At 41.5% G+C, this 72,089-nt stretch overlaps 1 protein-coding gene across 1 annotated transcript; it reads right to left on the reverse strand.

The window, feature by feature from the left end:
* Positions 1-10,035: 10,035 nt before the first annotated feature.
* On the reverse strand, positions 10,036-46,515 carry camkmt (calmodulin-lysine N-methyltransferase). The gene is given in 10 exon segments (XM_063875538.1): positions 10,036-13,190; positions 20,864-20,995; positions 23,413-23,476; positions 30,621-30,661; positions 30,663-30,696; positions 32,622-32,688; positions 36,378-36,441; positions 39,103-39,154; positions 40,306-40,366; positions 46,473-46,515. Coding segments are annotated over 10 exon segments (657 nt in total). The 3' UTR covers positions 10,036-13,091.
* Positions 46,516-72,089: the final 25,574 nt, after the last annotated feature.

Consider the following 72,089-nt stretch of genomic DNA (forward strand, 5'->3'; position numbering starts at 1 on the left):
AAGAGCAGTGTGTATGTGGTAGGAATGGTCAGGTCTGTAATTTGCCACCACCGGCACTATTAAAGGCAGTATAGTAAAGGCTGTACTCACCAGCTGCACATGCACACGAACGCTCACACACACACACACACACACACACACACACACACACACACACACACACACACACACACACACACACACACACACACACACACACACACACACACACACACACACACACACACACACACACACACACACCTCTATTTAGCCCCTTTTATGAGAGAGAAAAGAGACGAGGACAACAATAGAGAAACGTGGTTATGAGTTCACGCTATAGAGGCTTTGTCAGACTTAATAAGCTAAAGAGTGAAGTTATTGTGACAACACACTGACAATGACAGAGCTAACATGCTGATTCTTAGCAGGTAGCAAGGTTTACCAGCGTTTCCATTTTAGTGTGTTCATACTAGCACTTAAACAAAAATGACAGGTAAGGATTATGATTCATCTTGTACCGTCATCACCTTTTTACAGTGTCACTAAATTATTGCAAACAGCACATTTATTTCAAATGATCAAGAATGTCTGAAACAAATTTCATGGCGATACATCTGACAGTGAAAGATATTCTACTCCCAAAAAAGTCAACCTACTAATGACGCTAGATAAAGTCAATTGACAAATTTAATCTGACAACTATTAAATAGATATGTAGAAACTTTGACTTCTGGTGGCACTAACTTCAAGATAGGTTAATGAGTCAGCAATTTGTTGATTCATCTTCTGGGGACCTTAAATGTCTGGGAAATATTTGTCAATACTTTTGGTGGAAAAACAGTCCAACCACCCAACGCTGTAATCCCTAAACCCCACTACTGGCGTGACAAAAAAAATACAATTAACAGGAACATACAGTACAAGTTAAACCTATTTCTTAATTATATTGTGCTGACAAGCTGTAATAAAGATTGAATTAAAGGTGTTAATGTTAGTTATCCGCTTATATCATTTAAAGTCCTTATCAATTGGATGTGGGACTCTTTGCCACCATGCTGTGAAAGTAGAGCTTCTGCACAATCACAATAAGTGTTTCACGGAAAAGTGACGTTTATAGAATTTGTCAGTGGCCACCATGATGCGAAAAACTAATTGGTGGAATTCACATATCAACATTTCTCTTCTCAAAAGGATTTTTTATAATGCGAATGCTCATATAATATTGTTTTGGCTTCCAATGCTGAGTGTTGGCATCTCACAGTCTGAGACAGTGACAGGTAAAAACACATGCTATATATGATAACAGACATTTCCATGAATAGCTGAACAGTGCCATTAGAGGAGGGGAGGGAAGTGGAGCTATGCAGATCACAGAGCAATAGAAAGATGATATTGCTATTACTGGGTGTTGACACATGAGATTGCATCTACATTTTCATCCAATGGAAACCTAAACGCAAACTGTTGTTTGTGAAAGTTAGCCACAAGTCGTGAATACCAAAACAGTAATCAATATGCAGAATAACTTTTAGAAACAGCATTGTAAAACATGGAAAAATCTAACATCTCGCCCTTTCTTTACCACCATCTCCTCTCTCTTTGTCTCTCTGTTCTCTCCTCACAACGCGTTCAGCTGCTGACTCTCATCCTTCACTTCCTCCCGCTTTTCAAACAACCCTCTCTCTCGCTCTCTGGTGCTTGAATAGGTTGTCGGCGAGAGACTTCTGTGTTTGTGTTTCGTGTTGTCATTGGCAATAGTGTTATCAATTAGTGCAGCAGTGGGAGCCCAATTAACAGCATCAAACAGCTAATTAATAGAGCTGTGTGAGTTAGTAGCGCACAACAGCACACTGCATGACTCTAAGCTAGCACAACCACATTGTAGCATGAGCGCTGCAGGGGAGACAGAGCTATGCAGTAGTACATGTGCATGCAATCACTTAAACATACACACCGTACAGATACATGCACACAGATACATGTATACACATACCTTCATACCTATAAACATCATGATATTGTCTGTTGATGGATAATGTTTTTTGTACGTTTGTCCATTTTTATATGTCAAGATGCCGCCAAATTATCTGCCCTGATAACAAACTTGTGTTTCTGTTTCTGCTGTTAACGCAAAAAGTCCCTCAGAGGAATGTGCTACTGTTTTAGTTATGTCATTTTCTTTTTCAGTAGCAAAAATGATATAGAGCTGGGTTTTCACTGTGCAAGTTTTATTGAAAGTCAAAGTAAAGTACACCATCACATAGTTTTTCATCATAAAATGTTATTTCATGTTATATTATGTCTTAAAAAGTCACATAAAAAGGCATAGTGTAACTCAGAATGACATAAACACGGTAAAGGAAGTATAGAAAAAAGTAATTGATTTTTTTGAAAGATATAATAAAGCATAACAAGAGTCATAGGGAAGTATATCCGAAAAAAGTCATATTTCGTAAAGACGATCATAATATAGTATGTCAAAACAATTATACTACGGTGTGCAATAAAATGTTCTTAAATGTATGTCAAATATGGTATTTTTGAATGACTCATGTACTTAAAATGTTTCTTCAGTAACACTTGGAAGTATTAGACCTTCACCTTTAGAATCGATTATTTACTATTTTAGACGTTTTATAATCCAAACAGTTTCTCCACAAACATTACATGAAAAACTCATCCGCACAACAAATTGATAACCTAGTAAAACTCCAGGCCAGACATAAGTGGGCAATAGTTGGCACTCATGTTTCCTTTCTACGCTCGCTGGCACGGCAGAGCTGCAGGGGAATCAGGCCAGCGACTGCAACAAGTAAAGTGCTCAGCTTTTGCCTCTACAGCTGGGCACTTGTTTAAATCAGCTGGCAGCGAAGGCCACAAACTGTACTACAAAAAAATGTCTCACTACTCGCATGGCTGGGATCCAGGTTAGACTGCATTCAGTGAGGAGGTGCACTAGGTAATCACAGATATGATACCAGTAAACACAACAATTACGATTTGAAACTAAAGAAATACACACACGCAGAGCTGCAATAAGCTGGCTCTTCTGAACCATGCCAATATTTCGGGTGGGTTGCAATAATTTCTGCACAGACTTAGCTCAATCCATTGGAGCCAGCAACAAAAAGAGAGCTGGAGGCTAGTGGACTCTTGACAGATGACAGTCTGCCAGGGCCAAAGGCTAGACTCAAGCAGGAGCCGAGGATTGTCCTTCTGCAGGATAAACCATAACACTGAAGCTCAGAGCCTAAACTCATTGGCTGGAGAAGTGGCTGCACTCATGGCAATTCAGGGGCAAACACACACACACACACACACACACACACACACACACACACACACACACACACACACACACACACACACACACACACACACACACACACACACACAAATTTATAAGAAAACTATAAAATAGGCCACCTCTTCTATTGTCATTACTTAAAGCTCAACATTCCTTATTTCAGTAATATAAACACACGCATACGCTAACAGACACACACACACACACACACACACACACACACACACACACACACACACACACACACACACACACACACACACACACACACACACACACACACACACACACACACACACACACACACATTCCCTCAATCACTCACTCGCTCACTCTCACAAGGTTGTGGTTATGGCTTAGGGAACACTCCAGCTCTATTCAATCAAACAGAGTACCAGGACTGAATCAGCTAAAGGTTAATTGCACCGACATCCTTGTGCACATATGGACGGGAAATGTGTGTGTGTGTGTGTGTGTGTGTGTGTGTGTGTGTGTGTGTGTGTGTGTGTGTGTGTGTGTGTGTGTGTGTGTGTGTGTGTGTGTGTGTGTGTGTGTGTGTGTGTGTGTGTGTTTGTAAGGATGAGTGCATCTGTTGAAACCCTAACCCAACCGGCGTATTGAAGTAAAATGCCTTTTTGTCGCAGAAGGATTAGTGTGGACATAATCTATGTACATTTCCCCCTAAGGAGGCAGACAAGTGGCTAGTGGAGTATTTACCTCCTCCAAACCGAATAGCCGGAAAATTGTTTCGAACAGGTGCATGCCACCCTGTAAGCTGACATACAGGAAAACTGTGAGAAATAAATGTTATTTAATGACTGATTTAATACTTTTAAACGGACATTTATTTTTAGGATGACTTTTGCTCATTCAAAATTCAGATTTAATTGTGTGTTTTTTTCAAACCCATCACACATCCTCGTGTTAGAACAGAATTCTTCAATGGTGAAATAAAATACACTACATGTTCAAATCTATTACATTGGACCTGAGATCCTTAAAGGTACACTGAAACATGACTTTAATTAAATGTATTATGTCAACCGATTTCACATAACTATATGAGGTAAGTTAAAAGCAATATTACGTTTTCAAAAAATAACCGGGTCATGAGATATGATATAATTATGATTGCTTTCAACTAACCTAATACAGTTATTGACATAATACATTTAATTAAACTCAATGGATTAGTTTTTTAAGTGCATTGAAAGATAAATCTGAAGGTTCCCAATGTTATTATTTGTATGAAGATTTGGGTTTAACCCTTTAAATAGTAGATGTTACCCCTTCAAGTGATAAATTACGCAATTTGATAAGGGAACACACTTGTTTTTGTACAGTTTACTGCTAATAAACATAAAAAAATAATGTGAGTCATGGGGTCACAATTGTCACTGGGGGATAAAAACCAAAACGCCTGTATAACATTGGTCTATGGCGAGGTTATAGAGAAATCTTTTAGCATCTATAAAGCAATGCAATCACGTCCAGAACCCTTTTTTTTTCCACCAGTGAAGTAAGTGATCATACAAAACCTGAGCCTTTCAAAAGTATGCTTGTCAGACTGCACTTAGTGATACCAAAAAAAAAATTGGATGTTTTGAAATACTAACTGATTTCACCAGTGAATGGGATAAAAGTGTAGCAGTAATTCACTGTAAAAATGCAGGTTATGCACTCAAACCCGGGACTTGTAACAATGGCTGTATCTGCGTGCGGTTGAATTGGACCGGTGTTTTTCCCGTGCAGGTCCGGGGGCCCTAAGAGTCACTGGCAGAGTGCCGGGCTGCGGCCTCATTGACCTTCAAAGCAGAGACGAGGGCCCTCTCCATCCCGCCAGCACCACTTGTGGCAGGAAGAGAGGCTTGTTGACTGGCCCCTAATGGCCCCCTGGCCCACGGGAACATGGGTCGGTAGGTTAGAGCTGTTGCCCTGGTGACCAAAGACACATAGGTCAAAGAGAGAGAGGGGGGGGGGGAGGGGTGTTGCAGGTGAGGAGGAGAGAAATAGGACAGATGGGAACATTGATAATAAGGTTATAAATAAAGGTTTTGTTTTAAAAGTCACTTAAATTACAAGGCCATATTATCTGCCCTGTTAATGAACTGGTGTTTCTGTTACTGCTGTTAACATCATGTCGGATGCAAAAAGGAAAACCAAATTAAAGCCCTACAGTTATTTTATTTTGTGTAGCAAAAATTATGTAGAACTGAGTTTCATTGAGCATCCCTGTATTGCAGAATAAACAATAAATGATCCTTGAAACCTTGTGTGTCGTAAAGTTACTATAAAATATGTCAAAAGAAGTCAAAGGATATTATGCCGTTAAAGGCCGTAGTTTAAATGGTCAATAAAATCATAGGTTATTATGTCAAATATATAAAGATATTATTTTTAAAAAGTGTAACAAAAAAGTAATATCCAAAGATTTTATTGAAAAACATAGTAAAGTACGACATGGCAAAGTTTTCATCATAAAAATGTGTTATATGATGTTATATATGACGCATAGTAAGGACATATTACTTACATATTACTTACACAAATTCTAAACCCCAAATCTTTTGAGCATGAAGAAACAACCTGTCGTCACAAACTGAATATCTGTGTTTTCCCTCTTGACAGTTACCGAAAATCGATAGTATAGTAATGAAGAATTCAACTACAAAATACAAGTTATGTACTACTTATAAATAATCAAAATAGACTCAAGATAATCTTTAAGCTCTGGGGTTGTAGGGCTTTCATTGAAATATAAACATAGGCACTTTTTCTAATATCACTTTAGGAATAGTCATCACATTTAATGTAATTTAGCACGGTTTCTCTGCTGGAAATAATAGTGGTGGGTCATTTTTTTTTACACTTAATACAACACAAGCGTTAACCGGCTAACAAAATCACACAATAGCACAGAAAGGAGCTGCTTGTATGCAGAGAGGCAGGTGTTAATTCAGTGCGGCTCCTACAGCGGCTAATGTCAGCCTCCTGCCATTACCAGTAGGGTAAACACTGCCACGAGAGACTGTCAACATTTATAGCAAAGACTCTTAACCGACACAAAACACTTGTGTGATTCTATATGTCTCGCAGTCTGTCTCCTGCTTTCTCTCTCTGTGTCCCTCGCTTCCTCCCAGCCTGACCTAATCAGTGATAAGTTGAGTGCTTTTGTCAACAGCACAGAACCCCTTAATTAGCAGCCCTTTGCTATAAGCTCATCTGTAAGCATCACTGTACTGTGTGAATGTTCATGTGTGTGTATATATATAGCCAGCCTCCAGGTTGACCTCAGCTCCGAGCCAATCAGTCAGCTAATAAGTGAACATAGTCTCCTGCATATCCAGATGGAGAGGTTTAATGGGTATTAGACTTGGAGGGGCTGAACAGGTAAGTGAGGATAACTCAAAGCTGACTATGGAGCCGGCAAAGCCTCGGAAACAACAGATGGGAGTCAATGCACAATTGAATTTGTGTGTTAATGTCTGTTAAATGTGTCTACAAGGGAAGAAAGTTGTTGTTTTTAAAAGAAAATACACACACATTTCCCAGTCTGTATAAACGGTATCCAATTCCACCCAGCCTCAGATGACTAATACCACAGAATTTCACCTCCACATATTTCTCAATTCCTTCTCCTGTAATGGAAAACATTATTGTCGTCAAGGCCAGCATCAGGTGTGTGTGTGTGTGTGTGTGTGTGTGTGTGTGTGTGTGTGTGTGTGTGTGTGTGTGTGTGTGTGTGTGTGTGTGTGTGTGTGTGTGTGCATGTGTGTGTGTGTGTGTGTATGTGTGTGTGTGTGTGTGGGAGGTGGGGGTAGCTCCCACTCTGCCATGTCAACTCATACTCGATGGCTTTCTAAATTTGAAAAAAAAAGGAGAAAAAAATGCTCTCAAGGACTTTGCTGCATTCCACTTCATGAGCACAAACAAACGGACCAAAAAGCCATTCTGGGAGGGAGGAGTGGGAGGGGGAGAGCACAGAAAGCCCCTTAAAAACAGAGGGAGATAAAGAGGAGAGGGGGAAAAAAGGAAGCAGGAAGGCAAGCAGATGCTGCTGAAAAACCAAAGTGACTCCACTACCGATAATGAGCGGATCATTTAAAAAGCCCTCCTCAAATTGCCTCGAGGAGGAGAAGAGAGAGGAAAAGGCTTGAAAGGTTTTGAGAGATTTCGGGCGATGGACGAAGTGGTGAAGGGGGGGGGGGGGGTACAGGATGGAGCAGGGGACGTGTAAACATGTTGGGTTGTCGAATGCACACCTACTGTATGCTTACACATACAGTACACTGAAGCATATGGCTTTTTTAATCTGCGATTGAGGCCGCAGGTCAAACTGTCAGGCATGTAGTCGACCACCTGAGCCCACCTGGCAAACACCATCTGTATCTACAAGTGAGAGAAAGTGTGTGTGTGCATGCGTGAATGTACAATCTGCACAGGACCTTTTTAATACTGTCAAATCTTTCCCATCTTTGCTTTAGCCTTCAAACAAAAGACCATAAACATGTTGGCGCATTTCATGTCATCAAGGCAGCCTGAAATATTTTACAAAAAAACAAAACACGGAATGCACATTGCCAGTGTTGTGCAAGGAAAGTAAATTAAATACAGAGGAGGGAAAAAAAAGGGCAATCCATTTGCCCAAATCAAATTAAATTCATCTTTATTTGACCTTGTACTTAAAAAAACTGAAAATTAAGATGTGTTAAGACTTTATTGGTGAGTCTCAGAAATTGAGGCACCAATTACGCATCAATCAGACTGCGTTGAAATACATAGTGTTAGTGAACGTGTGTGTTGTGTGTGTGTATGTGTGTTGACAGCGGCAGTGTGCCATGCTGCAGTGGCAACCAGCCCAAGGCCCTGGGGATGCCAGTTAGCTGGCGGCAGAGTATCAACAAAGCACAACATGACACAACATGGCCGTACTGCAGCTGAGCCCACCATGATTGTAGTGAGCGAGATTTGTTTTTATTTGTCTATGTGTGTGTACGTGTGCTCTGATCTGTGTGTGGGCAGGTCGCATGTGGATGGACGATATCTTTTTATTAAGGACAGTATTTGTATTTATGGGAGATATTTGGGAGAGGGTGCATGCTGCCTATTGAAATACGAACAAAAGTCTGAAAGAATTGTTATTTTTTGCACACTTTTTGTATGTGCAACTGTAATTAATGGTCACTTAATTTAACCCGATTGAAATGCTGCTACATTCCTTATTTTATATTAATAGTGGGTATGGGAGCTGTTTTCATTACCAGCAACAACAAAAAAAGCAGACAATATAAAAGTATAGATAGTAACTAGCTGGGGATTGACGAAAATAGACAAGCATGTGCCTGATAAACACTATATATTTTCAAAGTTAAAAAAGGCATATAAGACTAAACTGCAAATAGGAAAACACCATCAAATACAGACATGTTGAAAGTCGGTGTGGTGGGAGTCAGCAGGTGCATTGAGCTTTCTGTCAAGGTATTAACTTAAACAACTCTGATGTGCATGAAGGGTGCTAAATCAAATATCAAATCATTTCAATGTTACAAAGAATTAGTCGTCCTTCATCATCCACCCCTCACTTCCTCCCAGTCTCTTTCCCTTACTCCTTCTGTCCTATTCTTCCTCCCTGAGCTCGCCTTTCTCCCCCTCTCCTCCCCTCTCCATCTTGACACAGTGCACTGAGCCTAATCGTGGATAATTGGGTGGGAGGGGCAGTGGGCCGGCCCTGCCTTTGTGTGCAAAGGGCAAGTGGTCAAGTTAATGGGGCCCTTGTGTCGAGCAGGGAGCACTCTGTCTCTCTTTCTCTCTGTTCGATCACTCACTCGGCCAGTCAATCTCAGACTCTCAGTCAGCTTCTCTTTTCTTTCACGGCTGAAGCTTTTTTCCCCGCTGTTTCGATCTAGTTTCACCTCATTTCCAGCGACCTCACTCCTCCTTTGCCTAGCAGCCATTCAATGTGTCTTGTCCCATTTCTTTTTCTCTCCCCCTCTTCTTGTCTTTTTCAGCCTTTTTTCTCTTCCTCTATGCAGCTTGTTCTATCTCTTTTCTCTGTGTCTCTAGCAAAGTGTTGGGGAGGAGTGAACAGACCTCTTTAAAATATCAAAAGACAGATCAGGAGGTCCCTCCCTTTCTCCCAACTCTCCCTCCTTCTGACTGATAAACAGAAGAGTGAGCCTGCAAGATTAGCTGCTGTGTACTGCCTTCCCTCCCTCCTTTATCCCGCTCTCTTTTCTTCCTGTGGAGGGGTAGACTGTTGACTGGGCTTGATATATGTGTGTGTGTGTGTGTGTGTGTGTGTGTGTGTGTGTGTGTGTGTGTGTGTGTGTGTGTGTGTGTGTGTGTGTGTGTGTGTGTGTGTGTGTGTGTGTGTGTGTGTGTGTGTTACCTTGTCTGGCACCAGCTTAGCCTGCAGGGATCCATTGTGTTTGAAACACAGGCCACAGCCGATCAGGACCGAAAGGAAACTTTATTACATCTGTGGACATTTAACACTGAACTGTTAATAATAGAACACACTCATGTTTAAACAAGCAGCTTTCTCAATCAGCTCCTTGAGAAAAGCATTAGTCGTTAAATAAAATCTAATAACTGCACTCGGACGGAGAATATATTGTGTCTTTTTTGTGATTGTGAAAAGTAATCCAATTTATTCGTTATAAGAGAATGCTTTTGCTATTGTGTCAACAAAAAAAAAACTACACTCATCAAATAAAAAAAATAACTAGAAGCCAATGTTTCTTGAAGAAAATGTATTTATTTTCATTCTTTCACAAAAAAATCACCCACCCTTAGACAGCAAATCACAACATTCATTACCGATTGATTATAGTGAAGCAGAGAGAATCTGATACACTGAAAGAAGGAACTCACTGTAGGCCATGTCCACACTAAAGAAGGTAAAGGAGACACAGTTAATTAAAAATACTAATAATGATTAATAATACTTGTGTGTGTTTCTTAGTCATACCCCATAACAACACAAATCACATGATAAATATAAATCAATGTTTAATAAGTATTTTGAATGTTTGGTGTGCTTATGCACTGAGATGCTACAGAAAAAGCTCCAACTTAAGTCATTTTGTTTACAAATTGTTCTTCTGTTTTTGGAGGCCAATATAAAAAGATAAGCTCAGTGTGGAAAACAGTAGAAACTATTTTAAGTTGATCTGGATTAGTGTGGATATGCCCTGCAAATGACCAACAATTCTGTTTGATGATTCAAATCGTCGCCTAACAGAAAACATCCCACAACACACTGACACACATCTGTTGGAATAAAGCATTCCTGTTTGATGTTACCAAAGGTAGTACTCTGCTGCAGCACACGACTCTCTCTGAATAACACTGACTGTCAGTGCTTCCTGCTGATGTCACAGTGAGAAGTGTCCGCGCACTCAGCACGAACATCACAACAAGAAGTGACCAAAAACACAGTGTAAAAAACATGAAGCCACTGCAAATCACGGTTGCACCCGGTGAACACTTTGCCAAGAAGAGAGGCAGTAATGTTGCAAGAAGCAGCGACGCAGGGCGGGTAACAGTGTTGCAAAATGACATCACTGTCAGTGGTGGTGATGTCACACTACACAGTGATGAAGCCACCGTTGAGATGGTGTTAGCCCGCCGATATCAAAGGTACACAGCAAACTGCATTACAGATACAAAGGTAATTAAACACAATTTGAATTAGGAACATTTCTGCAATGCAAGTCCTCAAAGCATTGAGACCACTGATAAAGCTGACTTAATTTACTTACACACAGAGAATACCCCCCACTTCTGAAGGTGGATTACTTTATTCAACATGAGGGGTGTAAACAGCAGCCATGGGGAAATACTGCATAGCTTCTTGGCTGTTGCATACAGCAATGGATCACAGTGAAAAATGGAAACACTTTACTAGTGATAGGTACAACTTTAGGCCACTGGACCACTGACACTTGGCATTTCTTTAATACCACAAGAAACAGGAAACGGCTGAATACATGGAAAAAGACCTGAGTAAACTTGTGCTGATAGATAATAAAACCAACAGAAAATGGAAAAGCAATTGGACGGACATGTGTGAACGTTTTTGCTCTTGAGGCTTTAAAGAGAGTATTTAACTTTCAAGAACTCAAGTTACACATCAATTTAAAATCAAAATCTAACCCCGGATGTCCACTGGATGTTCAAGCAGTGTGTTTTCAAGCAGCAATAGTTTAGAACAAAATCTGAAAACATGTCTGCAGCTCATTTATGATCATAACATATACTTTGATTTCTTTAAGCTACTGTTTGCAGCAAGCCATATCTGCTTTCTAAACATTTTACTAAAGCAACCGTAGCAATCCTTCTAATGGCTTAATTGGAGTGGTGACACAACACAAACAAGACATACAGTTTTGCTGTAAAGAAAAATAAAAAAGGCATTTCTCACATTTAAAATGTCAATGCAGCACTTCATAGATCTGTTTGGTGCCACTGTCATGGAGGCAGTGGCACAGCAGCAGGAATAGCAGCAGACTGTCTGCTCTCAGTGGACATCGGGGGCAAGAGACCATTAAGTGGTCTGCATTTCAAACAAAGAGGAAAAGAACAGGTAATAAAGTACTCCTGCTCTGTACAACACACCATAAACCGTTCAATCTATTGCACAGTATTGGGGTCAGTAGTCAATAAATGCAAGTAGTAGGAGGGATAACAACGTATGTGCATGTTTTCTGTCCTGGTTTCTTTTCAAACCCTCACACTTCCTGAACAATTGGGTTCAGACTAATAAGAGCTGCTGCCACATGATTGATTGTTGCTTGCTAAGTCACTTTAAAGAGCTAAATGTTTGTGAGTGAAGGGATGCAAGATGCTACCTGTTGTCCGTTTTACAGATCAAACAGATTACAACACAAACAGAGCTGTGTCAAATTAAATTACAATGCGATGTAATGTGCACTTCTTTGTGAAATGTCCTTTGCAAGCTGTAGCTCCCAGGCAGCAACAACGTCTGATCGTGCCTTAATATGTTAATGTACTGTTGTAAGAAACGCACAAAAGAAGTTCTTAATACTGACCTCTGACTGGGATGAATGAGTTGTATTAGAAGAAATTAAAGCGGGGGAAGAAGGGAACAAAGAGAAATAGAGGAAACACAAAGGGAACTGTGAGCTGCTCCACAGTCTGTGATAGTTAATGAATTAGAGCTGGCCTCCACGCTGGGGGCAGGAACACAGTGGCATAGGTTAATACTGACAGGTTAAAGAGGGCCGACTGATGGAGGAAATCTCTGTGTAACCGACTGTTAACTTACCAAACGACTGATTGGCTTGTTGGCTGGAATGATGACGGGAATACTGGCTGATTAAATACCATAATAGGTAAATTAACAGGCTGGTTACTGACGACTGATTGGCATATTCACTTGGCTGAACGGGAGGTGATTTCATGACTATTTTGGAGACTGGTAGTAATCTATTTGGCATATGGCAGAGGGTTAAAACATACTACGTTAGAATATATATCTGCCTCTCCATTTCTTCCTGCTTTGGAAATTAGTTCTTCAACTACAAAACATGCACGCTCAAATATTCTCCAAAGCCATGCAATTCCTGATCATGAATCCTCTCAGTGGCCAGGTTAAATATGGAAAAAAAGGCCCAAATATGCACTACATTTGTTGACACTTGATATTGAGACTAATAACCTAACTGTATTTGAATACTGTTCTTTCCTTTCTATCCCTTGTGGTTGTTGACATGACTCTATCTTGAATATGTAAAAGCATGTGGAGTGGTTCTGCGTGGAGCGGAGGACTTGTTTTGGTTTACTGAGTGTGGCTGACAGGTTGAGGTCCTTTGGTCAGGGTGATGAGGAGAGGATAGTGGATGTTCTCATCGTATGCGTCTTTCCCCTCCGTCACCATCTGCAAAACACACAACAGGAAAATAATTACTGCAGAAAATGTTAATCCATCGTTTCAGTTTGGTAGAATATTAAGTTTAATTTCATCAATATTTTGGGGTTGTTCTAGTGATTTAAGATGCACACTTAAACATTAGCCTAACCAAAGTCACTTCACTGTCGCACTATTAAAAATGAAGAGCAAAATGCACCCAAAACTATGTCTCTTAATGTTCTTGTCCTTTTCTGTGAAGCTTACAGTAAATAAAACAATTCTTTCAATACCACAGGTATATCAAGAAGAGATCAAAAGCAGATCACAAGAAAGAAAATGACAGAAAAACATCCACAACTGTAAAAGAAAAAAGAAAAAAGGAAAGGAAAAATTGAAATATAGTTTGTAGTTTTCAGGAAAGCTCCAAAGTCTCCCAAACGTGATACAAATACAAATATAATGGTATGAATGACTTAAATGCACAGTACACACATTTCATTAGGTACCATCAAGGTGTATCTTTGTATTCCACATGGCGATACAGTTATATGTGGATTACGGCTGGAACTAATTATACATTTTTCTATTTATTTATCTGCGCATGATTATTTTAATTATTTATTATTTAATTTCAGAAAAAGTGCAAAATGTTTTCCTACTGTAAAACTTTTAGGGAAAAGCGAACAGTTTTTGACCCTCTTGCTTGAAAAACTGTAGCAGATTCAGCACTCAATAATAAATTGTTATAATTGTTCAGTTCCAGCTCAAAAGGGCATACCTCTACACACACTGTCTTTTGAACACACACACTTTGAGGGACACCCATGGGCTGCCCACTCGTTGGCCTTTTAAGCAGACTTGGCAGGTTGGCCGTTCAGCGGCTAATCAGCTCGCCCAGCGTCTGGCCAGATGATCAGAGACTAACGAAAGTGAGTTCAGTGGTTCTACTCATGTGAGAAGATATGTGTACGTGATGTGAGAGCAGGACAGAGGTGAACTTTGTGGAGAAGGGTTTCTACACCACAAATAAAGACTCCAAACTGACCCCAAATTCACCCCCTTCATGTCAGTAATAGGGAAGTGACCATTCATCCAAACCTACTTACATTATAAACTAAAAAACTGGTAATAATAACATTTTATAATTTGTTCTGGGCTGAGGTAGATATCAGTGAAAATGTAACCCCTGGAGGTCTTTTTTTGTTTCTGCATTATTTAGCTGTATTAGGACACCAATATTATTATGGGTAATAAAATAAAATATACGGGTAATAGAGCTATGGACATTCGCAATAATCTGTGTATTTGAAGCTTCCTCTGGGATGTAGTGGGGCCTTGTTCGGGCTGATATTAGCACTGCATGAAAAAACGCAATCCCCTATTCATTACAATGAAACCACAGTGTTTACACAGCGGGGGGCCAGCGGAGAGGACTCCAGCAGAAGAGTTAAGTCAAGTCAAATGTATTTACAGCGCACATTTTTTTAAAAAAAACAGCCGTTGACCAAAGTTTTTTTAAATGGAAATAGAAAAAAATATAGAACATAAATATTATAAATAAAGAAATACAGTTTAATCTCGCTCAATGTTTCCTGGATACTCCAGATGACTTTATGATTATTATTTAATACTTTTAGTTTAGTTGGAAGTGTAAAAAAGGGTGTAGTCAAAAGTGCTGGTCTTGAACATTGTTACAGAAAATAGTTTGTTTGATTTAAATGGTGACCTCACACACCTCTTCACACGCAGCTCTCACTTCTCCCTTTCACACACTTTGTCTAGAAAAAGTGAGACATCTTCCTCTCGACAAAATCTCTGCCTTTTTCTCATACGTATATTACTTTTTTGGCTGAATATGAACAAACTGCTGGTGTCTGCCTCTCCCTCCCTTTCCCCCCCAGCGCCCTTCATGTGCGTTATCTTCCTGTTGCCATCCCTCCAGGCACCGGCCGGTGGTTGAACCTCTGACCCCCAGAGAGAGAGAGGGAGACAGGGAGACAGAAAGAGAGGCAGAGCAGACGGCCCAGGGGGTGGTTGGGCGTGGAGGGGCAGCTGCCGGTGCTAAGCCAGCTATGGGGACCAGGGCCAGCATTCACATTCAAATTCTACCAGGCGGAAGGAGCAAGGAAGCGATAGATGGAGGGATGGAGGGGAAGGGGGGTGAGGGCCTTAACGCGGTGAGGGCTAAGAGCTCGCAGAGGTGAAAAGTTTAACAAGCAAAGCTGTTCCTCCTGATCGCAGGCTGCCTAATCAGCTTCATGGGTGGCTGGCTAAATCGGCTCTCAACGCGACCCCCCACCCCACCGACCCCCACAATCTTTTCTCTTTTCTTTCCCTTTCCAAGGTGCAAGTCATTTATTTTATTAGCACTTTCGTCCAAGCTTCTCTCTCTCATTTTGCCTCTCTATTTCTCTGCCTACTTCTTTTTTTTATTCTTGCCTTGCTTGTGAGGGAAAGTGAACAAGGTGGAAAAAGAGAGAGAAGGAGGGGGGGGCTCTGAGACAAGGGAGGGGAAGGATGAACCGGATGTCTTGGGTCTCTCTCGGCAGGATTAGGAAACAGAGAATGAGGGATTGGCTGGATGGAGAGACGAGGAGAGGAAGGGATAGAAGGACAGGCTTGAATAAATAGAGAAGTGGGTCGTGATGTAGGAAATGGGAAGATAGAGGGGAGCAGAGGGAGGGAGAGAGGGTGAAGAAAGATATGTGAAAGAAAGGTGGGAGGGAGGACGGGGGGAAGCCAGGCAGCTGAGGGGGGGAGAGAGAAAAAGAATGAAGGCAGGGAAATGAGTGTGAGTGCATGGACACAGTGGGGAGACTATTTATGCATGTGAGGGAGACGGGGGATCTACAAATGTGAACACACACTCTTGCATATATGTGTGTGTGTGTGTGTGTGTGTGTGTGTGTGTGTGTGTGTGTGTGTGTGTGTGTGTGTGTGTGTGTGTGTGTGTGTGTGTGTGTGTGTGTGTGTGTGTGTGTGTGTGTGTGTGTTTGGGAGAAATTAAAATTCATGACTCTCTCTTCACAACCATTTGAGTAACAAGATTAAGATGGCGGGTTAGAAAATAGCGCTGGCATTATCAGGCTGCTTGCAGTCCCTCCAGCTGCTTGCCTCTCTATTCCACAACAGTGGGGATAAGAGGATAACGTGCTAGCCCTGTCTGCCCGTCCCAGCACAAGCCTCAAACACACACACAGACACACACACACACACAGCCGCCGCACATCGGGCCTGCCTGCCTGCTGTCTGCAGTCCCTCGAGTGTGTTTGAGTCAGAGGGCGAAAGTGTGTATATGTCTGGAAAACTGCAGAGTAGCGAGCTGGGGGTCTTGAGAAGATTTGTAAAAAAAACATCTGAAAACACACCCTGCTCTCTCTTTTTTTCCCGCACAAAGCAAACATTACGACAGGCAGCATATTCCAAACAAATCAAATCTGACATGTGTCGGATCTGGCACAGTGTGGGATGCCAGTATACTCACAGCTACTGGGGGAGTGTTTGTTTAACAGCATCTGTGCCAGATGGAGGAGCTTGCGAGTCGCACTGGGATCATAAAAAGAAGTAAACTCGGCCTAAATGACAAAAGTGGAAACATTTTTGCTTGGCCATGCACATATTCCAACAAGTTGGGGTTTTGATTGGAGTGTGCTGCGAGATTGACACCAGAGTTTGGCGGTAATTGAGCATTTTCATTTTGCAGCTTTTAGTGGTATCGTATATGATGGCATGCATTTTAAAAGCTCTCGTTTCCATCCTTAGGATCCCAAAAATAACACATTTAAAGAGTGTGTCTGAAGTTATGATTAACAGCCGAACACAACTTGTTTTATTGAACATGAATTGGATTATTTGAAATGCTATTTTGCACAAATGTGTCACAGTTACATATTAATACTGTTAAAAAGGGCCTTTCCTCCAAATATTTGGAAAATGATTGTAAATCCTGCCTGCTGTTTCAGCCTCAACATAATAATTATTCATGTATTGCTTATTTTACAGCAGATTACAGTCTGTCTCTCACCTTTCCAGTATCAAAATATGAAACGATGCACAAATATATCGCAAAATACTTATAAAATAAGTATATTTATGAAGGTTTTAAACACATTTTCTAAAAAAGAATGTATATTGAAAGACGGAGGGCTTTACGGTAAAAATGTAATTACATTTTTTAAACAGCTATAATAACAACAACAATAATAATAATAACAACAACAATAATAATAATAACAACATAATACAAAGACTTTTCAGTTTCAGTTTTTTTCTTCAACACTGATACACCTGCTTGTAGTCTTTGATTGTTTTAAGCCACAGTGAAATAAAAATCCATAGTGTGTGTTCGGCTGCCGGTTCTGATATGCATTCTTCTTGTGTGCTGGTCCACCCACTGAAAGTAAATATAGCTGAAGAAAAGCTAATCTGAAGTGCAAATGAGTAGCAGCTGCTCATTTGGATGTATGTGTGTGTGTGTGTGTGTGTGTGTGTGTGTGTGTGTGTGTGTGTGTGTGTGTGTGTGTGTGTGTGTGCGCAGTGGTAGTGTATGTTTCACTATGATATCATCATGAGGTGTGTGTGTTTGTGTGTAATGTCTGGCCAATATGCTGTCTGAGTGATGTCTGGTCTGTGCGGGATTGTGATATAGCCGGTTTCCTAGATGTGTGCTCTCTGTGTGTGTGTGTGTGTGTGTGTGTGTGTGTGTGTGTGTGTGTGTGTGTACAATGGTCAGTCAGGCATATACAAGCACACACAAACCCACACAGGGGTTGTTCAGAGTGTTCATCAGAAGATAAGCAGAGGAGACTTAATCACCTTCAGATGTGAGGGGGGCACTTCAACTTGTCCTCATATCCACGCGCAGCACCTGACCCCACTGTCTCTGTCTGTGTGTGTGTGTGTGTGTGTCAGTGTGTGTGTGTGTGCGTGCGTGCGTGCGTGCGTGCGTGCGTGCGTGCGTGCGTGCGTGCGTGCGTGTGTGCGTGCGTGCGTGCATCATGCAGATGAAAGTGTGTATTTCAAGACTGAGCTGAATGTTGTGATAGTACCCGAGCATGGCATGTCAAAGTAAAGGAAGAAGTACCTGCATAATTTCAGGTATTTTTCATTTCAAAACATTTGAGTGTGAATGTGTGTGTTGAAGCAACTCTCATCACTAAAATAAGTCTGAGTGGCAATGTTCCCAAGCGGGTGAGGTGCTGAACCATTAGTATTATTCAATGACTGTTTACTGCGGCCTTGAGGCCCGATCAATTCTTCCTGCAGCGTTTTCAAAGTTGTATTTCTTTAAAATTTAAGGCAACGGCAGCATCCACTTTAATCCGACTGAAACTTCTTCTTTCTTTCTGTCCCACTTACCTTATTTGTTTTTACTCTTTTCCCCCCTTCCTGCATTTTTTTTTCTGGAGACCCTGGTTTTTATTCCTTTTAAGAAATGTGTTTCTTTTTTCTAAAATAACTTAAGCTCTTCATGTGCTTCTCCCACTCCACCTAAGGCCAAGACCACTTCCTGTATGTGTTTATTATCCGAAGCCATTCCTCACAAATTGAATGAACTTTACAAGTGTTAACCCATTTATTCATGTTCAAACACTTGTGTTCTGTTCAGAAAGGTTCTCTATATTCTTCCCCTGCTCTGGCCTATTCGTAAAGCAGCTGTCTGGGTCCTTCCATGATTAAACTAGGAGGGAAAATTCAGCAACAAATACGTTTGTGTACACTTACATTTAGCAAAGAAATCTGATTTGCACCCTGATTATATTCCCTGACAATATATTTATATTGTCAAGGAAATGTGATGTTTTTGTATTGCACCCAATTTGAATGTGCACAGAGGAGGTCAGGGTGGATGAGTGAGTTTAAAAAGGCCCTACTATGCCCGTTCCTGGAGTGTGTTATAAAGGTTTTTGAGGTAGATAGTGAAAGTTTTAGGGTTACCTTTTTAGGTTTAGGACAGATAATGTCTTCAATGATGGTGAATAATAAATTAACAATGTCTTTAAATCATGTTGGTAAGACCATGATCTTTCCTCGCTCTTTATCAAGTGTTTTTATATGCCTAAACCAGGGGAGTGCAAACTTTTTAACTGAGGGCCACATACAGAAATATATAAATATATATATATATATATATACACTCGCTAGAGGTGAGCAAAATCAATCAAATGTAGGTAAATTATGGTTGATACTTGAATAAGCTTTATGAAAACAAACAGCTGTAACCGTCTCTCCGTAGGGTTTCATTGATTTTGTTACTAAAAGTACTTGCAGCTCATTGCTTGAAACAGAGGACTAAGATTGCTTACTATAAAAGGGGAAATATGAAGGCACGGTATGCAAATATGTTATTGGGCTTTAGTTTTTATCAACTAAGAGTTGTTATAAAATGTTTTCAACTTGGATTGACTGAATTTTATTTGAAAAGTGGGCACATGAATATTTCTGTGTTTCATTCATTCATTCGTTTTATTGTATTCTATAAACTACTGACAACATGTATCTGACCTAAGAGAAATGTTGAGTGGTCTCTTCATTTTTTCCGGAGCTGTATATATTTAAGAAGCAATTCAAAATCAAATTCAAAACGGAAAACGGGCCGCAGTTTGGAATCCCCAGCTTGAAACATGCCCATACAATATTAATTGTGGTTTACCTTGTTGGCAGTACACTCCTTACAACATGTTTGCAGTTGCAAGATATCTGTATTATTATTACAGCATTTTCACAAACTGCAAATGTCATTGGCCTGGAATAACACATGCCTACTGGTGCGTGTTTGATTCAGACTTGATAAGTGGTATGGTTGCATCACATGACAACCGAGCCTCTTACTACAGGAAGGTGTGGAGGCCAAATATGGATTGTGACAACTTGACCTGAGCCTGCCTTAAAACTGAGACTGTTAATGTGTGCTCCCTCTAAATGCGCTCTGAAGGGGTCCAGTGTCCCTCAGATATAGGGTGTGTGAGAGACTGCGATGCTGCATTTAGTGACGGACAAATAGTTAAGTGAGTAGGACTGAGATTTTCCTCGCTGAGGTTCAGGCCACTTTAACAGGCACTTTAATGGACGGTCTGTCCAATTGTCCCACCAGTGATGCTGTCCTGTTCTTCTGTAGCTGTGTGTGTAATGGAGTTAACAGCTGGACACCACTTCTTCTAACAAGGCCTACTCATGTGCTTTCTGTCACTCCCTTTCTCCTTCTCACTGCCCTACTCTCTCCTTCCCTCTCTCTGCCTCCCACGCGGTGCTAAGTCAAGGCAGCGTGTTTTAGCCCTGGTGTGTCTCACAAAGTGTCTCTAAACATCAAACGCTAATCCCACATTTTTTATTAAAGCAGTGTGAACATTACACAACCTGATTCTTGGTGGTCTCTTTAATATGTAGCTTATGCACAATATTGAACTGTGTAAACCATCCAATTCTGTTTTAATACAATGCTTGCACGTTGTTGGCCTCTTTTAAAAGTTAATTCCAAGTTAATAAGAAGCTTCTTTACTCACTAAAAGCTGGATCTATCCCTTCATTTCAATACAACATGTCCATAATACTGTTTCTGTGGTCAAAATGTGAATCAAGTCAACACAGAGACGGATGTCAATGCATAAAAATAGACATTCTTAAACACAAACTGTTTAAGGATCCTTGTTTTTAAATATATGTTCATGTTGTCATTGATGATTTTTGGATTCTCTTCCTACCTTCAAGTGAACATCCCAGACCTGAGCATCATACTGCTGGTGTTGAGAGGCGAAGAGTCCGGCCTGCTGGGCCAGTTGACAAAACAGTCTCAGAGTTTCACCTCGCAGCGGAGCAAACACCAACGCTGTGCCCTGAAAACAAAATGAGAGGAGGGTGAGTGCTTGTGGAAAGTGGATATAATGGTACGACACATGTATCTGGAACTGCACATATAATTTCACGCCTAATTTCTCAGAAATTGTGTTAATTAGCTTTACACAAAGACATGTGGCTAGTCTCTTTACTTTGATCTTTACCAGGTGCAAGTTATGAGATAAACAACAAAATAAAGTTCTTCTAACTCTGGAATTGTGAACCCACATTTGTTTTAGTCTTTATCAAATGTATACGGCTATGTGTGTGTGTGTTTTTGTGTCGGTGTGCGTGTAGGTGTGTGTGACAGACAGAGGGACAGTTTGTGCACATGCATCACAGGCATCCCGCAAATACAAAGTGGATTACCAACAGGTTCAAAGTTTCTTTGAAATCCTTCATCTCTCAGTTGTATTTCCTGTGGATCATGTTATTATTGTTTTAATTAAATTAAGAAATGAGTGATGCTCAAACACACACACACACACACACACACACACACACACACACACACACACACACACACAGTAAAATGGAGACACAAAGAGGAGGATCACGGCGCCTGACAGATTTTTCATCTGTATATCCAGTTGCATTTCCGCCCCAAACCCCTCCTGCTCTAAAAACACAGCAAAAGCAAACAAACAGCTCCTCCAAGCACTAATCAGCTGATTAAGGGGATCCAGCCCACCGGATGGACCACCTTTGTCAGAAACAACAAATTAGTGCCATTAGATGGGAGAATTAATTGCTTTGTTAATTGCTTAATCAGCTTAGCAAATTATTAAATATTTGGCAAAGCTTGTTGTGGCAGAGACAGTCTGATGGCCGACACTCAAATCATATTAGCCCCTGAATTATCTCCACTGGATTAAAGAGAGAGAGAGACATGAAGAGAGACTTAACACACAGATGTACAACAATGGCCAGATGTCATGTCTGTCACTCGACGACAGCAGCTTCTGCATTCGACTGCAACTGAGACACACGTTAACTGTGCATGTCACTGGGGAGGAAACACTGTATGGAGATGAGTTTGTCTTGATATTATTCATGTGAACAGATCGAGCATCCGTGTTAAAGTGTGTATTCTGAGAATGTGAAACAACTTCGTAATGTGCGAAAAAAGATTTTGAACTTATGGAAATATATTTATTCGATTCCAAATGGATCTGCAGATATACACATGATTTCAACTTAAAAAATAGGTGACTATACTAAATTGTTTCACGAGTTAGACAACATTTACAACTTTCCATCAGGCATTTGTGAATCCAGTTGTCTTCAACGCTTGTGGATTGTATTTTTCAAACTGTGGGTCTAGCTAAACAATAATCTACCCAAAAATCTCTGTCATATTTCGGATAGCGCATCATGCCCTGCTGATGACAAGGTTCAGCTTTTCAAAATAAGAGCATGATAATTCCATACGCGTGTCACTGCAGGCATCAACCTGAATGTAATCATAATAATTATAACATAATCCTTTTTGTCTTTCCAGTTACATCTGCTGTTTGTAACAAACAAAAAATGGATTAAAGGCTTAATTCACCTTTACTCTAAACATGTTTTCTCACTTATCTATTGTAGAACTAACCAAGTTGATAGTTTTGGAAGAGTGGCCGTTTCTGTAAAATAAGTGAGGTTTGTTGAATAATCCTAGAAACAGTGACAGTGTTTATGAACACCCTTTCAGGTTGTTGTTTAATTTGGATTGAAATGTGTTTTTAGTTTGGTTGAACTGGCCCTTTAAGGACTTGGCGCTGTTAACCTGCATGTTTCTATTTCACCACCCATCTTAATAAAGAGATATTTATCTTCCACCATCCCCTCAGCTAAATTTGAGTTCTCTCCTCCCTCCTTCTGTCCTTCCATCTTTCCCATTCATCTCCCTCCTCTTCTTCTCCATACCTCCCTCCCTAGAGTGCAGTTTTCACCTCTTTTTCATAAACAGATATTCACTATACCCGTCTGGCCTCGTTCTTTAAAACGCAGCCCTCTTTCCTCAGATGAATAGAAACCTCAACCCTATCTCTTCCAGCCTTTTGCTTTCCCCCCCCCATTTGCTTTGGCTGTCACAGCATGGGGTCTTATCGCGAGGCCAAAAGGGAGAAGTTGCCTCGGATTTATGATTAAGGGAAGGCAGAAGAGAGAGAGCCGGAGATCAGAGCGATGCATTCAAGTCGCTCATAATAAGCATTAAAGCATTACATGATATTAATCCTGTCAGACGATTAATGTGTATGGGCTTTTGGGGCGAGGCCTAATTATGATTGAGAAGAGTGTGTGGTGATTTAAAGGAAGGGGCTCAACAGAGATATATACAGTAGACACACAGAGGCAAATACGCACACACACACACACACACACACACACACACACACACACACACACACACACACACACACACACTTACGTTGGGTTGCAATAATCTCCTTATGGCATCAACCAGGCTGGCTCTGTACTGGTCGAGAAACAAACTGAGGGAAGAGGGAGAGTCAGGTTAGAATGCATTCCTGTGATAGCAGCTGCAGATAAAGCAGCAGGCTATTTATTTTCTTTTGTTCACAAATAAATCCACCAACAGGAAGCAGGGAAAAACAATTTGCATGAGTAAGATGCTCTTGCTTTTTGTTTACGTTTGAGTTTCCATGTGTATTCACCTCGGCCTGTTGTCGAGGCACGGAGAAGAATGCAGAACATCAGAAAAATCCAACGTACACAGATACCATCGCCTACAGTAAACACACAAGTGTGCGCGTGCAAGCATACACAGTTTAACTGGAACACTTCAAAGCGGCACGAAAGCACCTTGAATTTGTGGAATTAATACCTGGAGAGTGCGCTCTGAAGTTAATATGAAGATATGAGAACAAAAACAACACATAAAGGAAAAATAAATCAGGAAATAAATGTTAATAAAAATCTAATTAACTGGTTCCATTGTACATTAGTACCACTGTACTGTAACTGTGTGTGAGCAGTTCTTTCAAGATATTTACAATTTCACAAAAAGTTTTAACACCATATTTGAATAATTCAGGCACTATACATTTGATTATACCATATGATTATAAGGAAGTCATAATTTAGTAATTTGTGCAACTACCGATCACTAAGTCTAAAATGTATAAAAGAGGACTTGTAGATGACTGTTACAATCAAAGTTTATATTGCAAGCTTGAACCCAGGTTTCATACTAGTAACAGAACATGAAAACATTTGCTGAAAGAGCAGAAAACATTCCCGTTAATCACTTTTTACCGTAAACAAAGATAATGGGAAACCATTGCGAATATAAATCTCTCTTAGGATATACAAATGTGATATCTGAGGTAAATACTGACTCCTGTACACACACCTGTACTGTACACCAGCATCTTAAAGAAATATCAAAAAAACATACATTTAAAATGCTATTTGTCAGACATAAATGCAACACATATACACACACACACACACACACACACACACACACACACACACACACACACACACACACACACACACACACACACACACACACACACACACACACACACACACACACACACACACACAAATTGACTCCAATCATTATAAACAAAGTAACACCTGTCTCTGTATCCTAAAACACACATTTCAATCCATTATGCCAGAAACTAGAGCGATGTGTGTACGTGTGTGTGTGTGTGTGTGTGTGTGTGTGTGTGTGTGTGTGTGTGTGTGTGTGTGTCTACCTATTATCATAGATGAGAGTGGAGTAATTTGACTAAAATGCAACAATACAGTGCAGATTTGAAATAATCCCTCACATCCGCGCAACTGGCCGGTGGGGAGGGGGAGGGGGGCATAACTTTCTAATCACAGCCTCTGACCTCCTCATGCAAAACCCTCTGATCCCACAGAGGAACGAGAGGTGCGCGTCACAGAATTTTTCCTCCCTGCACCCATGGCCATACCTCCATAACAAAAGGACTTAGCATTACAAGCTCTCACCAACCCCAGGATGTGTGTACGTCTGAGAGGGGCTTGTTATTCTTTTAAGGTTGACAGAGGCGCAAAGTTTATTTGACTTGAAAGGTGAGAGGTTTATGTTTGCTTGATTTTGCCACAGATATCGGTTCACGGGAAAAGTGAGTGGTAAGGAAAACAAGGAAGTGAGATAGTTGGGAGGAGGCAACACACACACATACATGCACACACACCGAGGGTAAGGGAAGGACATCGAGTCGTTCAGAGGGCAACAGTTAAATAACAAAATACACTCAGTTATGCATTTTTAACATTGTGACATCATATATAAAGTCACATATGTCAAATAAAGTATACCTGTAAAGGTCACTCAGAGAAAGAACTACTGATGTGTCATATAGGGGTAGCTTTTTTATGTAAACAGACACATGAAAGTTTATGTAAAACAAAATAATAATATGCAAAATTCAGAAAAAATACAGTTTGGAATCAGAATATGTTTTCTAAATATATTTAAAAAGGGAAAAATAAATGATCTCCTTTATTGTTGATTACTAATGTGACCCCTATTTAAACAACCTAAAAAATAATTTAGCATGTTTTAAAAGAAATGCATCTTAATCCCTACATTTCAATTGTAATAGCTTAGAGTTGTATTTTCTATCTTACATCCTGGTTTTTATTTCCTTTTACTATTTTATACAATACTTGTATTATATATGAGCCGCCTTTACAGTGTTTGCAATTGTCTTTAACCAAATTAAGATTCATTCTTATTTTCCAGGTCCTAATAAGGATTTCTAAACTTGTATGAAGAGTATTATTTGGCAATCACCTGCTGTTATTTCACCATGAATCAAGGAAGCAATGCAGTTGTTGTTAGTTATGATATTAAAATCCAAGCAATACAAAGTTCTTGTGTTGCTCACAGCGATCTCTCTCTATTACCATGTCTGGTTTGCAGTCACAGTTCAATAATGTCAGAGTAAAATTCATGAACTCTCAAATTGAGTGGACTCCCCCTTAAAGGTCACCGCTGAAGCCCCCAGACAGTCAGAGACCTATTGTCTCACGCTGACCCCCCCCACACCCAGGACAGCCCACTCACTCCAGTCAAAACTGAGCAGAGGTCAAAGGGCACAAAAAAGGGCGTGTGTGTGAGAGAGGGCGTTGCTGCTATATTTGTCTGCTTCACACATATGTGAACCCACAGGATGTCGTCAAGGCTGAGAGTGTGAGACCATGGAAACACATGACATCATCAATGACCTTTTTCCCGCAGGTCGAAATGTAAGGGTTAGGAAGCATGTTTTTATTTAATGTGCATTCATTTATTAAAATGCATTACCAATTATTCTTTCTTAGGTTATTGTGACAGAAAGCATACTCATAATATCATATTTGTGTCAGTCTTTTGGTGTGTATTTCATATTCAAAATCAGCCAAACTAAACCCTGTCAGGAAGTGCTATGCTACATTTCAATAAAATCAGAACAGCATTTCTAAACCAAATTTATTAAATGATTATTTCATCCAAGAAAATCCAGAAAATGTACTCTAACCATGTGTGCTGTTATGTGGGAAAACAAAAATAAGCCATATAAGAAGGAGAGGAACAAAAAACCGTTACACTATAAGCTGATATTGAGTTAGTGAAGTGCAGCGACTATAGGGGTAAACATTGACCATCTCAAAAACTCATTTAATACCCAAACTATCAGGCAGCACAAAACTGTTTCACTCGTTCATCCTATTAGGCAGCAGTCGATGATATACTGTGTGTGTGTGTGTGTGTGTGTGTGTGTGTGTGTGTGTGTGTGTGTGTGTGTGTGTGTGTGTGTGTGTATCAGTGTCACAATTACAACCTGATAACACTAATATTTGGACATCAATTCTATTAATATTGTACAAGCAATAATATTCTCATTACTTTAGTGTAGTTATAAATATTTTTCAAATATAATTTCAATCTGGAGTCATACAGTGTGCTCAACAATAATACAAAAAAACAAGTTGACAGAAAATGACAAAAAGTGCTGCTGTCAAAAATGAGGTAAATTAAATTAAGAAACAACTGTAATTTTGTAGAAAAATGATATGATTGAAATAGAAAAAAGATGTGAAGGAGACAGCAACCACTAAGACTCTGTGCACAACACAGAGAGAGATCAAGAAAATGAATCAACATTAAATAAGTGACAAAATAATTTGTCTTGTTCAATCACGATGTGCAAGCCCTCACAACAGAGGTGTGTGCGTACAAAAAGTGTGAATGCACGAGAGATGCAAATTAATACAGAAATATAACATACAGAAATAATATGCACACACACACAAGCACACTCATAAACAGGGCTTTATCTCCTCGCCCACACATGGACAGCTTTTGGAGAATGCAGACACGCCAACATCACAGCCAAGGATCCTCTGCCACCCACATGCCCACTGCAGGAATCCCTCTCCCCTTTTCTCTGAGTATCACACACACACACACACACACACACACACACACACACACACACACACACACACACACACACACACACACACACACACACACACACACACACACACACACACACACACACACACACACACACACACACACACACACACACACACACACACCTTTTTCTCTGTGAATCAAATTTGAACTGTAATATTTCTTCAATAAAAGATTTCTAAGGACTTACTTCTGGAAAAATATGTCTCTTACTTCATTGATTTCCATTAGAGTATTTGCACTCGATGTTTTAAAGTTTACACAATACACTTGGATAAAGTTGCATTCTGGTTCACGATTGGCTAAAAACTAGTTGTAATGTCACAAAATTCTGTTCTTACAAACGTCTTCAAATAAGATTTGAGATGGGCGCAGAGAAACCTTCCTCTGTTGGCCGATAAATACAAATGAAGTCAAACAACCAAGTCAAGTCACAATACCCCCAAAACATATTTTTGATATCGGAATGTCGTTATTCCTTTCCCCTTTTCTCCTGTTTGTTTATTTGCTTTCCAGGGAAAGGTGAAATATTTACCGTGACTTTCTGTAAAATGACAGTAGAGGGTTATTTTATATTTTTGTGACAAACATAGATATGGAGGCCACTGGTGATATTTTTCAGCAGATGTAATTTACAAAGTGTATAACTATTTCTAATCTCCAGCTACTCTGACTGGCAGTGTACAGTTGCTGCCCTTGACATTTAATATAAAGAAAGCCACGTCAAGCAGTTACTATGATTTATACCTTGTTAAGACTTCACACAGAGAAGCCGTGAGCAGTACTTTACCGGCACTTAAATAACATTTCCAAGATTCACTCAAGACTTCTCAACTTCTTTTGCGTAATACTTCCTCTTCAAAAAATACACACGATATCCACAAGAGTAAGCACATAATGGACTGCTGATACACAATGTTCCATCAAACTCCGCTCTTCTCCCTGCTCCCCTCCTCTCTTCGTCTCCCCTGGCTTCTCAGCGGTGGTTCCGCTGCTACCGATGGGAGCTATAATTAATCGGAGTGGAAGCCGCGTTGTTGACCTTTTCGCAGGTGATCATCACCACGATGCGCCCGTTAATCGGTCAGCCATCACTCTTCAACCACCACCACTGCAATTATCACACAGTCACTCACTCTCACACACACACACACACACACACACACACACACGGGAAAAATGGCACCACAGAGACAAACATCTTGCAGCACACACGCACCGCACACAAGCATGCATCTCTGCAGAGAAAATGTGAAATCTAAGAACCTGAGATATCACAAATTCACATACAATTTACTCTATTCTTGCACTATCTGCTTTTATCTGTCGCACACACATGTTAATACACGAGCCCGCTGTAAAATATCCTCTATTAGCTGCCGGCTCTCTTTCTCTCTCTGGGTGCTGTACCTGACTATTACCTGTAATGACCGTGACATTACAATAATGATAACACCGTTTGCTAATGCTGCACTTAGCACACATGCACACACTTGTGCAGATAGATACACACATCCTGTACACAAGTTACATTTGTTCGCTGTTTGTGAAGCTGAAAAATAGTCAAGTACTTTCATATGTTCCTATGGCATGAAGACAAATGGAAGTAAATGCATTGGATATCAGCATCTTAGGCTGAATCTAATCCCTGCTGGGGAAAGGTATCTAAAACTGCTCCCCCCATATTAAAATCTGTCTTTTTATTCTGTGTGAACCCCTCCAACACCTGAGGTTTTTCTTTTAACAGGCCACACGATGCTTTTTTGGGGTTTTCCCTTTTCTGTAGTGTGTTTTTGTGCATGTAAATGGTCTGCAAAGGCTAAAATTCCAAAGTTCACGACAAAGGGAGTTTCTTGCCCACACACTCCCCCGCCTGAAACGCCTCCATTGGATTTCTTTGTTTATTTCTGCAACATAGTGACATCAATACGAAGACTCAGGCTTCTATAGGCTAGCGCTTAAACACATTTTACGTGATAGGCTAAGGAACGGGACATCTATAAGCGCTTGTCCAATCAGAACAGAGCCAGCCAGCTAACCAATCAGAGCACTCTGGGCTCTGGTTTCAGACAGAGGGTGAAAAGAGATGCTGCAGCACAGGCAGTATGAGAAAAATAAAGAGCTGTATTTGAACATTAAAGCATGTAAACATGTCAGAGTAAAGGCAAAACATACAAATATGAACCTGAAAATGTGCAAATCAGGGTCCCTTTAAGAAACTTGCCCTCAAAAAGTAGTGGTTAAGGAGAAACGTGTAAAAGAAGGGTATTGGATTTCCATCATAACATATAGTAAGAAACCAATTGACTTATCCCAAAGCATGGTTAATAAACGGAATATCAAATTGGGCATCAAATCAACCATTTTCACCATATTCTTAAAGTAATAATAATGTTCATACAGCAGGAGTCTACTGACTCTCAGTGTGTGTCTGTCTTTAAGTCATGGTAGTAAAATCCAACCTTTTTCATCGATTTGCTACAAAGAAAAGTAGGGAATCATTTTTCAGGGAACTAATGCACACTCTGACTTGCTTTCAAAGATTATTCTTTCATTTCTTAATGTTTTCCCAAGGATGTTGTTATGTGGATTACAGTAAATATCGAGCTTCATGCCTCACATGGTACCATTGAGCGATAATAAAGATGTTATTCTCAATTGGCCACAAGATCTACATCTCAATGAACGATAGGCTAATTGTTGTGTTTATGTTGCTCTATCTCTCCATTTCCATCTCCATTTCTACTCCTCCCTCCATCCGCCCTCAACTCTTTCTTTATCTTACTGTGTCTGCTTCCTTGTCAAGGCGCAATTATTTGCAATTTGCCTAAGTCATCCATTTGCTGGGACACCAAGCATGAAAACGAGGCAATTTGGTGTAAAATGGAGGCAGGCGGGCATCTGAGCATATGTGTGTGTGTGTGTGTGTGTGTGTGTGTGTGTGTGTGTGTGTGTGTGTGTGTGTGTGTGTGTGTGTGTGTGTGTGTGTGTGTGTGTGTGTGTGTGTGTGGACAAAGCAGGGGAAGGTCCAGGCACTGGTGGGGGGCCATGTAAGAACTGTCATGCAAAAGTGCAAATTAATGCCATGAGCGCACACACTGAGATAAATGTCTATGCATATAAGTGTATGTGTGTGTGTGTGTGTGTGTGTGTGTGTGTGTACCTACCAGTCTGCACACATGACAATGTCAAAGTGACCCTCTAGTGCCTGATATGTCTGTCTCACAGTCCCACCTCACCACCCTGTAAGCACACACATAACAAGACAAAGTTCAGTATTGGCAGAGCCGGAGACAGGAGAAAACTGTTAGCGTGAAACTGCACATCGAGCGACAGCAGTTCATCTTTCTTCTTTTCTCTCTTTCTAACACCCTGACACCGCTCACTCTGACACCCACTGTTTTTCTGCTTCAGTAGAGACTTGGACTTGGAAGTGTCAGGGAGGGAAGACGTGTCATCTGGTAGGTAAAGAGAGGCAGCTTCTGACATGACACTTGACATTTATATCATGTAAACACAGACGGACACACATTTTGCTATTCAGCATCCACACTGCCCTCTCTCTTCCTCTTCTTAGGGCCTTGAGCATTAACAATGCAGTATATAAAGAATGAGCCATTGTGAATCAAGAATAATAAGAACCATATAAGAAAAGAGATCAAATTAAAATACGTGCCAGTTTAAGCGCAGTTTCATGTGTTCTTATGTTGGTTTGCTTTAAGCTCCGACCCTTTTAAGTGCTTCGGCAATGTCAGTTCTTCCCTCAATGAAATAGAGTTGGTATTTTGGTAGATAGGGAGTCAAAACCTTGCTATTTGAGCAGGGAGTGTTGCTCTGTCTCAGTTTCTTGTTGGTAGAACTGCACTGTCTGTCTTCTCTGGGTTGTCCGATTTGTCTTTGTCCACCAGTCTAGATGGCCAGATTGTTGTCACCCCAGCTCTATTTCCTTAATGTCCTTCTAAGTTATTTACCGCTCACAGTGCTCACAAAATCTGCCACTTGTGAATTTTCTGTTCAGTGCTAAACACCATTGAAGTTGACTTTCTGTATTCGATCACCAGTGGAGTATTGTGATTTTCTTTGGCTATAATTTGGCTGTTCCAGACAGTGTATGGGTGGTGCTGTCGCTGCGCACTGTTCAAAGCTTTCTCCTCCATCTCTTTTTCCACACCATTTTCCCTCTCTCTCTCAGACTGTTAGGCAGAGTGGGGGATTATTAATTAGGCATTATTAACACTCAGTAAACAAAACATTAGGCCCCGCTAGAAACACAATCTCGATTCACGGCAGGGGGTCCCAACAGGCGCGCACACATTCGCATGCATGTACACACACCATCACACGAAATGCCCCTCCCCCTCCCTCCCCTTGTCCAATCACATCATGCCCTTCGCCCTCTCTTGTGGTGCGGCGATGACAGCAGGCATAATCTGAAAAGAAAACAATCAAAGTAATGTAGCCTAATTATACGTTTACTTTTTCACCCCATCTTCCACTCATGTAAATATGCGCAGGAGGGTGAAACGGAGTGAGAGAGAGGGAAGAGGAAAGAGGTAGGGAGGCAAAACAGCCAGTCAATGGTAAAATGCATTTCCATTATGACAGGGCTGACAATTATATATATACGGTTCAGCCTTTCCTTAAATATGAGGTGTAAGTGTTTGCATGCACGGCTCAGTGTGTAGCTAACAGGCGTTGATCTTTTGTTGTTCATTTTCCAAACTTAAATCCATTACACTGACACTAAGGATAAAGGACCTGATGTTAGTGGCATGATTGTGTTTCTTAATCTAACATGATAAACTGAAACATTTTAAGAAGGATACAAAGATAACCAACTCTCTCTCTACTTTGTTTATATGCTTTATAAATTCCAAGGCATTAAAGTGGAAAAATGCCCAAAACTAACAAAAGAAATATCGAATTTTATTGGCTTTACGGTTAAGGGTTCAGAGAATTCATGTGAGAAAATTCTAATGATACAAGGTTATAAAGAAGTGTTGTCCGAAAAGTATCCCTTACAGACACTTACAGACAAAAGTATTTGACATTATTTATATTATGTGAAGTCAAAGCCTGCACAGGACCTGATGTGAGGGTGGTGATATGGGTTGATTAACTCTTGATACTATTTTCAGAAAAACAAAGAGCTGGTCAAATCTCCTCACCTGGAAGATACCTGAGTAGATCCAAACGTTCCAGTTTGTCTGTTTCTCTCGGCCAGCTTTCGTACATCTGACAGGCCATGGTTAAGTATTCATCATCACAGTGTTGAACTTTCCTGTCACTGTCCCAGACCGTAGTCGAGGAGAACAGGGGATGACTCTCTGTAGTCTTCCAGGGTCGAGGTTCAATAACCCACTTTGCAGAATAAGGCAGGGAGGCTAGCTTTTCTTGGGAGGCCGTGGCATTTATTCAGGTTCTTACTTACAGGAAAAACACTTCATAGACATATTTTTTCTGCTGCTTCCTTTTAATCCGCTCCAACACAACCAACCGACATTCGCTCCCCCTCGCTCTACCATGCCCACCCACACCTGATCTCCTCTTATACTTTTTGCATGGAGTACACTGAGCCAAGTGTAACTACAGTATAGAGTGCCGCAGGAACGAGTCCTAAAACCCGGAAGTAAGTTCACATTTTACAACTTCCGGTTCCCTCGCCTCAGAGTCAATGCGATTTCTCCACAGGATTTTGGAAAATAGCTCGAAATAAGGTCTGTGGTTGACACAAATTTAAGAGACGGATCACGTATTGTTCTATGACATTAAACACATCAGCATTGTTTGCCTTTTAAATATTTCTAGACATGTAACACTAAAGCACATGCAGGGTATGAGTGTATTCAAAATAAACTTTCACATGTAATTCATTTTTTTGCATATCAAAATGTATGCCAAAGATACACGGACTCTGGATGAAAGACATATCAATTATTAATCAGGAGATTCAATATGCCGATTTACCCATTAGATTACATTTGGATAAGGATTATTGTAATGTCTTGTGAGTCATGGCTCCAAAGAGCCACATCAAGACCCTCTTTGGGTAAAAACACATATGGTACTCGCCGACATAGAGACAGCCTGAGTGAGCAGAGATGATCTTCAGGGATAGAGAGCGAGATCACAGCAGCCTCGAGCTGGATCAATGGGAAAGCTTTTAACCACAGATACACAAACTCACACTGTCCCTCCCACACACAAACACGTATGCGCAAATGAACGCACACAAAGGCAGGGCGATTGATGTCAAGTTGTCTAGTAATACACTGGCTTGTGTAGTTGCAAAGCAATTCAATTAGGATTTCCTTGTCTTTAAAGCCCTGCAAAGAGCTGAGACAAATCCAATCGACAAAGACAGAGTGGAAGAGGGAGAGAGGGCGGGAACGCGTGATAAGTTGATGGACGGATTGATAGGTGGAGAGCAGATCACAAATCAAAGAGGCCTCCAAGACACAGATACACAATAATTTCTGTAGTTCACATAAAATATACGAGTCTGACGCACAACTATAAGCACACTACACACACTGGACACCTGTGCTTCAGTGCATTATGAATAGGGATGACAGGGCGAAGAGCAGAGCAGCTTACTGTAATCTAATCACCAGCACACCACTGGGGGAGAGGTCAGTACATGCACACACACACACACACACACAGGAATACAGAGGAAAAAGTGAAAGAGAGAGAAAGAGAGAAAGAGAGAGAGAGAGATTTGAGTATTATCGAACATTAAAGTGGAGGAATACTTGCTCCCATCACTTGAAGTAGACATGTTGCCGCCAATGACATGCATCAATCATTCTTAATGGAACGTTTTATTGATTTCCAACATGAGTATTCAAGGTCACAGAAATTGCCTCTCCACGGTGTGTGTGTGTGTGTGTGTGTGTGTGTGTGTGTGTAAGAGTTTGTGTTTGTGTACTATAAATGAGGTCGACTTTAAGGAAAATAAAAAAGTTTCCACTGGATATATCTCAATGTGTTCCATTCACAACTTCTTTTCCCGCGTATCTTCTCATCTATTTCCCTGTATAAAAACCGAGCCATATCACGACCCCATATCTCTTTCTATTGTAACACTGGCCTGCACAATAAGGCCATGTGAGACAAACAGTGGGCATTACCACAAGGCTACGACCAACCGCTTCCTCAGCGAGAGGAAACGCCACACTGTGCCTGCAGTGTGTGTGGATGGGAAAACATTTGGCTGAGCCCAGAACAAATTATTGTTTCTTTCTCGACGCTCACTCTCTCTTTCTGTGTGTGTTCGATCCATTCTCGCTATGATTTCACTTACAATTCTCTGTGTGTGTTTGTTCTGTGACACAAAGCACTCGGTCAATGGTATATTGTTTGCATGCCCAAGTGTGTATACGCGAGTGTGTATGTGTTTTAAAAAGCGCTATAATGGTATTGTTTGGTCTTATTGTGATCAGCAAAGCAGCATTTTAGCCGGATGAGACAGAGATATTGTAAGCAGAGCTAAATATGTCGGTCAATTGAGAAGAAATGTGTATTTATATTTCTTCCTTTTATGAAAAAACTGAAACCAATCAGAGCTTTTTCTTTCTTATCTGGTAAGTTGTTGAGTATAGAAGAAAAAGGAGAAGAATTATGGAATAAAACGGGAACAAAGAGAGAGAAAACAAGAGGCAAACAAAGTCTGAATTGGGTAGAAAAGAAGAGCAGGATGGTTAACATGCTGACAGAATTGATCACACACTCGAAGAACAAATGTTGGCAAAAATCTCACCTAAAGATTTGTCCTAAGAACTTAATTATACGCCTAAACCTTAACCACACAAAACACTTTAAACAAACTTTGATTGTTTCTGTTTCTAAAACACTCATCAAGCCTTTCCCCGAGTCTCAGCATTTGATGAAGTCTCAAACTAAATCTGACAGGATGGCAATTACTGTGCTCTTAACATGGCATTGTGGGCAGCTGGGATTGGTGGATGCCACATTGAGCGCTGCTGCTGGGTATTTGTCACTGTGGGTGCCCCATCTGCTGCTACTGCCTCAAAAATATAAGAGATGGATGGCTAGTCTTCTTTCAACCCAACCTCTAAATTCAAGGATGAAACGCCAAGGATGCATGACGTTGTCTACTTTTTGTTTATGATACTTTCTAAAAGAGACACTGATCAGCTCGGAAAAAAAATCATAGAAAGATGTGTCTTGATCAAGTGAGAAGAGATTCAAATATTAGCAGAATTGAAGAGCAACAATAATGCCGTAATAGACAATAAAGGCTGGCTCAATGATTTATGATTACGCACTACTATTACAGGATTGCAATTACTCTATTGGTTGATATACACTCAGTTGCCAATTCATTAGGTACACCTAGCTAAACTAATGCACAAGAATCCTGAAATCAATCCATCCATCACAGAGGTATTATGTTTAGTTTTTGTAGAAATTCGAGGGCTGGTAGTTTGTGACAAATGCGTGCATCTTACAAATGAAAAAAGCCTACTTGGAATTCCCGTTTTACCATATTAAGTCTCACACCGCGCATGCACAAATTATGTTAAGTTATATTTCTTGTACCTGAATCTTTTTTTCACGTGGCCTTTATATCAATTTATCATGTTATATGCTGTTACACATGTGATATTAAATGTAAGATTGAGCGTTACAGAATCACGTATGAAATCTCTAATCTATATCACCTAAAATAATCACGTTACATGAGCTAAATCTGCATGCCTCTATATTTGAATTCACTTGGGATTTTTGTGTAAAGGAATTCCCAACCAAACAACACATTGTGTAATTTAAAGCGCAATAAATATGACCATTAAATCCATACAGTATGAGTGCATGTAAATAAATGTGAGCTTTCGGGGAATGAGGCCCAGAGAGAGAGAAAGACAGCAAGAGAGGGAGCGCGGACGATGAAAGGATACTCTGAATGGACTTCTCGTTCCCATCTGATAGCAGAACTTCGTTCACGTCAGCACAAATGGCAACCTGAGAGACAGGAAAGAAAGAGAAATGAAACAACACAGAACAAAAGAACAAAAACCAAAAGCACCCTTAGATGAAGCAAACATCTGAACACACACACAATAATGACATAACCATATCTACAAAGCTTCACTCCTGGCAAAACGGCCCACCCCACCCTCTCTCTGTATTGCTCCCTCTCCTCTCTGCCATTTTCCTCTCTATCTTCACCCCATTTTTATGTCTGCATTATTTTAATCATTCAATCAAATCAGTCAATACTTTTATCATTGTGGCTAGCGGTGGGGGCTGCTATCTTGCTATCACTCTGTTCAGTAATTGCATTGTGACAGGGGATGATGGCAAGCGCAGAGCCTTTTCATTTGACGCTGGGTGTTTATCGGGCCGAGCCATCACTCCGTTCGCCGCTGTCACTCTGCACTCGGCTCGCCGGGCCTGCCTGATGCCCTTCATATAACTTTGCGGCGCAGTGCGTGAGAGGCGAAGAGAAAGAGAGGGAGAGGCAGCGAGACGGGAGGATGGATGGAAAGCTTTGTGCTGCGCCGTGTGAGGGAGATATAGATAGAGAGGTGTGTGCTTTACTATAACCTCATCATTTCACATTCCCCTTTCTTTGCAGATCTTTTTATTTTCATATCAGAAAGTGTGGCTGTCAATTTCTGTTAAGGAGTGTGTGTGTGCATGGGTGGGTGTAATTGCAAGTAGCTATTGTGTTGGTATGCACCGAAATCTAAATGGCTGCTTCAATGGCATATGAAAACACATGATGTAGCGTACCAAGTGATTGAACATTTCCAAACAGAACACACACATGCATGCTTTGACACACATGACCACAGAGACACACACATGTTAAGGCCCTGCAGGGTGTGTGAGGGGGTCACTGAGTGCTGGGCGTCCCACCATCTGCTCAAATAGAGGAAGAGACCTCAGGGCTGAACCTGAGCAACCAGCTGAAAGATCAGGAGCCTAATGCTGACACAACCCTCCAACATCACCACACACACATGCAGAGGTGGAGAGAGTATCCTCAGATCCTTCACGTCAGAAATGGACTTATACTGTAAAAAAACACTCAATTGACACTGACAACGGTACCCTAGTCAAATAATGAGTAAGTATGTTCATGAAAATGTACTTAAAGTAGAGTAAAAGTTCTCAAAAGTACAGAAAAAAAACTCTAAATGATTGAATTTATTTTGAATATTTGAAAGAAAGAGCAGCACACATTTGAGAAGCCATAAATGTGAATATGAAAAAAGAAAAAGGATGTAAATGCTTATAAAAATGTCCACATGCTCTTTTATAAAGCTGCTACTTATTTTTCTAGCTAACTACTGTACTCTGATGTTATTTTTATTAGGGTTACTGTACCTTTGCTGTTGTAACACTGGAAATATTTTTGCTACGAGACAAATAAAGGACTTCTGGTTCTGGTGTTGATTCTGAGAAGCTTCATTTTAACTATTTTGGGGTTTAAGCTACACATTTTAAGGAGACATATCTTAATTTGTGACAAGGTTCTGTATGTGGATGCTTCCTGTGTCGGGATGTTCTATGTTGACTGGGAATAACATTTAAATATGACCCTGAAACCTAGAGTGCAGTTTACTTGAACACTGATGGAGGAATGTCTAATTAAGGAAAGAGGAATTCAAACAAACGTCTGAAAATGGTACAGAACAAAAACACAAGGGTTAAGTAGGAAGGTCAATAAAAAACAAAAATCAGGGTGTGAAATATGCAACAGCTAAAGAAAAAAATAATAAATACGCTGTTAAAAAGAATAAGTAATATGTGGTGTCAGTGACGGATGAGGAGAAGGAGAGGTGTGAAGGAAGGATTCCATCTCGAGCCACCAATGTCAAAACATGGTGTATTGACTGCCAGGAGATAAAAAAACAGGCTTCCTCACACTCACACACACACGACACACAGAATGGCATCCAGCAGATCGATGGGACACTGACGCCTGCTATGTGGAGGGGCCCTTAAGACCCTGGCTAATAAACCCTGTGGCTGACAGACTGCGGTATATCTGAGTGTGTCAGTGTGCGTGGGTTGTGTCGATACAGGACAGCTTTTAAGACCCAATCTAGTTTAGAGAGCCAGGAGTCACTGCACAGGTGTGATTATGTGGATAAACATAATGAAAGAACTTCTCATAATCATTTTATTTTATACAGAAATAATCCTGTTATTCTGAAAACTGGCTTCCCGTCTAAACAAGGTATTTAAAAAAATGTTTATTCTGAAAATATAAACTTTAGAAGAAAATGATGCAATGTTTACAGAGCTTTTTGACAATCACAAAGAATAAGTACCAGATAACAGATGCTGTGAAAAGATGCACCTACAAAAAGGGGTTTTGTGGGATTCTGTTTTTTATATAATGAAATGGATCAAGGCTGGACACATCCAGCATTTTAGGTGTTAAAAACGTTCTAGGTACAAAAACACACGCAAGAAGCAATTATATGTATATGGATAGGTATGGTTTGTGCCCATGCTGTGTGTGTATTGACTGAAGAGGGTACATTTCATTAAGGAAGACAAGCCAGATATCTGTGTGTGTATGTGTGTGTGTGTGTGTGTGTGTGTGTGTGTGTGTGTGTGTGTGTGTGTGTGTGTGTGTGTGTGTGTGTGTGTGTGTGTGTGTCTTACCATGAGCCCAGCAAGGCAAGTCATTCCCCCTCCTAACTCACACACTGCACCCCTGAGAGACAGAGAGGGAGAGAGCAAAGAGTGGGAGTTAGATTCACCTCCAAACCTAGTTTAGCACTAACACAAACACACACACACTCCAGTACTGTACAGTAGATGCACATACACACACTCACACACACGTATGGTATCATGCCAACACATACACATAGAGTAAAAACAGCAGGGTAAGAAATATCAATTCAACCGTCAACCTGAAAGCTGAATACTGAACATTGAGAAGCACAAGCTCAATCAGCGGGAATCTGAGGAAACACACACACACACACACACACACACACACACACACACACACACACACACACACACACACACACACACACACACACACACACACACACACACACACACACACAGGGTCCTGTAGCTTGCATGCTCATTCAACCCCTCTCTCCATCCTATTCCTCCTTTCATCTCCCCTTCCCCTCCATCTCTACCCGTGTCCTCTTTCATCCCTCCCTGCCTCCCTCCCTCTCCTGCTGACCTTCACTACGCTGCTCTGATCAATACCCCTCTCTTCCTCGCCTCCCGCCTCTTGAATGTTAAAACAGGAAATCAAAGGGTGACGTTCCACCTTGAGTGGAAATCAAAGGTGCCTGGGTGCTTTTCAGCCCCGTGCCGCAGGGCAGGCCAGCGCTCGGCAGACGATAGCCGGGGAAAGAGCAACACAGGAAAACACAGCGAGGAATGGAAAGGCTCAGAATGACACCGAGCGTTTACACCGGGTCCCGGTCACATTTAAATTAGGCAGCCTTTCCACCTTCTGTTGTTACAGCAAATGTAACGCTTTCAATATGTTTGCACGGGAGGAATAATGACACTCTTACTGATTTGTATCATAAAGAGATTTCCTGTCATGCAGCAGGTTTTTCTCAGGATCAAACACGCAGCAGAGACGATAGTTACATGCTTTCTGAATGTTTCATTTGTTTCGTATTTCTTTATTTGAACAGAAAACTAAATGTTAAGAATGCTTTAAGAGTCATAACATTCTGAATTAGAATAACAATGTACCCTGACTTGGTAAACTTCATTACAACTTCAAAACACATCAATACTGCTTTACTGATGTGTGTAAATACACAGGTTGTTTTGCTGCTGAAACCGTTATTGTGAGCAGGTTTTGGGAGAAGGATAACTCACTTGAACATGTGGCGTTTCTGCAGACAGTAATGAGCCATCACCTCTTCAGACGGCCACACACCTAAAAGGAAAAAGAGACCAAGGGAGAGTTAGAGACTCAGTTACTAACTGATGTGTATCCATTTCAGCGACAGATCTTTATTTGCAGGCATTTATAGCATCAATAATGTGACAAAGCGCTTTGATTCCAGTGTCTCAACATCAGAACGCCTCAATATTGATATAAAAACAATGAGTGTTCAGTGAAACATAATTGGATGCATTGTGTTTTCCAGTCTGTGTTCATTTGCTTCTCTTGTGGTTTCCACCTTGCCTGTGATCCAAGGCTTCTCTGTCTATGCGTCTGTCTATCCTAAATCCTTGCAACACACTCTGTCATTGGGCACTGTGTATGCAAGTGTGTGTGTGAGTGTGACAGGGGGTCCGGTGGGTGATAATCACAGCATGCAGGCCTGTCTGGCTTATCACCTACTGTCAGCCCTTCTCCTTCTGCCGTGCATGTAACACACACTGGCGCGCACACACTTGCATACTTGGTGATATTTTCCCTCTCTCTCTCAACACACATTCACACAAACAAACACACACACGCGTTGGCAGAAGAAGAAGTAAACATTGATTTGAATAAAACTTCGGCTTTTTCGCTTCTGGCTTTGAACAAGAAGGTTGGCGGCGTCTGTGTGTGTTTGTGTGTGTGCATATGCATGTGTTTATATGAAGGAGTTGTTGAGGAAAGAGAATGAGGGAATAGAGAATGAGTTGGAGAATGCCAGCGAGGGAGACAGAGATAGAAAATGAGCGAGGTAACGAGAGAAAACTGGGGAGGGCGGGAGGGTTGGAGGAGGAGAGAGAAAAGGTGGTAGTCGATATAATAAGCGGCTTACAGACGGTCTCTCTTCACCTCATGGGGCAGACATCACTGCTCTCTCACTCTCCCTCTCTGAGTCTATCACTCTCACCCTCCGTCTCTCTCGCTCTCTCTCTTTCCCCTCGCTCCGGTCCGCCAAGATTAGCTCAAGCAAGCAGGATTTAATAATGCCTATTGATAAAATGTCCAAATATTCCTTTTCCCTATTAGAAAAAAAAACACGCTTTCTACGTCTTGGCCTGACTGCACACACACACACACACACACACACACACACACATACTGTGTGTATAGAGAGTGTCAAGACACGCACGGCTTCAATAAGGTGACATTTTAAATTTCATCTGTTATTCCCTTTCAGCCAGGCGCTCGTCACACAGCATGAAAACTTCATACTGTCACCTGCCACTTTGTTGAGAACTGAAACGGTTTAGAAAGTGTAGAGAAATTGAGGGAAATGTCACAAAATACATATTTATATACAAATAAATGGACTGTTATCAAATATTATTGGATTTATATTCTTATAATTTTAAATGAGGTCTTGGAATGTCAAGGCTGGATTTATTTTATATTTGGAGAAAATGTATAACCATGATTCATTGTGTATCTCTCTATCAACTCCTAAGCCTTTTTTTGATGCAAGACAAAAACCTTTCATAACGGGTCAAAATGTAAGGTTACATTTATAAATGGCGAAGTAATTTCCTGAAAATTTAAGTATAGTAGTTTTCTAAAAAGGAGACTTAAGGGGAGTGTTTTTAACCGTGGAATTGAAAACACAAAAACACTTATTCAAAATCTTATATAGATTATTGACTCTCTGTTCAATTTACGTAGAATTTGACTGGGGTCATGTACAGAGCAGAGCCTCAGTGTTTCCCTGATGAATAACAATCAGTAATTCAATTCCGGTATTCATACGGCAGTCAGGAACAAATTATTTAAAGATGCTCGGCTGCAGGACGGACACTAAAGCAACGTCAATCCTGTGTAATCCTCCAGGATAGCTGTATGGGTGTCTTTAGCTGCATCCTAAATGTCTCCCCTTCCCCCCATTTACTTTGCCCCCTCCCTTTGTGATTGTGTGTTCACATGTAATGTAATGGGGGTCCCAACGCACACCTTTGCCCTGTGAAATGACAGTTTAGCCCCTCCCCCCCTGCTTCCACAGATGTTTCACCATGACACTTGACATCAGGGGCCACAAAGAACATCTTGGGCAGATGAACAGTAGAGGGTGGTAATGCGACATTAAACTGGGGGTGATCTGCCACTCAGCCACACAAGCAGAGAAATGAGGGGCCCCCACTCTCTCATCTGGCTTTCACTCTGCGGTTGATTTTTTTATGATGTGCACAAGTCATGAGTGGCATGTAATTGACTGTTGGAGTGGGTGTCACCCCATCCCTGAAGCTAAAGGGGACGGTTTCAGGGGGGAATTTGGATGAAGCATTACTCATTATATACAAAAAAGTGGACGTTTTGTTTTTGCAGGCGGTCGAAACATCCCTAAAGGGGTTATACAAGTGTTAAACCAAGATGCTTCAAGGCCACCTGGGATAAAGAAGTCAAGGGGAAAAAAGATAACGCTGTATTGCAATATCAATAACGTAACGCCTCTCACCATGGCCTGTTCCTGTCCTGTAAATTCACCGCTGCCCAAACTCCCATCTCCACTTTCTTTAATACAAAGTTATGTGCCTGTGTGTTCATTTGCGTGAGTGTGTGAACATGTGTGTGTGAGAGACAGCTTTAAGTAATAAAGCTCTGTAAAGCATATGTGAATCTGATGCTTAATCCCCAACTCCAATAACATTAACAGCCCAGGGTGATAGGAACTGTGTGTGTGTGTGTGTGTGTGTGTGTGTGTGTGTGTGTGTGTGTGTGTGTGTGTGTGTGTGTGTGTGTGTGTGTGTGTGTGTGTGTGTGTGTGTGTGTGTGTGTGTGCATGCAGGTGTGATAAGCATGGCCTGTTTGTGTGTTTGTGTGTATGTGTGCCTCCCAGGTAGAGGTGCACTGTAGGAAATGAAGGGATCAGGAGTAGAGAGCAGATTATTCGTCCTGAGGATAATGAAATTATTTCTCACCTTCAATTAATGGATGAGGAAAGGAAGCAGTGCAGGTGTGTGTGTGTGTGTGTGTGTGTGTGTGTGTGTGTGTGTGTGTGTGTGTGTGTGTGTGTGTGTGTGTGTGTGTGTGTGTGTGTGTGTGTGTGTGTGAGCTTAAGTTTTTGGTCTCGGGCACTGAACCTTGTCAGTGGTGTTACCCTGGAAAACCATATGTGAAGCTTAATGGGGAACATTGTTTCCTCGCCACAGGGTCGCTTAAGGTTAGGATGTTTTTTGATTTAAACATACCATGCAAGTTGGCTTTGCATATTTACGTTCATTTTATGCACGAGGAGGCTTGTTAATTGTTTGTTTGCAACCAATTGTTTATAGTAATGGTAATGAAATCTAATCATGTCGCAATATAGAAAGAAATATAGATATATAGAAAATGATGTGACCATTATTTTATTTGCAGGCCTGATTTTACCTGATTTCTACTTCAATGCTTTAAGATTTAACTCTGAAAAGATTCCTAAAGAAAGTGATGTCCCAGTTTTATTATAAAATGTAACTTCTTTTCCGATTGTACGGCAAAATATCTCCACTGCAGCATTAAGAGAAACCAGCTGAAAAAATTGTGAGTACTACAAGCGGTTGCACGGCCATATTTCTTGATCATGTGCTTTCTTGGAAATCCTCACGGTGTGCTAAACAAAACTCAGACACAGTGTAAACTGTACTGGAGGCTGGAGTTCCATTGAACCAATCAGATCTCTTGCTTGCAGCTTTACGTTGAATGTACTTTGCATTGCTCTGGATCTAAACCCTCCACATCCTTGTGACCTGGGGTTGACCTGAGGAACTCTGTGATTTATGGCAGCGCTAATCTGGCCTCAGTAGCTGTCAGTAATCTCATGCACAGGGATGGAATTACCAACCATCCCTCCATTTTCTGCTGCTTATCCAGTTTGCACTGCGATGGCAGCAGGCCGAAAAAAGGTAACCCAGTCGTCAGGTTATCCTTCCCCCCTATCCACGTCTTCCAGGTTTACCCAGGGATCCCTGACCTTTGAATGGCCTGGGATCAGACGCCGGTCAATGGAATTAGCTAAAGAGCTATTTCAAATATCTGGATCCAGGTACTATTTGGGGAAAGACATCCTTGAATAACTCACTAGCTAAGCCAAGCTACGCTAACAGTGCTTAGGACAAGGCTATTACTCCTCAGTAATGAGAAATAATTACACAACTCAAACACTTACTCTCATTTAAAAGATAACAAGACCTGCTTTTGTGGGATGGGCTGAGCTTTTTGTCATGCTGTATGTTTCAATGACTGCAAAGTTAAAGTATGTATTAAAGGGTTAAAAGACAGCCAAAGAAGTGGTAATGTCAACTTTTCTCTGGAAAAAGAAAGAAGCTGTTTGGATTTTCTATTTAATTGTTCATTATAAGGGGAATGAATGAGGACTGCTTGATTAAGACGTTTCTGTGGTTGTCTGTAATGTGTGTCATGATTAATCTGATGAAAGGCAAAAGTTTTATTCATTCTTTGTCTAAATTACCATCACAAAAGGTGAGTTTAAGATCAGCTGACGGCCTTAGTGTATGCTTAACAATTTAATAACATGCCTCATTGATCTCAAGGGACATACAAGGCGGTGATGTATGAGGCGTTGGTGTTCCTTAACACAGCTTGCGATTCAGCTCAGTTTCCTATATCTTTGGAGAAATAAAATGTGTGTTTTCCACCATTCTCTCAGCAGCCTGTGTGAGATCTCCTGCTGAGGACAGAATGCTGCTACAGTGATATAGAAAGGATAGGATGAGTAAAAGAAGAGGAGGCAGATGATCGGAGGGGAGAACGCAAAATACAGTGTGATTGAGTAGAAAGGGAACAATTTAAATGGAGTGCATATGAGCAGTGAGGAGGAGGAGGAGGAATAGGAAGGCAGGAAGTTGGGGCTCATAAGATGGGAAGGGGAATGATTGTAAAAGGAGAGATAAAAGGGGGGACGAGATAAGGAAGAAAAGGAGGAGGAGGTGGGAGAATAAGGTAGGGGGAAGAGAGACAAGGAGGGAGAGGAGGAATGGGAATGAGAGGAGTCATACAAGGAAAGGAGGCGAGGAGGATGGCAAAAAAATAGACGGAAGGAAGGGGATGGAGACGGGTGTCAAGATGGGGTTAAGTGGGCCATGATGTTGCTTCGAGCACGCACAAACACACACTCACACACTATCACTATTACATACTGATACACACAAACACACACAGTGTCTTTCTCTCCCCTCTGGCCCAGCGTGTCTTCAGGCTCTGTTGCTCTCTGGCGGTGATCCGTCTCCACATTAAGCGAGGCCTCAGATAATTCCTAAGCCTCCTCCATGGCCGATCCAATAAGGGATAAGGCTCTCGGCTGGCCATGATCAACTGACAATCTGTCCTGTCACACGGCTACTTTAGTGGAGGCCAGGATTACCCTCGGCCAACCTAGACAGGGTACACACAGTTCACAAGACCACGGAGCTGATGTGTGCGAGAGAGACAGTCAGATTTAAGAAGATTTTACACAGAGTTAAAGGTATGTGTATTTGCGAGAACAAGAGCTTGTTTCTGCATGTAGTTTTGTTACCAGTGGTAGTTTTGGGGGTTTCATACAGACAATAAGCAGTGAGATCTCTCTGACAAAACACTATGATACCTTAAATATGGTACTTAGTAAAGGATAACACTTTAAAAGATTACACTCTGTATTTTGGAAGGACAGCAAAAGTCTGTTTTCAAAACTGCATTTTGTAACACACATTTTTATCGCTGTATCAACAACAACAATGTAATAGTGAGGTGGATAGCACACAAACATGGCTTTAGATACATAACAATCCCTAAGAAATGTTGTTGTCCAATATCTTAATGCCAAAAGAAAAACATCTTATAGAGATACTTAGAAGTATAGAGAAGCTAAAGTATCTTCATCTGACGGGAAGTAGTAGCTACAAATGAACAGGGATAAAGAACACTATTACCCATTTCATTTTCTAGTATTTCCAAATCAAAAACACCTTAATGCTTAGTGGCTTCAAGGATCTCCATCACCTGATAAATCAGAATAGGTCAGGTTTTCATAAAAGACTTCACTATTAATAGTTGTTTGTTAAAAATAATAGCAATTACAAAATCGTCATTCTTCCAGGCTGCTATGTTAAACACACACACTGTGAATAGGCAGTTTAGATAGCCTATTCACCTTTCACCAGAAGAGCCAGGCAATGTGTGATAAGCATCGACATTCTAGCCAACAGAGTCTGCCTTGGAGACACTCCTGATCCCTTTTTCCATTGGAATAGGCTCATTTTTACACATACTCACACACACACACACACACACACACACACACACACACACACACGTTTGGAGGACTGTGCAGGGCTTCGATAAGCGTGGCCCTTCTCTCTCTCTCTTTCTCTCTCTCTCTCTCTCTCTCTCTCTCTCTCTCTCTCTCTCTGAGTAAACATCGTTTTGGATTAGGCAGAGTATAATGAGAGCAGGGGGCTATCTGCCCACCACGCCTGCATTGTGGCCCCCCGCTCCTCTCTGAGGGGGCCGGGACCAATCTTTACTCTGCTATTTATCCCCCTCCTCTGATAGCTTACTTATCTGCTGCAAAATGCCAGGGCTGACTGCCTGTCTAACTGCCCCTATAACTGTCTGCCTGGCTCCACGCCCTCCTGTCTGTCTGTCTGTCTCTCTGTCTGTCATCCTGTCCTAAAGCTTGCAAAAGCATTAAGACAAATGCATGACTACATCTTATTTTACCGCATCTCCACCTGTCTGTCAGCATGCCTAACATGACGGACGCTCATCCTGACTCTCACCTGGAGCTGAATGCGGAGGACAGTACTGCAGCAGGAGTGATATTATAAAGGCAATGTGATGGTAAATATACAACAACCAAGGACACTCTTTGCACAGCTGCAAAAATCACCACTTGTGGTTGCGTCTTAAATTATTTGAAGGGTATGTTTTGCTATTTTATTGACTTTATTATGTACAAATAAAATTAGATATGGAGAGTGCATGCGGTGTATACCTCAAATTGATGGTATAGCAAAGCTACCAATTGAGGGGGAAAGCAGCAAAACCAGATATTACAGGCTATATTAGATAAAGTCACATATCATTTAGAACAAGAACTCACCTCCTGTCTTATTTCATACCAACCCTTACAGAAAAAGACTGATACACTAAATATACATCATTTTATTTCTGAGGCCCACTTTTTTTTACTCAACTACGAAGCAGAACGACAGAAAGTGTGTTTTTCTAGCTGTAACTGGTATTATAATATCAATGTTTTACATGAGCTGCTTCCTTCACCCAGCATGCCCTGTGCTTCTCATTGACAATGAATGGAAGTAGAGAGTGTACACTTGATGAAATGAAATTACATTCTGGTGCTCAACCATTGTCAGTACAGAGCGAGTGGAGGAACGCAGGGGAAGTGAGGGTTACAGGAGGAGAGTTGAATAAAGTATGGAGAAAGGAAAAATAAGGTGAGTGGGACAGAAAAAAACAGAGCGAAGGAACGATCGAATGAGAGGGGAGGGAGTGAGATGTGGGGAGAGACAGGGGGAGGCAGAAACAAAGAGGGAGTTTGACATGTGGCTAATAGACATATCAGCGCTGAGGTGTGGGGTTTAGCTGGCAGACGAGAGCTTTGCAGAGCTTCATTCATTGATTAGCATACGGAGAGTGGCATGGGGCCGTGTGACAACCCCAGATTACGCTGCGCACACACACACACACACACACACACACACACACACACACACACACACACACACACACACACACACACACACACACACACACACACACACACACACACACACACACACACACAATGTAGATTGCCACAGATTGCATCTCTCTCCTTCCTTGAAGGCAAGGATGTCAAATTACAGGGTGTCACCTGCACCAAGCTATCTAGTTTCTTGAATGTTAATGTACATAAACAATTAGGACAGGAGAAAGAGAAAGAAATGGGAATGCGGGTGATTGAAGAGGAGGAAAGACAGAAAGCAGAGGAACAAAGTGAGGGAGAGTTGGGATGGTATGACGAAATAAGAGGAGAGACCGGGAGAGTGAAAGGGAAAGGAGAGGGGAGTGGAAAATGAGATACAGGTGCCGGGGGGGAGAGGAATAGGACAGTTGAGATTAAAACGACTGATGAGAGGTTCTTGTTTCTGGGTTCACGGAAAAAGAATAAATCAATATGAGAAAGCCTGACAGCTGCCACTGAGCCCCTCCCCACCTCCACCCTGCACTATTCTAACCGATGAAAGACCAGAATCAAAGTCCAGGAGCAATATGTGATGATATGCAATAAAATCATTTGATCAATATCGAAGTATCTCGTTATTTTGCCATCTCTACTTTACATACATTAAACTATCCATGCCTGCGCGAGCTTCAATTTGAATTTGAATGAATATCCAAACTGCATAATGTGTGAAAGCTGTGTTTTCTGTCGCCCTTTTTGACGTCAAAAACAACCTCTGTTTTTATAAAAATCGGTGCCCTGGGTAGGATTTGTTTTTAAAATGAAAAGCACTCCTCAAATGAGAGCCATCTACAAATAAATTAGATTGTTCGAGGCGACAGCACCAATACCGGAAGCTGTGTCAAGTACTGTGCTATTATCTGAGCAAGCCTGCTTTCCCACATCATATGCATGACAATAATCAGTGTGGTTTCTTTATTTGATGTCAGGTCACCTTTGTTCTTTTTCTGCCTGGCAGCAGACTTTTTTAAGAGTGATTTTGTGATTTTTTTCATGAGATTAGGTCTTATTTTTCAGTCTCTTTTTCGATTAGTCAGTCACACAACACACTCATCACAGCATTTGGAAAACAACATTTGGTGAGTGACCCTCTGCCGCTGTCATCCAGTTATAGATAAGACTGAGAGGAAGTGATAGGACAAAACTCTTCACACACTCTCCATGACTCAGTATGAAGTGTGTGTGAGTGTGTGTGTAGATTTGGGTGAAAACATATCTACCCCTGTGTGTGTTTGTCCTTCTGTGGGCCCCTCAGGGTGGTAGAGAGCAGGAACCGATTACGAGTCGTATGCCAAAGTTATCGAAATTCAAAAAGGGATGCGACGGATGTGGGGGAGAAAAGGATATACTCAGGCAGAGTGACAGAGCGGGGGAGAGGGTGAAAGAGGAGGGAGGCAGAAATCACACTGGAGCCACCAGGAGTCTGCCCGACGACTGCACTGATGCCTTAAACATGAGACCCAGATTTCCTATCTCGGTGAAGAGGTGTTTGGGGAAGAAGAGAGGAGAGGGAGATGGGGGAAGACATAATATAGAGGGGAGGTTATAGGGAGCATGGGGAAGGGTGTGGGAGGTAAACAAGAGGGTCCAGATCTGTTTTGGATACACAGATGGTGCTGCTGAGGGACACACTGTCAAATTTAACTGTGTAAATTGACTTTTAATGTTATAACCAATCAACCCCCCCGTCTTATATGTCTGTGTTTGTCCAGAGGCTGGGAAGCAATGTCGGGGTTATGTGCCTTGCTCCAATATAAAGCATTATTTAAAATAATTTGGGGAGAGTGTTTCTTCTTTAAAGCTGCCTCTAAGGATTATTGTTTAGGTATCAATTCATCTGGAAATGATAAAGCAATCATTTGGGTTTCAAAATGTCAAGAAATTGTGAAAGAATGTCCCTAACAATTTCTAAAACGCCCAAGAGGGACACTTTGAAACGGCTCGATATTTCAACGGCACAAAACTTAAAACATATGGAGTTCAATGACGAGAAGAAGGAGCACATTTTCACCCCTTGAATAATCATTTGATTCTCCCACTTCACACTATTAATATAATACTTTTAAATCTTCATATTGATCATGGGATTGATATTTTCTGATAGACGAATGTCGACTAATAGATATACAGTGACAGCTATAAGCTAAAGGAAGGGGAGACGTTTTTTAATTATTCAACAAAGCAAAGGAGGTTTGCTTTCATGACTAAACTAATATGAATAAAATAAGCCTGTTGAAAAATATCTCGTCTTATATCTACTTCTGGTGATACACAGGCTCTACAAAAAGTAATATGCCTCTTGTGGATAACAGTCGTATACTGTGGTCATATTGCTGATCCACTTGAATGATTGGCCGCCTGCAGGGTCACTCTCGCACCTGATTGGCCACTTCGTTTAACGCTTCAACCAACATGAAGCTGGACGATTCAAAATTCCCAAGGACACATTTGGTGGCTTTAATGTTCAGATGAGCAGCTGTTTGGTTGTCAGCCGAGAGTTTGCTGAACCTTCTGATTCAATAGTATATCGTTTTGTTAGGTCTACTCTCGAGGAGTTGTTGGCTATTATATAAAATAAAGATAAAATAAGAATGACTTTATTAATCCCAAACTGGGAAATGTTTGTGTTGCAGCAGCTTAATTCGGTACAAAGGCACAAGGTAACCATGTTGCTTACATTATATACATTGTTTTATGTTAAGAAACACATTGAATTAAGTCTAATGTGTGAAAAGGAAACACTTGCAGTTATTCTTCAATGCACTGAAACGTCAAGACGGAGGATTTGAGACTGTCACTGGATTAACTGTTTTGGTTGCCTATGCTGGCAATAGTCACATTGACTTTGATTTAACTTTAAAAGCTTGACAATTACTGATCTCTAGTCTAGCTTTTCCAAATATGAAGCAGATCTCAACATTAGTTGAAAGACTGAAAAAGATGAAGCAGGATCTCTGAGCAGGGCGATGGTGAGAGTACTTTATGAGAAGGTGCGAGCAGGGAGGAGGTTAATGGGGTGGACGGTCGCGAGTTTTGTGGGCTGAAGTATAGATGATTCAAACGGGTGTGGGCAGTGGTGGCGGGGGGGAGGAGTGGTGGTGGCAGGGTGTTAATTTGGGACGTTCAGAAGTGAAAGGAGACCCCCGGGGGCTCTCTGTCGCTCTCTCTCTCTCTCTCCACTGAAATAAACTGCACTGCGACAAACTCGCCATGAGAGGCCGAAGAGTGCGTGCTCATGTGATACAGCAGTGTGTGTTTCTGACTGTATGTGTATTTGCATGTGTGTGTATGTGCGTGTGTGTGTGTGTGTGTGTGTGTGTGTGTGTGTGTGTGTGTGTGTGTGTGTGTGTGTGTGTGTGTGTGGCGGGCTGCCTGAAGGCTCCCTGTGTGCAGGCGTTTCATTGGAGAGGCAGATGAGCAGGGCAGATATCCCGGGGCGGCCTGGCAGTGGCCGGAGCTTTATCTGAGCTGAAATGATTTTAGCACTCCGTTTTAGAGCACTAACCCAGGAGCAATGTCACCCCCTCCTCCTCTGTTCCCTCTTTCTTCTCCCTATCCTTCTTTCTCTGTCATTACTTGTTCTCCTCTCGTCTAGAATCAGAGTCAGAAACACGTTTATTGCCAACTAGGTTTACACATACAAGAATTGGCCTTGGTGTTTATGCTGCATACAGGGTATTAAAAGAGGGGGCTTTGTATACAAATGTGCAAAACATTTGGAGGGTTGTGCAGGACTGACAGCACTACATGAAATAAAGTTTGTGTCCAGGGTGGGAGGGGTCAGCCACATATCCATCTTTTGTTTTTCTATATCTTGCTTGCTAATGACTTCTGGATTGGGGAGAAAGAGTGGAAATAAAAAGTGGAAGAATGACAGACTAAAAGGCTGAATCCATTCTCAATTATTTTCTGATGTTTTATACTCCCTTTCCCCATTTATTTAAAGGTTATGGTGTCTTTTTTAAACATCTGTTTATCACTATTTTAATGTGTTGGAGAGAGCGACACCATAGAGATTAAAATTGTTTGCACGAGTCAAGGGCTCCAACTATCTTTCCAGCTAATATTTTCATTACCAATAAATGTGCGGATTAGGTGTTGTATTAATCAATTGGACCATAAAATGTCAGAGAGCTGTTAGAATTCTCAACAATCCAAAACCAGCAGATATTTAATTTAATATAAATAATGACTAATAAATTCAATCAGGTGAGTGATTACACAGGCCATCCCTCTCAGCAACAGGCAGAACCATGGCCACTTTTAAATAAGTAAAGAATCTAAAAGTAATATTTAAAGATGAATTCATGCATTTAAACGATCTTGTAAGCCTGAGGACTCAGACAGGTTTTGTGACGCCTCACCTGAATGCGCTGGACGGAAACACTGACATTAACTGGCGCACCGTTGCATTTTCCCAACAGTGGCTTGTACATTTACACTTTTCTAGTTGTTGGCAATGCCACATCACAGTAGGACTAATCCAATTGGAGCCTCCCTCACCCACCATTTCCCACTTCTCCAACCCCTATGTATTTACTTCCTATATGAAATGTCACATATTTTATATAAGCTGCATGGCCACCCGAAATCAGGGCCATTATCACCCTGGGTCAATGGTTAGGGCCAAACAAAAAGCAGCAGCTAGTACCTTTCCCGCTAACCTTTTCTCGTCACCCCCACTCTCTCGCCCTGTTCACTACCCCACCACCACCATTAGTGGTCCACACTCTCCCTCTCTTTCTTCCACTGCAGTTACCTTGAATGCCACATGGCGAATTAAGTGGTATTACGGGAAAATGCTTCTAGCTGAGCTTAACTGCATTACAAGAACAGGTAATATACCCTGAGAGTGTGTGAGAGAGACAGGAAGGGTATGAAGGGTGGTGGGACAAGGAGAAGGAGACGGAGGGAGAAAAGAAAGGGGGTCTTAAGTGAATTGTCAACTCAAACACTCTAATCACATTGAAAGCTCCGGACAAAGAGCACCCACGGACACCAACGGAGCAAACCCTGGGGGCAACGAAAGGCCACTTAGCCCTATCTGACTCCCTCTCTATCTCTGTCTGTCCTGTGGCTTTTTCTCAATGTAGAGGCAGGCCTCTTAAAAATAACAACTTTCACACACCTAAGAAACGAGAGAGACTGAGGGATGGAAGAAACCTTTATAAATATATGTATATATATATATATATGTATATACATATACATATATATATACTGTATATATACAGAAGGCAGGTAAAGTAATCAGAAGGACGCAGCATTATAAGATCCAGAGCAGTTAACTTGAGTTTAATTTAGTTTAATATGGTTAAGGTTTTAAGTTCATCCTAGACTTTGAAACAAGTTGTTTAGGCATATATTATGATAAAACGATGATTTTACCATTGAAAAAAGTAGCACTTTAGAGTTTAACTTATGCAGCAGCACGTGAATGTGTCTTTAGTTTGAATCTTTATGGTTTAGATCTCTTTGGATAAAAACGTCAGCTAAATGCAATGTAATGTAATGTAATGTAAAACAAACAGGACTGGACTGGACTATATTACACAGATACTTGCTCCTCAGGAGTTTCTAACAGAGCCCACACTGGTCCCCATGCTGGCCCTCAGTGGCCCTGCAGGTCTTCCTCTTTCCATAAAGCCCATAGGCAGATCACCGGCTCCCTAGGGCTAGACAGCCATGATGGCTCTATTCAACAATCCTGGTAATGCTATGCTGATTGTCTGAGCACAGCTAGCATGTTGTGTGGCTAAGCACGGGTCATTTCCTCGTTTCCCCCATGTCTCTTTTCAAATGCCCAGGCAGGGAGAGCTTTCACGGCGATGGGGAGCCACTGCTGGCGTCTAAAGATGGAGGTGGTTTGTGCATGCATGAAGTCAAACTGTAAGGGACAATGGTACACACATATGAACAAACACATGTGCAAAGAAGAAAATACTTCTACAGAATCCAAAACACACAAAAAAGTTTCCCGTGCCTCCTTCAGAATGAGTCCATTATGAGAGGTGACAAAGGAGCGCTCAGACAGCCATGCTGACACATAATGGATGTGGCCCCTTGGTCCACTACTTATCGTACCATAGAAGACCTCCTTCTCCTGTGTTTTTCCGTGTGTGTGTGTGTGTGTGTTTGTGTGTGAGCTGTGTGTGTGTTCGAGTTCACACACTGTATAAGCTCTCACTCACCTTTACGTTCTATAAGATAAGCTATGATGAACCAAATTCAGATTCTGTCCTTTGTATGAACGAATATAAAGAAGGACAGTGTCTCTTCACATAAATATCAATAAATGACTGAAGAAGAAGAACATAAATGTGTGGTCTCAATTTTTGTCTCTTTTTGGTCAGTTTATGATTTAGTGCTCTATTGTTGTTTTCAATGTTCACTTTTAAACTATTTTAAATGTATTTGACTTCAGTTAATATGTGATCTATTGTTACTTTTTTACACTGCATTAAAGGCCAGTTTCCAAAAGAGATATTATAAATGGAGAAATCATGTTATATTGGATTAACACCTGGAAGACTAAGCATCGGCGTGTGTATGTCTACGAAAATCAGAGACATGTTTGGTCTCTTTGACAAGTTATGACTAAAGGAATGCATTTGAATGTGTGATTCGATGAGTTAACTACTGTATTACACACCCTTAACATAATGAAGGTTTGCTGCATGCCGAAAAGACACCACTCCTAAATTAATTGGAGGAAAGAGCAGACAAAAATACTGTTGGTTTCCTTTGGTGCATGGAGGCAAAACAGCTGAAGTGAATGGCAGAAAAGAGAGAACAGGGGGAGGGAGGACAGGGCATGAAAAAAATAGGAAAAGACTCTGAGAGTGCCAGAGCATCAGAGAGTGAAATGGAGAAATGGAGAAGGGCAGAAGAGGTAGGACAACAACAAGAAAAAGAATACTTTAACACCTAGTGTGCGAGATTGTGTACCAGTGGTCTGACACTAAAACCCAGGCAACACACAGAGAGCATGGCACTAACCGGGCACAGAAGGTTCTGATGAATATTTCATATAAGAGATTGGAACTGATTTAAAATGGCTCCCATGAAGTGTGTGTTTATGTATGTGTATACGTGCAATTGCCTTGGTGAAAAAAAGGATCCAAAGAGAGTCTGGAAGCTAGCTAATCTAAAGAGCAATGAGATTGAAAAGAAATTGGCTTTAATATTTGAAAGAAAAATGCTATATTGTAATTGTCATTCATTTCCACTTTGTTTTGCGTTCAGCTATGCAGGATTTGTAATGAAGCCGAGGCGTTCAAACTCTATTTAGTTTATCATTTTGTTAGACTAAGGTGAATGATAACATAATGCTCATGTGTTTAAATGTTGTTTTTATCGCAGAGTTGATTGTATAGATGAACAGGAACAGATATTACAGATTAGTCTACCTCCCTAACACTAGCTTTGAACAGCCAATAATGATTCAAACCACTTTAGCCAAATATGTTTCAAATCAAAGCAGATATTCAAATAAAATAACACACTTATTTCATCTGGTATCCAACTGGGTTTAGATACCGCACAAGTAGCGCTTACAAAGTTACCCACAAGCTTGCCGTTGGATTTTAAAACTCAGGTTTGACACACACACACACACACACACACACACACACAATGATTTTTGGGGTTGATGATGTAGGGTTGAACTGACTTGTACTGTTTGATAGGCGACATCAGTGACAGAGGCAGGGACACAATAGCCAACTGTCAGAGCCTTAAGATGAGTAGGAGGGGAAGGAAGACACACACACACACACACACACACACACACACACACACACACACACACACACACACACACACACACACACACACACACACACACACACACACACACACACACACACACACACACACACACACACACACACACACACACACACACACAGGGTCAGTAATTGAGTGGGAGGGATAAGCTCCTCTCATTCTTTCTGTTTGCCTGTCCCCCCTTGCTATCTCTCCCTCATACACACACATACACACACAATTACACACACACTGTAACACACCAGTCACCCCATCATCACCCAACAAGACCAATTTGTTGCCACGGGCTACCAGCAGGGGCCGGGACAATGTCAGCTGTCAGTCAGAGCAGACGGGGCGCCGCCATTGGTTCGGTGATCACCGGTGGTTACAGACGATGCTGCTTCGTTAGTGAGACGATTTAGTCAGGGAGATGATTTAGTCAGGGAGTCTAACACCCCACCGCCCCCAAACACACGCACAGACACACACACACACACACACCAAATTTGCTTAGCACAAAAATACTTTTTTTTCCACATATATCGTCTCAAAAGTGCACAAACAAAGACGTGCATGGCCTTGAATAAAAAAGCAATATAAGATAGGGAATAAAAATGCATTGGCGCTGCCCCGTATCAGACAAAAGAGAGCGACATTGAGATTAAGCGTCATACCGCTGAGAGAAAGAAACATAGATGGGAATAGTGAAAGGCCAGATATCATACATTCATTTTAAACAGGGATGTGTGGTTATTGAGCGAGCAAGGCTGTGAATGAATCTGTGTGTGTGTGTGTGTGTGTGTGTGTGTGTGTGTGTGTGTGTGTGTGTGTGTGTGTGTGTGTGTGTGTGTGTGTGTGTGTGTGTGTGTGTGTGTGTGTGTGTGTGTGTGTGTGTGTGTGTGTGTGTGTGTGTGTGTCTGCATCCCCTACGGCCCTCGGGTCGCAGCGGACATATTGACACAAAATAAACAGCACTCTATCTCCCGGCCTGTGATTTCTACTCCAGTGTCAAGATAAGTCCCGGGCCGGTGGCAGCTCAGACCGGCCGCTCGCTCAACAATAGAGGAGAGAGGAGGAGAAAAGCAGGCAAACATCAACATCTGGATGACTATTGCTCTGCCTCTACATGTCTGCTTCTCTTCAGCAATCCAATCACAAAGCAGTAGCTAGCTGCAGAAGAAGAGGGGAGAAGGATGCACACATTGAGATCATACAGACAGTTGTCATGCCAAAAAATAACATTTTCTGAGCTTTACAGTCTGCCACCTGCCTTTTTGACCTGTATTACTAACAAAATGCTCAAACTATAAACAGCGTCTTTCAATACTCTTCTAAAGAATAAGACTACAGGAGTTTTAAAATTGTAACCAAATCTGTTTTTAGGATTCCAAAAATTCACCCCAAGAATACAGACCAGATGATTAGATACACATATCTTTAACCGTCCTACTCTCAGAAACACACACTCTCTTGAGCCTGTTGTATGGGAGTCCTTGCCAAGCTTAAATGAGCATTTTGCAAAAGTCTTCTCTTTTTCTCCTGTTTGTTGATTTGTCTCATACTGTTAGAGATGTTGGGACCATGCAGATTTTTGCAGATTTATGCTTTAACTAGTCTGGGCTAAACCCTGTATGGCTTTTGTTTCTCGAGCGTTTAATCTGCAGCTTCATCAACATATCCGTCCGGCTGCCTTCAGATGGCTGCAGGAATGTAATGAACAGGAGTTTTTTTGCCTCTCTGCTTCCCTCGCTTCCCTCTCCAAGGGCCACCACCAACACCTTCCACCCCTCTCCTCCAGAAATGAATATTTCTCATCACCATATGAATATTGCGGGCGTGACAAGTGCGTGTAAACACACAAAGGCGGAGCGCTCAAATCCACTCACTGGGAGCTATTAAGTCGTCAGGCGGCACAGAGAGGCTGACAGAGGAGAGAAACAGTGTGCATGTATGTGTGTTTGGTGACAGGAAGAGAAACGATGTGGCGGGCCGCCGAACAGAGCAGCTACACCGAGAGAGAGAGAGAGAGAGAGAGAGAGAGAGAGAGAGAGAGAGAGAGAGAGAGAGAGAGAGAGAGAGTGGACAGGCAGTCAGAAAAAAACAAGGAAAGAAAAAAAGAATTGCTGGCAGACTGCTAATTTTACTTGTCGCAAAAAAAAACACCCAACCCGTCCTCAAACTGTCAGCGTCACTGTCACCTCAAAACCTGTGTGTGTGCGTGCGTGCGTGTGCGTGTGTGTGTGCGTAGGACAGATGGGAATAGGAAGTGTGTGAGTGAATAGGGTGCATAGGCAGACGAAAGCCAAAATCAATGTCTGTGTAAACAGGGAGAGCCCTTTCCAATATATGGTGGGTTAAAATGTGCGTTATGAACTCACAGGAAAATGTGCACCCACAAACCAAATAGCTCATGTAGTCTCACCAACGTCCTTATGTCAGATTCAATAATGTTGTGTGTGTGTGTGTGTGTGTCTGGGGAAGTAGCAGGATGTTTCTGCTGATCAATGCAGAACTTTGAGACATTACTTTTCTCTCTGTCAATAAAAGACTATCTGTATTATTATGTAAAACTCCATGTTTGTGTATTCACACTTAATGTTTAGGTACTGTGCATGTGTACATTTATACTGTATCTACATATCAATAAGACACAACAATGTCAGACAGGGTGTCAATCTACCACTTTGGTCCAGATGGAAATATCTCACTAAATACTGAAACGATGTGAAATGAAATAGTCGTGCTCCCGACAAAATGAATAACTCCAGTCATCCCCTGACTTTTTGGTCTCGCTCAAACAAAACTCAAAATGTAATTGTGTAAAAATCTGCGAAACTAAAGACATTCCCAACAGTCTCATCTCCACTTTGTGTTTAATGCCAATCAGGAAGCTAAGATAAACTAAGCTGGTAACAATGGTTAACATTCTAAATTCCAACATTAGAGTGTCGTGTGAGCATTGCTGATATTAGCTTGCATGCTATCTCAAAAAGTGGCTCCCATCGCTGTTGAACCTCAAACTTGTTTTTAAACATTTGGATTCACTAGAAACAAATTCATTCATATTGCAGTGCTATAAACACACACATATAGACTCGTCCAATATAATCAACCCATGGAATCTCCATTATTCTCCTTTATTAAATAACCCTGAATAATGATTCAAGTACTTCAGCCCAACTTTAAGTCACTTTGTATTCTTATAAAGTGAATTGATATAATTGACCATCTATCAGCTATTAAACTTGAACCTGTTATTCAACCGGTATAAGCACATTCATAGTATTTACACTCAACAAAAAACAATGATTTGAAATCTTGCCTTGAAAATATAATCCCTGATTATGAGAAAATGTCTTTTTTATTGGCATGTTTTTATCGTAATGAAAAATAGTTCTTGCTCAGTGAAGGATCCTTTTTTTGTCTCGAGTAAACATTGTGCAATTACATTTAGTGAATACACATATTTGTACGGAGTATGTTGCAGATTTACAGTAATTGCACATTCAGGAGTTTGAAAATCAAATACTGTACATTAGGTCATAGAGAGGGTCAAGTAGGTTTTCAATTCTGTAATTTGTGGAGAAAAAGCTGTTTCAATGATACAGTAATTACTGTAGCTATGTACAAAGTATTCCAAGAAAGTCCTGCATGGAAATAAAAAACCGAAATTGAGGTAGTTGTTTGTATGTATACTTTCTGCAGGTATTGCTTAAATGACTTGTAATCAAGTCAGTTGTTGTTGTTGTTATTTCGTCACATTTAATTACTGCATCCAATGCCAACATGTATTCAGTATTTGTTTTAACGACAGTATGAGGAAGGTATGGTGAAGGCAACAAAATCACTTATTTAATTAGAAGTTTTGTGAGTTGAGTCCAACGCATGGAAAGTCGGACACAGAATGCAAATGTTGTTCTTTAACCACCGCTCAATATATCCACCACAGCACTATTCTTAAAACAAGCCAAAACTCATTCTTTAACCATGGGCAATAACTCAGATTTGTTTGTATTTGACAGCCTCATGCTTTAATCTGTTAATTTTCCCTTCAGAGTAATCACAGAGCAATAGCGCCATTAAAATCCCAGTAGTGTCATTCTCTGATTTGAGGGTCAACTGGGCTGTTAGACAGATTTCTCAGAGCGGGCGGATACAGCTGTGACGTCAGGCGCTAAGTGGGCCAGGGGTCTATCAGTCCGTGGATCTGTTGGGCACGTAACCTGCGGCGACAGGTCCTTAACGCGCCGCGCGGACAGAGCCGTAACAGATGCCCAGCTAAGTGCCTGATTAAAACTTAATGTGCAGAAGGAGCTATGTGCGAGTGTGTGTTTTATTGCAAGTGTGTGTGTGTGTTGCTCAGCGTTAGGGAGAATATGAGATTGGCGCCAGCCCTCCAGCGAGAGAGGGGCCATGCCAGCTGCTTCTCTCCCCAGAGACGGAGCCCTGAAGCTGGGCAGCGAGGCAGGGAGGCACTAGGGGGTGATGGCACAGTGACAACACAAGTGGCATATGTGACGTGACACTCCACTTATCAAATGAGATTTCATTTTCTAATTATAATACACCTCCATACACACCAACACACACATACAAACACGCATTCCCAGACAATGGTTTAGCCCTTGAAGTCGGGTCAAAACCTACTTTTGACACAAAGCTGCAGTGGTTCCACTCTGGGATAACTGGTTACAATTGGATAATAGAATATTTGTGACTGTTGTCATGTGTAAAAACATGTAAAAGCTGATTTGACCAGTCATCAAATGCCTTCATCAGACTGGATATTGTTGTTCAAGTTCTTATTTAACCTTTTTCAATGCCGGTTAGCTTAGAAAAACAGGAACAGCTTCTGCATTCATAGCTATAATAAACTTAGCTATCCAAACCTGCTATGAACACAGGTTAATGGAACACATATTTCTAACTAAGCTTTCATGAATGAGACCGATTGTGTGCATGTGTGTTTGAATGTGTCCAGGAGGTACGAGTTGCTTTGTGGGTCAACAAGCCAGCAGCCAATAATTTACCCACTGACAGAAAATTTCATCTGCCTATCATCCTCTCCCTCCGTCTCTCCTTCCATTCGTCTCTCGCTGATTATGCCGTCAATACGGTGCGGATGAGAAGAGCTGACAATTGACCAGCCTGGATCAATATCAGCTAATAAGCATGTCAGGAGAGAGGAGAAAAGAGCAAGGAATCGACTGCCAGAGAGGGAGACGGAGAGAGAGGGAGGATGAGTGAGAAAGTGACAGAGAGAAAAATCCAGTTTGATCCAATTCGGCTGCTTGGCGTGTGGAGGTGTAAGTGGGATGATTGGCCTGTTATTGCTGGTTTAATGTTAGGCAATCAGAGCCCTAGTGGTCTAGATATCAACAAACATCCATCAAATTGTCCCTTCTTCTTCTTGATACCACCACCTCTGCCTGGCCCCGCCTGGACCCCGACAAACAATACGACAACAATAAGAGCCGAGCAATGGTGAAAAAAAAAGACCCAGGGAGGTAGAATTGATAGCCTCGCACGAGCCGCACGAGCCAAAAGAAAAACACGCTTGTTTGGCGGCATTTGTTTGTGTTGGAGAGATTTATTTTATCTTCCTTTCTTTCCAGCCTTTCCCCCTTGCAGAGGAGCATGCCGCTGTTGATGGTGATATAATAACACAGTCAGGTGTCTGTGGCCAATTCCCTGTCATTTGGACTTTTGCGTAAATCACCATGTCTTTTTCTCTTCTTTTCTTTTCTACTTGATTTCTCTATTTCACCGCTCGATCTTCCTTTTTTTTCCCCCCAAGGTGTCATTTTCTTTTTGCTCAAATTACCTTTTTTCGTGGCCTCCCAGACGCCACAATTGCCGATGTTGTATGGATACTGATGGGAGCTTTTCTGTGTAAATGAAACACTGCTCCTGGCACGACTAGTCAACACTACTTAGTCTAATACTGCCCATTACAGAGGAGGAGGGAGATACATGACTGCCTCTAAATTGACTGAAATGTTGTTTGTTTGACTAACTACCTGAATGACTGAATCTGAAAGACTGCTAAGTGACGGAAAGACAAAAGAAATGGAACTAAATCGTTCAGTGTCCCCGTGCTGCAGGAAATAAGAATAAGATGAAAGTGCCGATTTGTGGGGGGGAACAAGGAGAGTTCATGGTATATTTGAGTTAAATGTGTTTGGTGCAGGTGGTATAATTCTAATTTAGCAACTCACTTTCAGAAACCTGATTTTCTGACCAGCGGAGAGGATTTAGGTCAAGATCATTTAACAGAGGAGGGTCCGGATGGGCTCAGTAAAGTATTGAACGGCAAATTGTCGATGTTTAAGGAGAAAGGCTTCTGCACACCAATGATTTAACTGGCCACCTTGATAACGTTGGCCACTTGATCTTTTTTGTATTTTTAGATACAAACAAACAAGAGAAGATCAATTATTTGTCATTTATACTATTTTCAAAGATCTGTAAACAACCTAAAAATCTAAATCAAAATAATGCTGCTAGAATTACGTTTTTTTTAAAAACAAAACAAGGAAATGTTTCTAATGTAAATCTCTGAGCAGTAAAAATAATGCTGATAGAAACACATATGCAAGATGTTCATTGACAATTTCATATCTGATAGCGGCAATTAAACAGCGCAGTTATGCTTGGAGTAAGATTGCTGTCTGGTTTAAAAAGCGAAAAGGTCATTGTTGACATGAGACGTGTTTACTTTTTACAGGTTTTAGCAAAAAGCAGAAGCTCCATCTAACCAAAACTTAGCTTAAATCTAACAACATCACAGGGTATTAAACATGCAAGGATGAAGAGCACTATGACTGACTCCCAACAAAAGAAAAACATTGTCAATGGACACAATCTATATGGAAATTAATTTAAAACCCACTATACTATTCAGTTGTGCATATGAATGACATGTTTCATGAAACGAGGTTGCCACAACATAAACATATCTATGTATTTTTCTGTTCATTAAATTCTGAGCAAAATAAAGGGTCTCAGAGGACTGTCCTTGTTTGTTCTAACTCCCAAAAAGTTTTCCATCAGCTCCCTGTCCGTCCTAACACATGCTGTCCGCTGCCAGACACGTTAATGACCATGCAGAGCCCCCTGCCTACATATTCAGCCGGTGTCCCCGCTAGGACGTGTCCTGCGCTCCCACCCATGCTGATTGCAGCGTGGACGTACTGATGAGTGATGGAATGAAGGGGCCGGACTGGGAAGTGGATTAGGAGGAGAGCGGCGTTCTTCTCATTTACATGTTTATAGCTCCGCGGTGGGGAGGGGACAGCGCTTGTTTGCGTGTGTTGGACGGACATGTCCAATTATCAACCCTGTTGTTTCCTCCACAATGCTCTCGGACTGCTCAACATGCAAACACAGACTACCAGACGCACACACACACACACACACACACACACATACTCATGTGAGCCAGCTGTGCTTGCTGGGAGGACGAGCTGGTTGGTGTACTGCGGGCTGCTTGTGAGCATAAGGGTCATATGTCATATGGCAGGTATGGAGTCAGCTGTGCTCCAATGACAGCTGTGTGTATGTGTGTGTGTGTGTGTGTGTGTGTGTGTGTGTGTGTGTGTGTGTGTGTGTGTGTGTGTGTGTGTGTGTGTGTGTGTGTGTGTGTGTGTGTGTGTGTGTGTGTGTGTGTGTGTGTGTGTGACACACACAAAGAGAGAGGACGGGGTTAACTCATAAACACCAGACCTACTGGATGAGACATAACATATGCCATATGGCAAACATACAAACTCAAGCATACCTAATGTGCTATTTCCATGCTAATGCAATGCTCTCCATCACCGTGGCAACAGGAATGATTGACAGAGCAGGAAAGGTTACAGCGGGCAGGAAAGAAATGTTGAGATTTATTTCTTACACCAAATGCATCTTTTTAACCCTTTCCTCTCAGAGACGCACAAAGATAACCATGAGACAATTTATTCAAGTGTTTCCCCCCGCCCTAAAAAAAAATATCGAAGATCCAAAATGTGAGCTGCAAGGAGGCTAACCACACACTCACTCACGTGCCATCTGATAGTCAGCCTCTCATCTCCTCAGTCCCATCACCCCACTCCCTCGCAACTCTCACAAGCGCACACACACACACACAGCATGGATTGGAGGAGAGAGAATATTAAAAACAAACAAACAGAGAATTGACTTGCTGAGAAGAATTACAGAGAGGCTGATTACATCTGACCCCTCACCTCTGCTGTCAGAAAGTGCTCCTCTCCCCTCTCTTGTTTTCTCGTCCATTTGTGTGTCAACTCCCCCCCCCCTCCCCCCCTCCCCACACACATATTTGCTACTTTGTTAACCTCTGGCGTTCCTGCACGGGATTGTTTTTTGTCATGTTCGTGGCTTTTTGTTTGCGTTCTCGTCGAGGAGACTTCCCCAATAATAGCTCCTAAATTTTTATATCTGAGGGGCTTTATTGTGCCATGTTAAACAGACGAGACAGAAAAGGTTAAGATGAGGATTAAAGAGGCACAATGGAAACGGGAAGACAGATTTATTTTAATGTCTCAGTTACCAGAAGTTGGATGAGCGTCCAACGGCGAATCTGAGACCGGGCTTATGGCTCATGCGGGACATGTAGAACTGTCTGATCTGTTAAGTGACTTAAATGAGTAAAGCCACTTAGAGCTTCTGATACACGATTGTAAACAGGCAAGCTACCTGGATTATGAGCTGGTTAGTGAGAGAGGTGGAAGTGTTCCCTTAACCTGGTCAGTTACCTGTTTTGGTTTGACCATAACTTATTAACATAACAGCAGCCTGCATTGAGCTCTTTCAGTGAGATGCTTTGGGGAGGCTGTAACTTAAACCCCTTAAACATAGAATAAGGAAGTGTCCCCTTAACCTTTATAAAGTTGGGGTTAATGTAGAGCCCAAAGTGAAACTCTGACTGGTTTAGTAAGACAAGGGAAGTTCACAGGACAACAGCTTTAAGACAATGAAACCTAATGCTTTAATTTAAACCCCAATTGACCCAAACTTGACCTAGCTAAACCTCAATTATATGTAAGGCAGATACTCTGTAAGCTATGCTGACTCCTCCTAAGTCTGGAAGTGAGGAAAAATTCACCAGATAAACAAATTATCCCCGTCTTTTTCCTGGTTAATCATAGTCTCCATCAGTCTTTCACTAAATGTTCTTAGCGGTGCTGTGACATGTATTAGATAAGCAAAAAAAAAAAGAGGAAATTATCTCATTTGTGATTTTGTCCGTCTTGTTTCACCAAGTCATACAAAAGTCTGATACATAAATCAGACACAACATACATATTTTTTTAAGGATAAGGCTGGCAATAGTCTTTATTTATCAATTTCAACAAAATGACACACAGCCTCTTTAGTTTATACTAAAGGTGAAGGACTGGAATTGGTCCACAAATATATTTTAAAAAAGCAAAATAATACATTTAGTTGTTGGAGCAAGTCTATAGTGTATTTTCTGGAGCTGTTTTGCAGATGCTGCTACAATTTTGTCAACCAACAATGAGCCGATAGTAAAAAAAAAAAAAGCAGTGGCCACCGACTTTGATAATGAATTATGGCAATGAGGATTACTCTAGAACAGACTTAGGTAACACTGTAAATATACAGTACGATGTCTAAATGTTGATGAATCTAGCTTCCAAACCAACCCATTTGTCCCTTACACGAAACCTTATGCTCACATGGAAGAGTGTATTCAGAGAGTTTCTTTAGCTGGGACTTCACACTGGTGGACCTGATCAGAAACATATCACTGGTGCTCGGCTGTCTGAATCCTGTGACCCAGATTGTTGGGCCTGGTACTCTCTCTCTCTCTCTCTCTCTCTCTCTCTCTCTCTCTCTCTCTCTCTCTCTCTCTCTCTCTCTCTCCCTCTCTCCCTCTCTCCCTCTCTTTCTCTCTCTGTCTCTTTCTCTCTCTCTCTCTCTCTCTCGCTCTCTCTCTCTCTCTTTCTCTCTCTCTCTCTCACACACACACTGTTTCTAATGACAGCAGTGTGATAGTTAACTGCTGCTGGAGTGGAGTTGCGGTGGTGTGGCAGGGGTTGATTTGGCAGCAGTCACAGCTGAAAGGCTTTTATCCTGCATGGTAGAAAGCACAGAGATGGACATGCACAAGGACCCCTGAGGGAGATGCACACACACACACACACACACACACACACACACACACACACACACACACACACACACACACACACACACACACACACACACACACACACACACACACACACACACACACACACACACACACACACACACACACACACACACACACACACACACACACACACACACACACACAGGGAGTAGTGGCAGTCGAAAGGACTCTACTCAAGTGTTTGTTGAAGAGAAAAAGAGAAAAACTGTCTGGAAGAAAAAACTCAGGATGATGTTACTGTATGTTGCTAGGAGATAAACTACTGCCCAGTAGTTTTTTACCCAGAGGGCTTTGCAACAATCTGTGGGTCTATCGGTCAGTGTACAGATCAATGGAGCTCTACAGACCGCTGCTCTACTGTATGACACCACATCAGGTCACTGGAGATCCAATCAAAGAGGATCAGAACATGCTGCTCCTCCATTTCATTTGAATGTAGGAGCATTGTGGTTAACAACCCACAGGTTCCATGGTTTTCAATGCCAGATCAGGAATCACCTTAACAGACATTTGGTCAAACAGCTATTTTTGATGTGCATCAGTCCAAAGGATGTTTAGTTTGATGAATTTCGTAATAAGCCTGAATAAAATTATGCAACTGAGTTGACCCACAGATCACGGGCTAAAGAGAGGCCACAGAGATGAGACTAGAAAAACAGCAAACCCGTTATCTGGCTATTACCGAGTTCATTCTCATTATCGGTTAGCAGTCCGGGGTCTTCCTTTTAATGCTTGTGCAGTCAGTAAACACATGATTATACAAATAATGAGGGGAAACATGGATAGTCAGGCAAAGTAGACCAACCAGGTGGAAGAAATGTGGGGTCTATGCACACAAAGACTGGTAGGTTTGGAACATTTTAGCTAATTTGGTGCTCTATTGCTCTTTATCGAAAAACAGTGAAGTTAGATTCCAAGCCGCCAGGAAGTGGATGTAAATGTACTGTATGTAGTGGCCAAATGGTGGTACTATATCGTACGAGTCAGTCCAGGACGTCATTGAGACCGAAAATACTTACATTGGTAAAGAGATGTCTGTATCAACTAACCAGTACAAACACTTTTATAGCCCTTATTTAAATCATTAGGGTCTTAAAAGTTGTACATTTATTTATATTTTCTCTCCATTGATCTGACTGAGTCGACAGATAAGAGGCGGGGCTTAAGGAAAACTCAAATTTGCACACTATGAGCCTACTGTAGATACGAGTACTTTTGCTCTGTTAAGTCAGGCAATATTGGCTTCATGTGTCACTGAGCAACTTGAATTAATGAGGTTCCGCCTCAGACGCTGTATCCAGTTCCCTTTATACATCCATGGTGACTTCAGGTCTTTTGCACAAACAAAAAGGATTGGAAACTCCCGCTTGATGATAATTCACTCTAACTCTAACATGTTTTTCTGTTTAAATGGCACATGTTTTCATTTAAAGTTCACATTATAATTCGATAGAAAGTCAGGAAGGAGGATTTCCACACATTTCAAAAAACGTTTCTTCCCCAGTCCCTGCAAACACGTGCAGAGCCCCCGCGGGGAGTACGGAGTGTACGGAGTGCAGCTACAGGGCCCATCTACTACACTGTTTCTCCCTCGCTGGTTTGACTATGGCACTTATCTGCCTACTGCAGAGAGGAGAGAGCAGATACCACACAGATGAGCTCCACTGCCAGTGTGTGTCTGTGCAGGAGTGTGAGTGTGTGTGTGTGTGTGTGTGTGTGTGTGTGTGTGTGTGTGTGTGTGTGTGTGTGTGTGTGTGTTCATACATACTATATTTGCCATTCAGTGTACTGCACAGGAGTGTGTTTGTCTCCCTTTACCTTTTCCACTTATCTTGACATGCAAACCCCTCTGTGTGAAGGTGTGAGATGTGAGTAGTGGCGTCTGACTGCGGCGAGATTTGAACTGCGGTAATATTCAGGTTTGGGATCCCTCTCTCTCTGTAGGATTAACCTCAGATGGAAAAGATCTGGCCCGCAGACTGTTGACAAAGACACAGTAACGTATGATACAAGAGCTGCGCAAACGCATGCCAAGTGGAGGCCAGACCTTTCATAGGCATATCAGAGACAGTACTTCAGAGATCTGTGCAGGGTGGATATTATGCACTGTATGTCATATCAGTGAACTCGATACAGCCACTGTGTGTTTGCTAACCAAGGGTATAATGGTTTATAGCACTAAATGGTGAATCAAGTAACTATTTAGTGATGATACGAAAATAATCTAAGATAATGTTGATCATCTGTTGCTCATTTCAGTCATTTTTCAAGAAACATGAAAAGAATTCCCTTGTTCCAGCCGCTCCAATTTGAGGATTTTCTGCTTTTTATAATCATAAAATAAATATTTCTGGTGTTCTCGATTGTTAGTTAGTTATACATTTTGGCTCTGGGAAACTGTCATCTGTATCTTTCACTTTGTCTTTACCAATCCATTAATAAATAAATAAAATACATATCTATATCATTTTTTCCCTGTATAAATATATAGAGATCTAGTGAGAACATATTCCTTGTAAACAACATACTAGGGCAATAGAGTTCAAAGTTAGTGCCTCAGGAAATGATCCCACATACCTAATGCACGTAGAAAATAAACCACAAAACCCCCTTGGGAGCGAAGGAGAAGGCGGGTAGTTTTGAGTCATATTTTGTCATAAAAAGTAGAAAAAATAATGTATTCTGAACACATATTTCATGTTCTTGGAGAAGCCCAATGGTCATAATGTTATTGTGTGAGTCTGTGAGTGATTTTGTGTATGACTGTGTGTGTGTGTTAGAGAGGGACCACCATGGGTCATCCGTCCATCAGTCCAGCCAACGGTCAATTTGGAGCCAGAGAATAGAGGCATTGAGTCAGGTAAATGGGTGGCGAACACAAAGTCTGTGTGTATGTGTGTGTGTTTCGGACACATTGAAAAGGCAATGGCAAGTCGGACCAACTCCATCAATCTGGATGAATAGGGACACCCAGGGATGAGCGGATGGAAAGAGAGCTGGAAGAATGGCAGAGCAGAGGCGGAGGACGTCGAGTGACAGGTGGAGGTTATCTGTATTCGGAGGGAGACGAATGGGAGGCACGCATGGGAGAGAGGGAGCTATTGTACATTATTAGCTGCCATACAGTAAAAATACCTCATACATGCAAAAAAACACACACTGGGCTTCAGTAAATAGACAGTGCCGTCAGAGATCACAGTGCACTCTCAGCAGTCAGTGCAGTTAATTCCTGGACTGTGGGAGCAACATTTTAATAGCAGGTCCTGCAGACTAAGACTGTCTTTTTAAAATGCATACAGAGGCGTGTTCAAACTGGGGATGCCATGAGATATAGTCATTAGAAATTAAACTTTTATACATATTTCTTTTGCATGAAAAAAGTTACTTGGGTACCATGGGTATCAAGTTAAATTAAGTGGGTGATTTTGAGTAGTAATACTGTCACTGTGATGCTAACAGATTAATGGTTAATTGATTAGCAGGTTGATCGATAGTCGTTGCAGCAATCTATGAAATCGCTTGAGTCCCTTTTAAAGCAAAATTGAAGTGGTTTCAACTTCTGTAATGTGAGGTTTTTCTCGGTTTCTTGGTTTTCACCAAACCTTTGGGTGGTTTGGTCAGACAAAACAAGCTATGTTAACAGGAAAGGGAGCTATAATTTAATATGTTAGTCACACTATCTTCATGAAAGCTTTGCTGTGCTTTTCTAAACGTTAAAATGTTGGGCCGATTTAATCATAAGACAGGGAGCTACACTGTATAGACAGTAGTATTGGACCACCGACACATAACACCTACAGGAGTTTTTATGATATTCAATTAAAAATTGTTAGGCATTAATATGAAGTAGGTTGCCCCTTTGCAGCTGTAACAGCTTCCACTCTTCTGGGAAGGCTTTCTATACGATTCTGGAGTGTGTCTGTGGAAATTCTTGCCCATTCATCCAGAAGAGCATTTGTGAGGTCAGATTGTGGACGAGAGGGCCTGGCTCGCAATCTTCGTTCTGACTCGTCCATCAGCAACTGCAACAGACTTGTTGCAACGATGGCATCCTATTACAGTACCACGTTGGGGTTCAGTGAGCTCTTGAGAACGACTCATTCTTTCACAAATGTTTGAAAAGGCAGACTGCATGGCTAGGTGCTTGACTTTATAAACCTGTGGCAATGGGACTGAATGAAACACCAGAATTCAATGACTAAGAGGAGCGGCCCAATACTTTTGTCTGTATAGTGTGATTTTTGTTGGAATATAAAGAGAAAACCTATAGTTAGCACAAGTTGCAACGACCATGTTTGAGAAATGAAGTGAACCCACTGTTGATCGGCAGAAATGAAGCCTACTTTTTAGGCTCTAGTAAGCACATTAACACTTATCATTACGAGTATTTAAGATACTTCCTTTAGGATTTTGTAAAATCACTGATGACAGGCCTGATAAACATCCTGCTACAGTAGTGGGCTCTATGAGCAGTTATCCCCATGTCTGTTTTTTCAACTGAAAAAATGTGCTGAGTTTAGAGCAGTTTAATCTCAATTACTTACTCACAATAACCGGTGTGCTCGTTAACGTTTTGTCTGGCCAATTTTCTGCCTCTGGCTATGTGGCTCCATTCTTAATTCTCCCATATAAATAAATTAATTAATGTAACTGGTTTTGTTGATTTGAAAAATGAAGAAAGGGACATCTATGAGAACAACAGCAGATCCATCAGTATATAAACCATGGGGCTGTGGGCATCAAACCCAGCTACCATCAGATAGCAGCGATGCGGAGAAACACACACAGGACGGGGGCAATCTAGTTTAACTTCAAAACATGTGCACACATAATAAAGCTCAGATGAACAGTCAGGCCTGCACAAATAGACTCAGACATATATATTCATACAAATATCCCAAGGTTAGAAAAACACTCATCATAACAATTAACAATAATTATGCTTCACAAGCAGCTCCTAAAATAAACCAGCTTGCCATCTCTCTTTCTCTGCGGTTCAGAATCAGTGTGGCGTTCCTCTCTCCGAACGCTTCTCTCATTTCCTTCTCCTCCTGCGGGGTAGTAACTTTTCATCTATGTCATCTCTCTCTCTCTTTCTGCCTCACTCTCTCTGTTCCTCAGTCTCCCTCCCACCTCAGGGCCACTCCAGTCTAAATGGAGTGATTAGTCTAAAGTGGGTGCTGTCAGTGAGATCATCCTAAGATAGAGTCCTATCTGGAATGACCTGAGCCGACAGCAGACCAGCTCCAGAGAGACAGAGGGAAAGGGAGCCACTATTAAATGTTCCATTTGTGACAGCTGGCTCCAGGCTCTGCCACAGCCATGCCTCCTCTCCTCTCTCCATCCGGAACCAACAACAGCTCTGAGCTGTGTCACTCTACATAGAGTCAACGTGGAGAGTTTAAAAAACGGAGTGGGATAAAGGAAGGAAGGAGGATGAGGAGAGGAAGTGAGGTGAGGGTTAAACCGCTCTAACACCCGACACATTAACGAAATAAATCGAGACATATGATCATAAATAAATACGCTGGGCTTAAAGATTAGAAGGCTTTGGCCTCCACCTGTCCCTTGGTCTTCCACACACACACACACACACACACACACACACACACACACACACACACACACACAAAAGGACAAGGACACAACGTTACAATAGGCTGCAGAGGGCACAGGCTGACAAAAGCCATTTCATCACGGGTTAACCTCATTCACACATTAATCTGCCACAATAGCTTCCTAATCACATAATCCACGGAAATTATACAGACAACACCTTTAAATTATGATTGCACAGCTGGAGGGAGGGGGGATTAACTAACAGGAGCGAGAGGTGAGTGTGTACGCGTGTGTGCGTGTGTGTGTGTGTGTGTGTAAGTGTGTCAACTTTGTGCTCATAAAACTGATGTAAAACCATGATGTGAGCTGGATGCGCACACACACACACACACACACACACACACACACACACACACACACACACACACACACACACACACACACACACACACACACACACACACACACACACACACACACACACACACACACACACACACACACACACA

This window comes from Eleginops maclovinus, chromosome 22 (genome assembly GCF_036324505.1).
Source record: "Eleginops maclovinus isolate JMC-PN-2008 ecotype Puerto Natales chromosome 22, JC_Emac_rtc_rv5, whole genome shotgun sequence".
NCBI classification, from domain to species: domain Eukaryota; kingdom Metazoa; phylum Chordata; class Actinopteri; order Perciformes; family Eleginopidae; genus Eleginops; species Eleginops maclovinus.